The sequence below is a fragment of the Eucalyptus grandis genome, chromosome 1 (genome assembly GCF_016545825.1).
Source record: "Eucalyptus grandis isolate ANBG69807.140 chromosome 1, ASM1654582v1, whole genome shotgun sequence".
NCBI lineage: Eukaryota > Viridiplantae > Streptophyta > Magnoliopsida > Myrtales > Myrtaceae > Eucalyptus > Eucalyptus grandis.
Genome location: NC_052612.1, coordinates 24171847 through 24243935, shown reverse-complemented (window position 1 = coordinate 24243935; position 72089 = coordinate 24171847). Strand labels below are relative to the sequence as shown.

General features: G+C 40.6%; 4 protein-coding genes across 4 annotated transcripts in view; 3 read left to right on the top strand and 1 right to left on the bottom strand.

Annotated features, from left to right (window-relative positions):
- The first annotated feature begins 12552 nt into the window (after positions 1-12552).
- On the top strand, positions 12553-13848 carry LOC120296223 (ankyrin repeat-containing protein At2g01680-like). Its single transcript, XM_039317939.1, has 2 exons — positions 12553-13356; positions 13759-13848. Exons 1-2 carry the CDS (start codon positions 12553-12555, stop codon positions 13846-13848), a joined length of 894 nt encoding a protein of 297 aa, XP_039173873.1.
- A 27096-nt stretch (positions 13849-40944) lies between these two features.
- LOC120296222 (protein ACCELERATED CELL DEATH 6-like) lies at positions 40945-44618 on the top strand. Its single transcript, XM_039317933.1, has 3 exons — positions 40945-41827; positions 43170-43699; positions 44316-44618. Exons 1-3 carry the CDS (start codon positions 40945-40947, stop codon positions 44616-44618), a joined length of 1716 nt encoding a protein of 571 aa, XP_039173867.1.
- Positions 44619-66940: 22322 nt separating this feature from the next.
- Positions 66941-70693, top strand: LOC104448351 (probable galacturonosyltransferase 12). The gene is given in 8 exon segments (XM_010062136.2): positions 66941-67302; positions 68327-68382; positions 68509-68581; positions 68584-68663; positions 68830-69420; positions 69495-69681; positions 69684-69796; positions 70130-70693. Coding segments are annotated over 8 exon segments (1596 nt in total). The 5' UTR covers positions 66941-67091; the 3' UTR covers positions 70415-70693.
- A 270-nt stretch (positions 70694-70963) lies between these two features.
- Positions 70964-72089, bottom strand: part of LOC120292981 — a 1178-nt gene continuing 52 nt past the window's right edge. Inside the window, exon 1 of the mRNA XM_039311657.1 lies at positions 70964-72089. This exon is cut by the window's right edge and continues 52 nt beyond it. Coding sequence (XP_039167591.1) covers positions 71009-72028 — 1020 coding nt within the window. The 5' untranslated portion in view covers positions 72029-72089 and the 3' untranslated portion in view covers positions 70964-71008.

Below are 72089 nucleotides of genomic sequence, written 5' to 3'. Positions count from 1 at the left end.
GTCGTCCGCATGCCCGCGTGTCGCTCCGCCAGCCAGCTGTCGCGCTCCGCTCTACCTTGCTCACCCGACCCCAAGCTCCGTCCCCTCCGTCCAGCTGCTGTTCGGAGCAAGCTCGCCGTTGCCAAGGTCGCCAAGAGACCCACCGGAGCCGCCACCTCACCCGCACGAGCTGCCGCCGCTCTTCTCCGCCCATTCCGACCCAAACCAGCCACCGTTGGCCCTCATCCGCCCGTGACCAGCAGCTGGAAAATGGGTATGGCAACGGACATTTGGCCCGTTTTGGTCGGCTTCCCGACCCCAAATGCTTGGCCCGCTTTGAGGAAAGTTGTTCCCCTCGACGTCCCCGTTGTTTTGGTTCGCTCGACTCGCTAATCCGGTGAGTTTAGCTCACTAAATCTTGATTAGAAGGTTAATGATGCTCTAAGTGTGCTTAGTCTAAATTAAGTAAGTTTAGGTGGTTAGATTAGCTTATTTGGTTGATGATTAGATTATGGTGTTTAATTAAGTTAAAGTGTGTTTAGTTTAAAGTTAAGTATGTTTATATTAATATAAGCTTTGATGTGACTTAAAGGAATTTATTTTTGATTTATTTAAGTATTCCGAAATTATTAAATAATTTAATAATATATATTTATTCGAAATTATTAAAATATTATTATTTAAATAAATTTCGGAATAAAATTAATTATTTAATAAATTCCGAAAATTATCTCGGGACCTTATTTGCTCAAAATTTCTTCCTAATCGCTGCTGTGTATTCGGATTTTGAAATTGATGGTTGGATATTATAAATTGAGTGTGGATCGTGAAAGATATGGATATTATTAATTAATTAATTTTCGGAATAAATTTAATTAATTAATGAATTCTGAAAATTATTTTGGGACCCTAAATTCTCAAAATTTTGTGTTGATTGCTACCGGGTATTCAGATTATGAATTTGATGATTAGATATTACAAATTGAGTGATGATTTGTGCAATTGATTATTGAATTGTCGTGTGATGGTGGAAAGACTCGGGTCGCAATAGTGGCTAGGCCAACTGGACCTTTATTCTTCTAGAAATGTCGTCAAGAGAGTGACGTGGCTCAGTCGCAGAGAGGCTAGGCCAACTGGACCCATGCTCCTTCGGGAATGCCATCGACGTAGTGACGAAGCCGTACTCTAAGGGGGGAAACGATGCTCCTTCGGGAATGCCGTAGACATAGTGATGAAGCCGCGCTCCAAGGGGGGAGGCGATGCTTGGCATTAATGTTAGTAGATAGTCGAACTGCGAGTAGGTTATGCCCTTGTGTGGCAGTGAATAATAATTGGAATGCGTACTAAGTGCGATTGTGATTTATATGAAAGTGATGGCGTTCCAATTGTTTGAATTATTATACTACCCGAGATTGTGTAATACAAATTGTGCTAATCTGCAGAATGAATTAAGACGAGGTAAGTCTTCGTGTGATGTGGCTGGGCCACCCGGGCGTATTTTCTTTCTAATAAGGGTTTAGGGGATTGAACTTGCTGAGACAATGTCTCATCCCGGTTTGGGGATTACAATTTCAGGTCCCTGGTGGACGGAGCGGCTAGATAGCTTTGGTTGACCTTGAGGAGTTGCAGAGGTGAAGTCATGAGGATTGGCGAACATGTCCGACTTGTAGGTCGTAGGACAGTTCATTTTTAAGAGCCGGTCTTTTGTAGACTTTTGGTTGTAAGCCTTCGTTTGTAACTCCGTTGGTTTATGTAAGTGATTGGTCGTGAATTTGCTTCCTACTTTTCTATCCCGTATTTCATTGTCAGGGGTTTTATAAGGCGTTCCGTATTTATAATAAATGAATGGGGTTGGCAACACTACCTGGGATGGTCGCATATGCATGACCATGGTGGGATGTCGGCGCACTCGAGGTTCGGGGCGTGACATAATAGGTGTTTAAAAGAAATCTTAACAAATAAATACATAATAAAATAAGTTGTGAACAAAATTTGAATAAGGATCAAAGTCTGATAAATGAGCCACCAGACTTCTGGTAGATGTTCAGAATCCGTTATGCGATAGAACAGATTTCTGAAATAACCTGTGAGTTTGCAACAGACTTAAATATGAAGAGTTAAGGAAAGAGAATGTTGCATACGAAATTCATAATGGTTCGGCTTAGATCAAGCCTACGTCCACTCTCCCACATTAATAGCCTTCTAACTAGATTCCACTATATGATCAACAAGAGATTACAACTTTGAGTGCAAACACTCAGTGATAGATCACACTATCTCACTAAGTCACTCTTTTGGTATTTCTCTCACAATCACAAACGTTTAAACTCATGAAAAACAAGTGTATGATTGAAGTTTGCTCAGACTTTGGAATTATAAATTCTACACTTCATATCTTACTTGCTCTTCGATCCTTAGTCTCCTTAAATACTCCTCCACTTCCAAACTAGCCATTGGACAGTATTAAGAAGATCATATTCCAATCTACCCATTGGACAAATCTGTATCAAGAAAATTTAGTAGCCATTGAGTGACAGAAGTAGAATCCCAAATTGATTCTGATCGCCCATACAAACAGAATCTTGGTTTCTATAAGTAAAGCTTCTTCGTTTAGAAAGTTCTTGTCTTCAATATCCAATTGTCAGTCAATTAGATTGAGTTAATCAAATCTATCTTGATGTAGAATCCAATTCAGATCACTAGCCGTTATATGTTTGGGGCTTGTGTTACGTTCTGTCAAGTTGTCTTATTCTGAGCATGCTTCGTTCTGAATCTGTTACGTTCTGGACTTGTGTCTCATTCTAGACCTTGTCACGTTTTGGATTTATGTCTCGTTCTGTATGTGAAGTCTGAGTATGTTCTATCTGATATAGAATCGGAGTGTCTTCCGTCTAAAATAGACTTTATAATCTGGACGTAAGTCTGAACATATTCTGCTTTTGAACATATTTAGCCTTAAGATCTTGACACAATCTGAATAAGTTCAGCTTCAGCATAGAATCACTTAAATATGTGAGGCGCGTCATCGATATTCCAACTACCAAGAGGTGAGAGACCTTCATGAATATCCCAGATACGTCCTCAATATTCCACATACCAGGAGGTGAGAGACCTTCACGAATATGCGAAGCACGTCCTTAATATTCCACATACCTGAAGGCGGGAGACCTTCACGAATATCATAGGTATGTCATCGATATTCCCAATTACCAGGAGGTGGGAGGCTTTCACGAATATACGAGGCGCATCCTCAATATTCCAACTACTAGGAGGTGAGAGACCTTCACGAATATCCTAGGTACGTCCTCGATATTCCCAATTACTAGGAGGTGGGAGACCTTCACGAATATGCGAGGCACGTCTCCAATATTCAACATACTAGGAGGTGAGAGACCTTCATGAATATCTCAAGTACATCTTTGATATTCCATCCACCTGGAGACTTGCGAACGTCCAGGTATCCTCCAAGAGTTTGTATTTTTGATCATCCAAGTACCCCTTCAATACCTGCGAACATCTAGATATTCTCTAAAAGTTTGTACTTGTGATCATCCAAGTACCCCTTCGATGCCTATGAACATCCATGCATCATTCAGAGTTTGTACTTGTGATCATCCAAGTACCCCTTCAATACCTATGAGCGATCAGGTATTCTTTAGAGTTTGGTACTTGTGATTATCCAAGTACCCCTTCAACGCCTGCGAACGTCCAGGCACCCTCCAAAGTTCATACTTGTGATCAGCCAAGTACCCCTTCAATGCCTACAAACAACCAAGTCCAAATATACTCCAAGTTAGTACTTGTGAATGTCCAGGTACTCTTCCGATACTTGTGAATGTCTAGATATCTTCCAAAACACATGTCCCGAAAAGGTCGGCACATCCCCGAGAAAGGTCGAGTAAACAACCCATTGCTCTATCAAAGCGGCGAAGAATGGTTCGAGTTCTGGAAAAACAATTTCCCATCAAGGCGACGGAAGAAAGGTTCAAGTTCTAGACAAATTGCTCTAATAAGCAACCGAAGAAATGGTTTGGGTCTTGGAAAAGCAATTTCCCATCAAGGCAACCGAAGGAAGGTTTGGGTCTTGGAAAAGCAGCCTCCTCACGGCACCAGATAATAAATAATAGATAATAAAAAAAACAACAAAAACAAAAACAAAAAAAAAACAAAAAATGAATAAAGAAACAAAAGAAGAAGCAGCCCATTAGGGCTAGACCTTCACACCCAGCCCCCCCTCTATTCCTCTTCCTCACGCGGGCCCCCTAAGGCCCAAGGCCCGGCCTTTTTTGTCACGCCCCGAACCCCGGGCACCTGCACATCCCTCAGCGATTGACTAAAATTGCGACGTCTCGAACGCATTGCCTACCCTTTCTTTTTATCTTTCAATTAAGCACATGCGGAAGAAAATTAAATAAACCCCGATCAACAAACAAACACATGGGGATAGTGAAAACACATAACAAAAGTTGCCAAAAACAACTTATTTATTTAACCACTGTTGTCTCTAGGAAGTTTAATGATTTACAAGCCCTTACACAGGCAACTTCCAACCGACCCTCTCAAAAACCTTTAGGGATTAGGGTCACCCTAAACTTCTCCAACGGTAGGACCAGCCAAACAGGTGTCGCATCTCACGCCCACCACACCCGCACTCAGCAGATCTCCATGCTACAGCCTTGAAAAAATGTTAACCCACGACGGGGTGAGATAAAATCTCAACGAGTCAAAACCCTAAACCCCGAATAGGACGCAAATTCGCCTCGAATGCGGTCTTAAGCACACACCATACAGAACTTACCTCGTCTCGGCACGTACCCACATATTAGCTCAACATATATACCATCATCAGTGCAGCAAGCACGGTTTAATAACTGGAATACATCATTTCAATCACATGGGTCCCGATTATAAGACGAAATCGTTATGACACGTCCCATACCATGTCACACAATTTTATCCCATAATCAAGCATAACTATCACAACCACACAAGCGTGTTCCAGTTATTACGACCCAACGACCACGACCAACTCAACAGTCGGCGATCATCCAGACCCCTGTTGGGTATCAAATAAAAATCAAGCAGCGTCTTGCCCCATCGGGCATGGCATCGTCTAGAACCCCTGCCTAGATAGCATTCCACACAGGAGCTTCGTTTCGAAATCCATCCGCGAACAGCATCGTCTAGAACCCCCACCTAGACGGCATTCCACATAGAAGCGTCGTCCCGCGTATTCATACGCATCAGGACGGGTTCACTTAGTGACCACACAAGCACATACTTGGCCAAGAACACCATGCTTTGTGTTCAAATATCTCGTTTTGAAATAATGAACTTGGCCAATTTTCTTCATATTAGAAACCTCAATAAAAATAATCGTGTGTGGTCACGTACTTAAAAGCGAACCGTCAAACCTGGTACGCTCCTATTTTGAAATTCCACGGTTTTATATAGTACACAAGAATTAGTGTCCAAAAATCGGCACCTTGCATTTTTCCATTTAAAAGCCCATAAAACCGAGTTTTCCACTAAAATTCAATAACTCCAATCAATATCACGCATACTGCCATCATATAGCCAAGAACACCAAAATCCCTTTTCAAATAATAAACCTTGCCAACCCATTGTTTTTTTTTGTTCAAAACCTTTCGAAATAAATTCGTACGGGGTCACGTATTTGAAATCAACTCGCCAAACTTTGCACGCCTAGTTTGAAACCTCACGGTTTTATTGAGCACATAAAACTTGGTGTCCGAACCCGACATTATATTTCTTTTCTAATTCTTTGTCCAACCACCCTTTTTTAAAACAATCCTTAGTAACCCCCTTTTTTTTCCTTTAAAGCTTTTGGAAAGAAATTCATAGGTGCTCAGATGCTCAAAATTAATCCGTCAAAATTTGCACACACCTAGTTTAAAACTTCATTATTTTTTTGAGCAAATAAGTTTTGGTGTCCGGACCCGACACCTCATTTATTTTCTATATAATAGTCCACAAAGCCACCTTTTGCAATAATAATAGTCAACTAACATAGAGCCATCAATCTCATCACGTCACGCATAAGTTCTCAACATACCAAACATCACCCAAATCACCAAATGTACATTTCCCAGCAAGCAAGACACTAAGAACAACCACAAAAGCACAACTGACCCTAATCAGTAGAAACTGTGACCCAGATCTATCCAAAATAAGAGTAGTAAATCACTCAAGTCATTACCAAAACTGTGTCCGAGTCCAGAAATTTCGTTTTCCAAAACCAACTTAGTTCGAGGTTCGAAACTTGTCCGTTTACTCTGAAATTTGACTATGTTAAACTAAAAGATGTGAGAAAAAAACTTTTGTAAAGAGACTCTTTCAAAATTAGAACCTTAAGAGTTGATAAAAATCCCTTAAACACCAAAAGGTCACGGGCTCCTACACAAACTGAGATTCTGTTTTGCATGAAACAAAGCTGAAATCTTGTTCTTTTCAATCCATAAAATCTTGAGTAACATATATGTCATATTTGAAGATATTTAGAACATTTTCCAAGAAGGAAGCAACCTCAAAATCTTAACACATTTTGACCCACAAAAATAGCAAACGACGAGGGTCCGATAATCAGCTATGCAGAGAAATCCAGTAAACCAAGCTAAACCATCTTAATTAACACAAATCCATCTTAGCACTAACATAACCATGATTAGCACTAATCTAACCACCCTAATTAACACTAATCTAACCCCCCAAGCGCAATTAACAACCTAATCAAGGATTATGGAGTTAACTCACCGGAATTCAATGGCGACGGCAACGCGACAGCGGTGAGAACCTGAGACTACTGTGTCTCCAACGGAGGCGTGAAGGTGGATGCTAGCAGAGGATGAAGCAGCAGCAAAGCAAAAGGAAGTGGAAAACAAAATGAAAAGGAAATGGGCAGAGAAGAAAAGGGAAGGAACAGCAAAAGGGAAGGGGAAGGAAGGGTTGTTCGATTGGCTGAAATGGGAAAGGGACGTGCGCAAGGGGGGGAAGAAGAGAGGGAAGGAGAGAGAGGGGGGGAGGAAAGAAGGTCAAGGGCATGACCAATGGGAACCTAGGGAGAAATATCTAATGCATCATTGTATTGCCCACAAAGTCTTCATCCAACTTAGTCAAGCACTCCTCCAATCACAAATTAGCCTCCAATTCTCAAAAATAAATCATTTTGGCAGCCAAAATCACCCTTTTTCCCTTGATCCGAATTTCCATTTCTTTTCCGATTTGTCCGAAATTGATTTTTCAGCAAAATTTCGAGCTCTACGAAAATTCTCCGAAAGATGAGACGATGTCCTAAAAATGAATCGTGACATGCTGAAATGTTCGATTTCTGAAACTGAATTCAATTTCATGGTTAAAATTGACTGAACACGATTTTAGTACAACCTAACCTATCGGGTAGCTTTTAGGGATTTTAGTGCGTTTGGCCCGTGATCGATAATTTTCAATCCACGTTTGTGCATTTCCGACTTATAGACAACTCTTTGTTGTCGTAAAGATCGCAATGTTTCAATTACGTGTCGCGAGTATAAAATCAATAGAAAATCGGGTTAGTGCCGTTTAACGCAAATTTCGCAATCACGCGGAATCACTTGTAATTCAATTACGTGATTCCGTCGAATCAACCTATATCTGATCACAATTCAATTATAACGGTATCATATTGACCATTGCCGATTATTACGGTCGAGTGATCAATTTCCGATCGAATTCTCTAGTCTGCCGCGTTTATATCCCTTAACGGCTTTACCTAATAGATTAGTTCACTCGTGAAGGGCCACTCAGAGTAAAATGACCATAGGCGTGTCGACAAGATGCCTATTTCATATTATCGGGATGGGGTCGAATTTCAGGATGTCACATTTTTCCTCCCAAAGCCCGGTCCCCTTCTTGTCTTCTTCCTCGCGTTGTCTTCTTCCTCGAGCAGCACGTGCCGAAGGCCGGACACGCCTGACGCCGAAATGGAGGAGAGGACGACGACGTACAATGCTACAGGCGGAATGGACTCGTCTTCAATGCGAGGCGGCCTAGCTAGAGTCACCTCGACGGATGGGATGCCTGTTCAACCGGCGGAGGCCCTTCGGTGAGCGAAGGACCAGCGGCCAAACCTCCGTTGATCGGCCTTCCCCTGCATATAAATAGGGCATCGGCGGATGGCCAAAACTACGGCAAAGTGAGGGATTACCGGTAGCAACCTTCAAAGACCTTCCCCGAGAGACTTCGGGAGAGGCCCGAAGGCAAGCCGCCAGAGATCTTAGATTTGGCCGAATGAGGCTCAGATCTTATCGAATGAGGTCAAATCCAGCTGGAGAGAGGCAGATCTGGAGGAGAGGTGTCGAGCAAGAGCAGTTGAGGTGGGAGGGAGAGAAAGAGATTCAAGAAGGGTAGATTTGGAGAAAGAAGAAATCTAAGCAAATCGCACCCCCCACCGAACCTTCGCCACATCGACTCTGTCCCCGAGCCCAGTTGTGCGTGCATCATGTCAGGTGGGAACGCCGTCAGTGGCCCTTTTTCCTTTTTCTTTACATCTCGTTCGGCTTCAGCATCTCTGCATCCAGAGTTTCCGATGCTGCCATCGCTACAGCTCAGAAGACGCCGGAGCTTGAGCTACCCCCTATTCGTATTGCTCCAGTCCCTAAGCCTCCACCATTCGCTGTCGCGACCTCGTCGTCACACCTACTGACAAAAGCCACAGCCACCCCGTTAGGGTTCAAGGGTGAGGAGAGATCTCGTGGCCGACTTCACTGACCGGCGATGACGATCAGCAATGATGACGGTCTGCCCTGCTGGAGGTCGGGACATCGAGTCAGCGCAACGCCAGCGGAATCTAATGGCCGAGCATGGATGGGAGGCGTCGTCAGTTGCAGCCGCTAGACCGCGAAGCCAACTATGGCTGCAAAGCCGAGTCGGTGGTCGGTGCGTGACCCGGGCCCCCTAGGGTTTAGTCACGCGGGCCAAGTCGTCGGGTTTAGCTTAGGTTGCGAGCCGGGCCGATTGTACCAGAGCCGGGTTTGGGTTGGTCAAAGCGTGGGCTTGTGGACCGTTTTTTTTTTTTAGGGGACGAGGCCCGGACTAGGCCCTTGTTTCCGGCCCATCCGACCCAATCACTGGCAACCCGCCGGGTTAGTCCCAACCCGAGATTCTAACCTGGTCTTTTTTTTATATAATATTATATTATAATTAAAAAATAATATTTTAAAATAAAAAAAAAAATAATCTATTTTCCAAAAAATCAAAAATGCCCCATATTTTCCCAAAAAGTCCAAAAAATCAGGAAAAAAGCCAAAAATGATTAATATTTTCAGAAAAAAAGATCAACAAAATCTAGAAAATGCTTTTTATGTTCACAAAATAAAATTAAAAAAAAAAGACCAAAAATGTGTTTTTCTTACACAAATGCATGGAAAATCCCTTGAAAATCCAAAAAATCTTAGGGTTTAAACAAGATTAGGTATCGAAAGGGTATTAGTGATTAACTAGTGTAATCAGGTCCCGGATTCTAATTTCTCTGATTGCGCAGGAGCGAATATTCCTCACAATAATTTGTTTGGGTTTCTAACCGACCCACCTCAAATCGATTAGCGACGACTCCATTTTAAAATTAACTTACATATTAAAATATCAAATCATTAAGTCGTGAATTTGTGGGTTTTGGAGAGTCTAAGCTAAGTCTAATAGACCTAACCAAGCCATTAGCCTCAGCAGGTGCCCGTCCCTAATCGGGCGCCGAAAAAAGAAGTCGCGACATAGGTGACCGAATGTGATCTTAACTAACCAATCAACACCTGATTATATCCTAGTAATGCTGAAGGGGTTTTGGTTATCTTGACCAACAGTACACCAAGTTACTTGATAGACCAAACTTGATAAAATACTACAATAATATCATTGGAAAGGGTCACTTGTGGGTAGCATCAATAGCTAGCTTGGAGGTGGAATGAGAGAATACCTCATGCTAATGGCTAACAAAAACGTTGGGAATACTCCAATCACCACCATACTCCTTGTGCTTCTTCATCTATTTACTTTAGCAATTTCGTTTTCTTGAAAAAAAAAAAAAAAAAAAATAAGATCTTCTAAATTTAATTAAATGCGTTGGGTCAAATATGGATCAAGAAATTCGCACTACAATAAATGAGTCATAAATAGGTTAAATGAGTCAATTTAAGTTGTATCATTTATGATCCGACCCAATCCATTCATTTAACAAGTCTACTACTGTGTTTGGTTCAGCATTTGCAATAGGCTTTGAGTCCAATGCAAATGCTGAAAGCCCAAAGCTACTTGGGGAAAATGGAGTTGTGTTTGGTAGAAAAATTTTGCAAATTGACTTTGAGCTGAATATGCGTTTGGTAAAAAAAAAACTTTTGCAATGGGCTTTAATGGGTATTATTTTTTCTCTTCTTTTTTTTTTTTTTGAAAATTCAGCTAAACCCTTCGCAAAACCGGCGAAGGGCTGCAGCCGCCGGCGAGCCAAATCGGCACCAGCTCGCCGCGGCCATCGGCCGAGGTCGCCCGAGGTCAAGCGACCTCCGGCGCGGATCGCGCGACCCAGCCGAGGGCCGCCGGAGGTCGCCCGACCTCGAGCGATCCTGGTCGTCCGACCTCGGGTGACCTCCGGCCCTCGGCCGGGTCGCGCGACCCTCGCCGAGGGTCGCCCGAGGTCGGGCGACCTCCGGCGGCCCTCGGGCCGGGTCACGCGACCCTCGCCGGAGGTCGCCCAACCTCGAGCGACCTCGGCCGACAACCGCCGGCGCCAGATCTAGCTCACGGCGGCCGTTGCCCTTCACTGGTCCGGCGAAGGGCTACTCCTTTTTTATTTAAAAAATAAATAAATACAGGGGTAATAACGGAAATATGAAAAATTAATGATGGTAGTTTAGGAAGAAAAAAAATGTTTTCAGCATTTTCAAGGACAGACTTTCATTTGAAAGCTCCTTGAGATTGGTTGCCAAACACCCTTATTTTGGCTGAATGGGCTTTCTAAATGCCCATCCAAACACATACTACTTCTTAGTCGTAGAGTCCTCAAGCATTTTTACCAAGCAGGTTGGCAAGTTGCTAGCTGACTTTTCTTTTGAAAGAATCTGGACATGGCAGCAAACCCCAGTCATGTCGACCATGTAATGATTTTCACAAGTTCCATCGACGCGTTGTTTCTGGAGGGCGAAGGACGGACGCGCGGACAGAATGTCGGGGGAGGGCCGAAACCAGCGTGGCCAACGACGTCACGTCACGGTTACATTTACGGTGGCAGGGTCCGCAATTGAGGTCGGTGAGCGATGGTGTTTTCGGGAAACTGGCTCAGGTGATTGGAGTGCATGCGAACGTGACATTAGGGGCGGCGATAGAATTTGGGGAAAGCGTCGGAAGTGGCGCACTTTTCGGTGCTGTCAAAAGCCGCCGTGTTTTCTTTTCCGCCATTCCACCCATTTTTCTTTCTTTTATTTCTATTTTCTTTTTAATAAAGACTCTTTATTTTCATGAGGATTTTCAAGATATATACGTGTTTAGGTCATCGACGAATAATTCTAATTTTTCTTTGCACGTTGGGGATCGAAATTGACGTGCACAACGGCTGTCCTCGGCTCTCTTGTTCATGAATACATTCAAATGATTGGAGCCGAAATTATTTAAGTAATTTGGGGACAATTGTTGACCATGTTTAATATAATAAATTGATTATTGTAGCATTTATTATACGTATATCAAGATGTGTTGGAAATTGCAATAAATACCTATCCTCATAAGCTGCTCATTTTCTTGAAAAAAAAACATAAAAAATAAGATCTCCTAAATTTAATTAAATGGGTCGGGTCAGGTATGGATCAAGAAATTTGCATTACTATAAATGAGTCATAAATAGGTTAAATGGGTCAATTTTTTTTTTTTTTTTTGGTTAAAAATGGGTCAATTTAAGTTGTATCATTTATGATCCAACCCAGCCCACCCATTTAACAAGTTTATTCTTAGTTGGTAGAGTCCAAAAGCATTTTTACCAAGCGGGTTGGCAAGATGCTAGTCGTTGGCTGACATTTCTTTTGAAAGAATCTGGACATGGCAGCTAAGAAGGGAAAGTCTGGAGAAGAGGAAAGAGGCGGTGTTTCTTCAATACCCTGTATTTTCGCGGCTGGAACAGAGCAAGACTAGCTCTGAAGAGCTTCCGCTGGGTGATTAGGCCCTCGATGTCCCCATCGAGCCCCTCCACCACAATCTCTCCTGCCATCTCTTCAACTCGTGTCCCAAGCAAAGCCCCCTTCTCCATAGAATCAAACGAGTGGGAACGCGCTGACCGAATAATGTTTATGTCAAGATGCTTCATTAGTTGACTAATCCGCTGATAATTTGCGATTTTCGGTTCACACAAAAATTTGGAGGTGCGATAAAAGTCGTCCTCACAAATCAAAGACGTGTAAGGCTTATTCTTCCCGACTTGCCTAGAAAATGGCCCGCAATAATTACGCACGAAACCTTATAGATCTTATAGCATGCGACTCCCTCCTCCATCTCTTCCTCCCCACTCAATACTCAATTTGCTTTATCCACACACTAAAGATGAGGCCTGCAATTCGAGAGGAAGAACAAGAGATGAAGATGGAGGAGGACGGTAAACCCCCAACGAAGTACATGGACCCAAGTATGTACAAAGCCGGCAAAGAAGGCAACTTCACTGCCCTCGAAAACTCGATCCGGAAATATGGAGAAGACGAACCCCGGCTAGGCCTCCTCAAACTAGAGACCCGCAAGGGCAACAATCTCGTCCACCTCGCAGCGGAGTCAGGCCACGAGGACTTCATCAAGCAGGTCCTCCGCAAGTGCCCCCAGCTCGTGGCCAAACCCAACAACTCCTGCCGCGAGTGCGCCCAGCTCGTGGACAAGCCTAACAACTCCTGTCACGGCGCAGACACGCCGCTCCACGTCGCAGCGTGGACACGCCACTTCAAAGTCATGGAGACCATCCTCTCCGAGGCCAAGCTACGGGAGGGGAAGGCCACCACCGAGACGCCATGCACACAGAAGATGAAAGAGATGGAGAATGGGGGCACAGCCAGGATCAATACCAGCTTGCTGAGGAAAAAAAACGGGGCCGGCAACACGGCGCTGCACGAGGCGCTGAGGAACGGGGATGAGAAGATGGGGATGTTACTGTGGAGAGAAGATGAAGAGATGGTGGGGAGCGTCAACAAGGTCGGCGAGAGCGCATTGTACGTGGCGGCTGAGTTAGGGTTTGAGAAAGTGGTAAAGGAGATGGTGAATTTCTTGGAGAGCGGCAGGCAATGTGAAGGTGTTCGGGATCGCGCTTTGAGGGGCCCGGAAGGCCAAACCCCTTGCACGCTGCTGTTCTTGCTGGAAGTAGGAGTACGTCAATTTTTTATTTTATTTTTATTTTTGGTGCTGGAGGAACCGCTAGCCGTTCCCGTAAACCCCCAGGCGACGCTAGCAGGGAAACCACCACCCCGACGTCACGCTTAAGTCACCATGTAGTAGCTAGACTGCCTCCCTGCTTCGTAGGGGATTCGAACCTTGGCCTCCACCGGGGAGGTCCAAGGCCCTACCATCTATGCCACCTTGGTCGGTGGTTGGAGTACGTCAATTTTAATACATGCTTAAAATGAGTAATTACATGGTCCTTTATTTTCTGAAAGATCAATTTTTTAGGACTTATAAATCAATTAAATGACGTGGCATCACACATGCATAGAGCATCTTATTTTCTCTTTTAGTTGATAAGGCTTAATAACTTTGTTCAGATCTGAGCAGGTCCTTAAAATGCTCAAAGAGAAAACAGGCGGGAAAAACCACATTGAGGTGGGAGATCCCGTGCTATCCTCCATATTCCCTCTCTGTTGAGAAGACAAAGATAAATAAGAAATTTGGGAGCCTCACGATGGAGAAGATAGACTTCATGTCAAGGCATGCACATCGGGTGGGCTGATATAATAGCCACCCGTGCCTGAGGTGAGTAAGGGTGGATAAAACACCCACGGTAGAATAGGGTGCCTTACGGTACTGCACAAAAGGCTAGCCCTGTTCCCCCGATTTAAAGTGCTTTTAGGAGGTCAATTAAAAGAAAAATGGCTCATTTCTTGCTGTTTAGATCATTTTTCATTAATTTCCTATCTCCTCTTTTAGCCTTAAATCTACATATGTCGCCAAAACTGACTACTGCAATTTGCTAGCATCAACGTACGTACTTATTAATTGTGCAGATTCTTTAGGAAAATGCCATCTAACGAAGTAGGATTTTAGTTGTTTCTTTTCTTTTCTTTTTTCCTTCTTTGTACGTCATTAACCAAAAAATGAAGGATGCATCCATGATTTCTCTAAGTTTCTCCACTGAATTTAGTTGAAGTATCTTTATTTTTATTCATAAAACGTATGATATACTTGACCCGGCTAAGGGGAAAAACTCATATATAGTGTGGTAGAAAATAAAATCCATAATATTTCAAATGTTATTTCTGTTGCTTTTAGATGATATTCCTATTTATTCGTCCCTCTTTATCTCTTTACTTAGTTTCATAATTATTGTCATTATCGTGGCTTTCTTTCTTGTATTGAATTTGAAGGTGAAAAAGTATCAAATGGAATTTTAGTTACGCAAGATATCTTGATAGATATCAAAAGATTTCTGGTGCTCATCCGTGGGGGCTAGTCGCACGCTTACAAGTCAGAGGAGATATACATCAGAAAGCACTGTGGAAATAGATTACTGAAAATATTTACCAAACATAGAAAACTCTACATGTCTGCCAGTCTTAAAGACTATACATATAGTTTTATTTGCACAACGTGTAAGTGTGCGATATAATGCAAAACACAACTTTTGTGACATCCCGATTTTCCGATTCTATTTTCAATAAATTGAGACGGGCATTTCGTTGGCACGCATATAGTTCTTTTCCTTGAGTCGGCCACTCATGTGAAAACTAGTCTATCGGGTGAAGCCGTTAAGAGTTTCTAATGCATCAGACTCGAGAATTTGACTAGGAAGCGATCTTTCGACCGAGCTAATCTGCAAGGGTCATTGCGGCACAATTAAAAATTGATTAGAGATCGGAGATAGGTCGACTCGACAGAGGCATGTGATCAAGTGTGGGTGATTCCACCGGATCGCACAATTCTTGTCGATCGGCACTAGACCGACTTTTCTGTCGATTGGGTACCCTATGTTCGTATTTGAAACCTTGAGATTACTCCGACAACCGAAAGTCGCAAATGTTTCAAAGATGTACATTGTGGCTTGAGATGATCAACCACAGGTCAAATGCAATAAAATTTCTAAAGGCTACCCGATAGGTTGGGCCGCACTAGTATCGTGCCAAAGTGAAATTAACCGTGGAATTGAGATCGAATTTAGAAATTGGAAGTCTGGGTGTGTCACAAATCATTTTAGGAATATTGACTATTCTTCGGAAGATTTTTCATGCAAGCCGAGTTTTTCAGCAAAAATAATCGATAATGGCTAATTTGGCTCGAAAAATTAGTAGGCCCGCTTTTGGTCGTACTTTTGGGACTTAAGTTGGTTCTACGGACAAGTGAAGATGTGAATTGAAGTGTGGTGACATTGGATTAATTTTATAGACTTTAATTTGGACTCAATTGGAAGAGAATTGATGGGAATTGAAGAAATTTGATGTACAAGAATTGGGCCGGCGGAAAATGAAAGTCAACCATTGGAAAAGTTGTGGAGGAATTGAGTGAGTGGAAGATGGCGTGGGATGATGTCGTGGTGGTGGGCCATTTTGTTGGATTAAAGAAAAAAGAAAAGAAAAGGGAATGGTCTCTCTCTCTCTCTTTCTCCTCTCTTCTTCCTCTCTCCCGTCGAGCTCTCTCCTCCATGTTCTTCATCTTCTTCTTCGAAACCCAGCAACTGAAGAAGCGGAAGATCGCTCGACGCCCGTAGCCGCTCGCCGTTCGTCGCGGTCGCCGCCCGTCCGCGTGCGAAGACCCGCGCGCGCTCGCCGGCCCGCCGTCGCATCGTCTCCTCTTCGCCTCAACTCGCGTCGCAGCTGCTGCATCAGCCCGTGCTGGAGCCGTTCGGCCACCTCCGGCCATCGTTCGGGCCCCGCCTAGGTCCGGTTCGACCCCTCAACCTTCCCCGGTCCTTCCCCATCTCATCCAAGCACCGGATCTACCCTTTCTTGGCCTCAAACCGCAGTGGACAGCAGCTGCAGAAAATGGGTATCGCAGCGGAGTTTTGGCCCGTTTGGCCGCCTTCCCGAGCCCGGATCCTCGGCCCGCTTTGAGGAAAGTTGTTCTCCTCGGCGTCCCCATCGTTTTGGTCCGCTCGGCTCGCTAATCCGGTGAGTTTAACTCACTAAATCTTGATTAGAGGGTTAATGATGCTTTATGGGTGCTTAGTTTGTGTTAAGTGTTATTAGGTGGTTAGTTTAATTTATTTAAGTGTAGATTATATTAAGGTGTTTGATTAATTTAAATTGTGTTTAATTTAAGGTTAAGTGAGTTGTTATATTAATATAAATTGTGATGTGACATAAAGGAATTTACTTTTGATTTATTTAAATATTTCGAAATTTTTTAATAATTTAATAATATTATATTATTCGAAATATTAAAATATATTATTTAATTATTTTCGGAATAAATTTAATTAATTATTAAATTCCGAAAATTTTGTGAAGATCCTAAATTCTCATAATTTCGTGCCGATGTTTGTTGTGTAGTCGATTTTGAAATTGATGATTGTATATTATAAATTGAGTGTGGATTGTGAAAAGTATGGATTTTATTTAGAAAATCACAAGTGTCGAGTTTAGCATTGAAATTAGATTGTTAATGGTTAATATCGTAATTGGATTATGTGAGTGAAATGTAAAGTATCCAGGATCGGTATCGAATTGTCGTGTGCTAGTTGAAAGGCTCGGGTCGCAGAGTGGCTAGGCCGACCGGATCCTTATTCTCGCTAGAAATGCCGTCAAGAGAATGACGTGGCTTGGTCGCAAAGAGTGGCGAGACCGACCGGACCTTTATTCTTCTAGAAATGCCGTCGATAGAATGACGTGGCTTGGTCGCAAAGTGGCGAGACCGACCGAACCTTTATTCTTCTAGAAATGCCGTCAAGAGAATAACGTGGCTTGGTCGCAAAGATAGTGGCGAGACCGACCGACCTTTATTTTTCTAGAAATGCCGTCAAGAGAATGACGTGGCTTGGTCGCAGTAGTGGCGAGACCGACTAAACCTTTATTTTTCTAGAAATGCCGTCAAGAGAATGACGTGGCTGGGTCGCAGTAGTGGCGAGACCGACTGGACCTTTATTCTTCTAGAAATACCGTAATGTTAGTAGATAGCCGACCCGCGAGTAGGCTATGCCATTGTGTGGCAGTGAATAATAATTGGAATGTATGCTAAGTGCGATCGTGATTTATATGAAAGTGATGGCGTTCCAATTGTTTGAATTATTATTACTACCTAAGATTGTGTGATACAAATTGTGCTAACCTGCAGGAAGGAATTGAGGCGAGGTAAGTTCTCTGTGTGATGTGGCTATGCTACCCTTGGGCGTATTTTCTTTCTAATAGGGGTTTAAGGGGTTGAACTTGCTGAGACATCGTCTCATCCCGGTTGTGGGATTAAAATTTCAGGTCCCTGGTGGACGGAGCGACTAGATAGCTTTGGTTGGCCTTGAGGAGTTGCAGAGGTGAAGTCATAAGATTGGAGAACGTGTCCGACTTGTAGGTCGTAGGACAATTCCTTTATAAGAGCCGGTCTTTTGTAGACTTTTGGCCGTAGACCTCTGTTTGTAATTCTGTTGAATTATGGAAGTGTTATGTTGTGGTTTTGCTTCATGCTTTTCTATCCCGTATTTTATTGTCAGGGGTTTTATAATACGTTCCGCTTGCGCATTAATAAATGTATGGAGTCGGCGACACTACCTGGGAATGTCGCAATTTAATGACCATGGTGGGATGTTGGCGCGCTCGAGGTTCGGGGCGTGACAACTTTGGTAATCATATGACTAGCAAATGTATTTTTGAGAATGGGAGGTTTCGTCTGCCGCAAAATCAAGTATGATTTGAAGTGTGCGTTTCTAATTTTATGAAGTATTGATATTTTTTTAGCCCATGTCGCCTTTCAACTTTTTAGTTCCAGCAAACGCTTAGGTAAGAAAATATAGAGACTATACTCTTTTAACGTGCATGAACAAGCAAGAAATGCTATGTGAAAGCTTATGATGTTGAAGGAACTGAGGGAGTTCATTCGTACCCGCACTAATTCATTGCTTTGAACTTTGTATTATTAACAACCGAAATCAATTGAGGCACCTCTCGGTCTTCCAAAAGAAAAAGAAAAAGAAACGGATTTAAACATGCATGAATGGTAATTGAGGAATTTTGAAAATGGATTTTGATTTTCTTCAAGCTTTATTGACCTACTGTACTATGTAGTGAAACCCATAACAAAAACTTAAAAGACAGGTACTTTGGTAATTTATCATCCCCATTTTCTTTAATTATTTCTATGATGGATCTCATAGTCAACCTTCAATTTCAACAAGAATTAAAGCATGGCAACATGACTATACTTGCAGGCAATTTGGTCTCCAGTTCCAAAAAACTAAAACTGATCCTTCTGATCCAGTTTTGGAATGGAGTCAGATCAGATCAAAAATCAATCACCCTTACTCTAAACTGACCTATCGATGGTGGCAATGGTGGATTGTGTAATTCGAAGGGCATTTCATATGAAAACCCAAGAAGAAAAAGTGAACTTTGGCGGCAAAATTACTGATATAAACGAGGCTTACTTCAATTAAATCAATTACATGTCCCCTAGGAGATGTTATCATCTAGATGCTATATGCTTAGAGCAGACTAACCCACATATAATGAAACCGTAACATCAGCGGCTACATCTCCCATTTCTTTTATTATATTTCTATTAACTCTTTCTAATGAGTTCTTCCTCATCTCCTAGATTGCGTGGAAGCTCTCATAAATCTCCAAGGATCGGATATGATCAACAAGGCCGACGACAACGGAAGAACAGCCCTGCACTTCGCAGCGAAAGCCGGAGAGAAAGACATCGCCACCCGCCTCCTCCTAACCAACCGTTCCTCGGCCTACACCAAGGAACGCACCCATGGCCGAACCCCACTGCTCGAAGCCGCCTCGTCGGGCCACCTCCACGTCCTGAGAGAGATGCTCGAGCACTGCCCCGACACGGTCGAGGTCGCCGACGACGAGGGCCGGAACGTGGTTCACCTCACGCTGAACTGCGGGCCGAAACACTCTAAGGCGGTGTTGAGATTGCCCGAGCTGGTGAGGCTGGTGAACGAGGCCGACCTCTTTGGGAACACACCGCTGCACGTGGCGGCTGGGGACCTGAACTACAGAATGGTGAAGAGGTTGCTAAAGATTCCCGGGGTGGATCTGAGGACCAAGAACTACGAGGGCTGCACGTTTCTGGATATTTGTAAGTCTAAGTGGCAATATACCAAGAGGAAGGTAATTATTAGCTCATCTGACTAAATTATCTTTTGCACATGGGATTCTGAGTCGGGTTATGCGGTGAAATAGCGAGAAAATTAAAGGATTTTGTAACATAAATTTAATGAGGGACAAAAATAGTTCTCAGAGAAATCAACAGAATAATAAAGAGCACTCAAGATTTATATAAATTGGTCCAAATATGAGTAGCTACTCCATTAAAAAGGTCAGCCGCAAAAAAAAAAAAAAAACTTATTAAAAATTTGATATCGTTCAGTTCGGTTTTTGATCACGTATGTTGTTATTTATTTGATAACGTACCTAATTTTTATAGTAATTTTTTGTAAAAATTTGATCTGGAAATTGGTTTGTTCTTTTCTCTATAATATTGTCAACATTTTTTTCACCATAACCCATTGTTGTCGTCATATGTTTTAGTGCTTACTGGTACTTCTTAGTAAATTGAGTAAATAAATCTATCGGAGCGCATATATCGGGCATTGTTTATTCATCTTTTTTAAACGTTAGAGATATTAAAACTGATTTACAGAACTATGTGGCAGACTCAATAAAATTTTATAAAGATTGTATCCATATCGGGAAATTAAACTAGTGCTTCCTCTAACCGATCTATCTATATAGGTTTACGTTCTTTGGTGGGAAATCTAGGCTGTTGATGACCTTGAAAAATCACACGAGCCTTACCATAAAATAGAATGGTCCATTTCCGTTACCTGCTTCTATCAACTGCTGATCGTTATTGCTCATCTGCAGGACTACCTTTACCGATACCTGAAGTCCATCCCAGCTGGCCGAAAGCCTCAGACCTGGAACCACCCCGCCGGCCAACCCACCTCCCTTGACAAGCCCGAAGCCGACCTCAAGGACCACGCCAATGCCCTCTGTGTCGTCGCCACCCTCCTTGCTACCATCACTTTTGCCGCCGCCTTCACATTGCCTGGTGGTTTGGCGCCTGAAGTTATTGACGCTCTTCCACCGCTGCCATCCCCCTTATGCAACTTCCATGACTCCCCTCAGCAACCACCTCCGGCGAAATTAAGCGGCCAAAAACACCTCAAACCTGGCCACCCTATCCTCATTGGTCAACCCGCTTTCAAGGTCTTCATCCTAGCCGACGTCCTTGCCGTATCTACTTCCCTGACAGTCCTGTTCCTCTTGATCTCAGCCATGCTTGCCGAGGAAATGGCCTTGAAGAGGACCATCGTGTACAGTAAGAAACTGCTTTACATCTCCCTCGGGGGGACCATAGTTGCCTTCATAATGGGGCTGTACAGCGTCATATCGACCGATGTTGTGTGGTTGGACTTTGCTGTGGGGGTCATTGGATTGAGCATCCCGTTCCTGATCAAGTATTTCAAGTTCAAGAGCTTCACTTCTACTCCTGTGTTTCTTCATCGGCTCCTCAGCAAGAAGAGCTCGAAGAAGCCTTGGAGTGTCAATTGGAATGGGAAGGTTCACAATAACTCAGTCCTCCGATACAACTAATTCCGTCGATGATGAAATCAAGCGGACTGTACCACCTCGTCTATCTTCGGGGTCACATTGCAAGCGCTTCTCGTCATAAGGTCCACGTTCCAAGCACCACCAGTGTTCCCCTTTTGCTGATTTTAGGCTCTCGTTGACTTGTCTCGTTTTCACCAAACTCAGAACTCAATTTTATCATGGTTTCAGTTGTGAACTACGCATTCAAAGTCGTCTAGACATTCGTAGTGTGGAAGTCGAAACCATTTTCTTCTTTTTGTTTGCACGTCATTCATCCATTATATCCTGCATAAATAAAAATCTACCCGGACGTGGAAGATTTGAGACCTAAAATTAAGTCAGGTTCGACAAATATTTGCAAGTTCAGAAGAAACTGTCCGCGTACTCCATCAACAATTTCTACTTGGCATCTCTCCGGGCTGTTCATTCATGATCTAATGCACGCAGATGTCGACTTTAAGTAATTTCCTGAATGGAGTTTTTCCCGTTCTTCACGAAAATGGCTCTAAAGGGGCTCTCGGTTTCTCAATAATCTGCCATGACCATCAATCCAAGTTTAGTGGAATCTTTGATTTCTGTAATTTAATTTCAGGTTCTCCTCGAAATACTTCAACTGTCAAAAACCGAAGCAAGGAATGGACAAGGAAAGGAAGACGAATTTTGGGGAGAAGTTTTATGTGTATATCTTACTTGTAATCAATGTACAGAATTCAGTAGTTATATTACAAGATGTACACATAGAAAAGGCAATGTAATATTTTACAAATCAATCTAATATTTAGATTGATTCTCTATAATCAAAAAACAGATCAATCAATTTCCCGGTATATTTCCAGGATCTTCTGCATATCTTCCAACACTCCCCCTCAAGCTGGTGGCTTGTAAATGTCCAAGACGCCTAGCTTGCTCAGTAGATATGCATGTTGTCTTTGACATAGGGCTTTGGTGAACACATCTGCAAGTTGTTCAGCAGTTCCAATCCCTCTTGTCTCGATTGTCCCTTCTTGAATCTTCTCCCGAGTGAAATGACAATCCACTTCTATGTGCTTGGTCCTTTTGTGCATTACAGGATTCGCCGCAAGCTTCAGAGCCGATTCATTGTCACAAAATTTCTTCGTCGGACCTTTCAGCTGTACTCTGAGGTCACCAAGTAAACCTCGTATCCACACAATCTCACATGTGGTTTTTGCCATGGCCCGATATTCTGCTTCAGCTGAGGATAAAGGATTTGTTGCTTGCTTCTTGGTTTTCCATGAAAGAAGAGAATCTCCCAGCTTAATGCAAAAACCAATTATGGATCTTCGACTCATAGGGCACGTTGCATAATCTACATCGCAGTATGCTGTCATTTCCATGTTGCATCTTCTAGATAGAAGTATCCCGAGTCCTGGACATCCATTCAAATACTTCATGACCTTTAGAGTGGCATTCATGTGGGATTCCTTCAGTTTGTGCATAAACTGACTGAGATTCTACACTGCATATGATATATTAGGTCTGGTCATAGTCAGGATCCTGATAAACCAGCCTCTGATATAATCTCCAATACAAATTTCCTCTGACTGAGGGAAATCCCTTGGTGAGATCGAGCGATCTCAATCCCAAGAAAATATTTTGGTGCTCCCAGATCTTTTATATGAAAAGTGGTATGCAAATATTTTTTAAGGCTCTCTATTGCAGCTTCATAATTTCCCATGATAAGAATGTCATCTACTTAAATCATCAAGTAAATAGATGACGTACCTTTGGTCCATGTAAACAAGGCATAATCATACTTGGATTGTTTGAAGTTTGCATTGGTGAGAGCGTTAGCAAATTTAGCATACCATTGTCTGGAAGCTTGTTTCAGCCCATAAAGGGATTTGCGGAGACGACATACTTTATTCTCCCACTGTCTCCGTAAGCCCTGAGGAATATCCATGTAAATTTCTTCATCCAAATCACCATGAAGAAAAGCGTTATGGACGTCCATTTGGTGTAACGCCCAATCATGGATTGCTGCAACTGATAAGAATGAGCGGACGGTGACATCTTTAGCAACCGGAGAAAAAGTTTCATGGCAGTCAAAACCTTCTCGTTGTGTATATCCCTTCACCATCAATTGAGCTTTGTATCGTTCAATGGATCCATCAGCTCTATACTTTACTTTATAGACCCATTTGCATCCTATGGATTTCCTATTTGGGGGTAGATGAACTATCTCCCATGTGTGATTATCAGTCAATGCCTGTAATTCTGCTTACATGGCCTTTTGCCACTATGGGTCTTTGGATGCCTCATCATAACTAGACCGTTCTTTCTCATCCGATATACGACTAATACAACATCTATGCTCCGACGAAAGTTTTTCAAATGAGACATAAGAAGATATTGGATAGTGAATAACCGGTCCGTTAAGTGAGGCCCAAACATAGTCTTTGGTCCACGTTGGTGGTCTCGTAGCTCGCCCCGAACGTCGTGGATGATCTGTTGGTGGTGGAGGAGAAGATGTCTCCGTAGCATTATCGTCTGTTGGTTCACCAGAATCATCTCAATATTTAATGGAACAGCAGGTACACTTTCCAATGTTGCCATCTGAGGTGCCCGATCAAATGAGGAGGATGGAATGACCTATCCTGGTGATGTTGTGAGAAAATATTCAGGAGATATATTTTCCTCAGTTGAGGAGCGATGAGAATTGGTTGAGATATCCAAATTCTCTGTAGACTCATGAAAGGGAAAGACAATTTCATGAAAAATGACATCCCTGCTCACGAAAAATTCTCTAATGTTGGATCGAGAACATAGTAGCCCTTCTGTAGGTTAGGATAACCCATGAAAATGCACCTCCTGGCACGTGGACTCATTTTGTCTCGAGGTCCCATAGTTGCAGTATAACATAGACAACCAAAAACTCGTAGATGATCTACTGCTAGTTTTTTTTTTTTCCATAAAGTAATTCAAAGGGTGATTTACCAGCTAATATCAGAGTAGGCATGCGGTTGATGAGATAGGCTGCAGTAAGAACACAATCTCCCCAATATATCGCTGGAATAGATCCCTGAAACTTCAAAGCTCTTGCGACTTCCAGCAAGTGACAATGTTTACGTTCTACTACTCTATTTTGTTGTGGAGTATAAATACAGGAGCTTTCATGTAGAATGCCATGAGACAAGAAAAGTGATCTGCAGTCATGACTAAAAAATTCCTTCCCATTGTCAGTCAGTATTCACTGGATTGATTTCCCAAATTGATTTTTAGTCAGGGTGATGAATGTTTTCAAATGAGATGGAACTTGAGCTTTTGACTACATCAGGAATACCCATGTGGCCCGAAAGTGATCATCCACAATTGTGAGAAAATATCGTGAACCATCACGATTTGCTGTGTGATATGGTCCCCAGACATCCACATGAATTAAGGAAATGATAGCAGCATAACGTTTTGCATTCAAAGGGAAAGGTGTGTGAGACTGTTTTGCGAGAGGACAAATATGACATTTAGAGTATGGAAAGCAGGCACAATGTCCCATTCTTGAATGTAAAAGAAAATCTTTATCATTGGCAATGGTATTACACAATGACAACTTATTGAAAGGAATTGAATTCAAATCAAAATGACTTGGAATACTAGTCCAGAAATATAAACCTTCAGAAAGACTACCCAAGCCCATCAGTTTCCCAGTCGAAAGAGCCTGAAAAAAAACATGTGTCAGCATCTAAGAGTATTTGACAGGAATTTTCCTTGCAGACTTTGGACACGGAAATGAGATTGAACTGAAATTGTTGGACATAAAGGACATTTTGTAGGACAATTTGAGGGCTTAATTGAACAATCCCTGTTAATGTGACATGAGTAATGTTTCCATTTGGAAGTTGCACGAAATGGGTGTTTCCAATTTCCTATGCATTTTTGAAAAAGCTTATATCACAAATGATATGATCACTTGCTCCGAGTCAACTATCCATGCCTTTTTGAAATAGAATTGATCGGGCAAAGGGATATACCTGAAAACTTCCTCCTTTATTTCCAATGTCGCTTTCTTCTGCAAAGGCTCCGCATCAATTGCTGATATTGCCCATAAGTAATTGGTCACCACTACTTGGTCCAAAGAGGGTCCAGTCACCTGGTAAGCTGCAGAATACTCTTTCTTTTTTCCTTTTACTCCTAGCTTTCCATGTAATTTCCAGCAATTATCTATGGTATGATGTGGACGTTTGCAATGTTCACAGTATAATTTACCTCTCCCCCTTGAATTTTGGCCGAAATTCCTTATTGATGCGGAAAAAATCTGGCCGTCGGATGCTTTAATTGTGGAATTATCTCCACCATCCGATGCAACGGATAGATCGACTCCTTGTGGACTGTCATATCGCCGAAGGAAATTAGGGCCGTCAGATCTCCGCAAGAAATCCGAGCCGTCAGATTGTCGGATTAAATCCGGGCCGTAGCCTCCTTCCCTTTTAAGGGTTCTGTCGCCGGTTCCGAACCCTAGCCCCTCGCTATTTTCTCTCTCCCAGGCTAGGGTTTTCGCCCCCAATTCTCTCTCGTGGAATTCTCCGCAAAGAGCGAGAGCAACGGCTTCGCCTCCTCATGTCTGCTCCGGAGTTGTGAGCCGCTGGCTCTCTTCTTGGACGGCCAGCTAGAAAATCCGGTCAAGGGGTGGCACGGGATCCATCGCTAGGATCTGCGAACAAAATGTTAGGTATGTTTCATTCGAAATTAAAAGAAATCGAGTGGATTTCTCCCTCTCCTTCATGGATTTGTACTACTTGAGAGTTTCTGGAGGTCCCTCGAGTTTTTCTTTCGTAGCCTCGAGCTCGTTCCAAAGCGATGAGAGTTTGTTGTAAACCGTTGTGACGGACATATTCCCTTGCTTGAGAGCTGTGAGTTCCTGCATGAGACAAAAGATTTTTGCTCGGTCTAATTTCTCGTACATTTCTTTGATGTTGTCCCACATGATTTTCGAATCTTCCATCGGTGGGAGGCCTACTGCGACATCTGGAGGGACGCAATTGCCGATCCAGGTGTAGATCAGGTGATTGCACTTTCTCCAGTGCCTTGCCAGCCTTTCGTCTGACGAGATTGGTACGGTTTCGTCGAGGAAACCATCTTTATCCTTTGTCACGAGAGCCTGTCGGAAGTCTTGTGACCATTTGTTGTAGTTTTTCGGCTTGATCAGTTGCAAACTAATCAGTTGCAATTCTTGACCGTTGGCGGTTGACACATGCAAGAGATCGCCTAGCTTTGGTTGGCCGGTAATGGCTGCAATTGAAAACAGTAAAAATCCGGGTGAAAGGTTCGGGTAGGGGTTCATCCCTGTACCCGATCCATTAAACCCGGCTCCGTGACCCGCATTGAAGAGTCCTGGGTGAGGGTTTGTTCCCGAACCCGCTTCTCCAGACCTGCTTACTCGTTTTGTCTCGGCGGCTAAGCTTGCTTCGCTTGCGGCTAGTAGGCTCCCGTCGGGCTGAACATTACTCTGGTAACTCATTACCCCTGGCAATGATGGATTCGGGCCTTGCTCGACGTACCATGGATAGGGTACCCATTGGTAAGGATGGCCCGGGATGGGCTGCCCCATATTCGCCTGAGTCGGGAATAATGCCATTGAGTCTGGATTTGTTGCTGGGTTGTGGGAATTGCAGGTATCGTGCCGGTGCTGTGGCCTTGTGTCTCTCCCATTGGTGTGACGTCACCTGTGGTAGGGAGCGGATTCTCTGGATTCATGGTAAAAAAATCATTTCTGTTTCTTCTTCCTTCTTACAGAATTTGATTCTTTCGTAACAAGACATTGATCTGTCTTGCAGCTTCAATAACATACAAAAGCAATCAAGTGCGGAAGTTGGAGCTTAGAGACAAGGCTCTGATACCATGTCAGAAACCGAAGCAAGGAATGGACAAGGAAAGGAAGGCGAATTTTGGGGAGAAGTTTTCTATGTATTTCTTACTTGTAATCAATATACAAGACTTCAGTAGTTATATTACAAGATGTACATATAGAAAAGGCAATGTAATATTTTACAAATCAATCTAATATTTAGATTGATTCTTTATAATCAAAAAACGGATCAATCTGTTTCCCGGTATATTTCCAGGATCTTCTGCATATCTTCCAACATTAGCGCACGCCCTTTTGGTGTTCTAGCGGGTACCTCAACCTTATCTCTCCGTAAGATGGCTCGCTATAAAACAATAACTTAAATGGTAATCATCACCTAACCCTAATTCTATCTACCACGTAGTTCTATGGTCCTTTATCTTGCGGATCTAAGAGCTTCATATTCTACTCTCCAATGTCAGAAAACAATAACTTAAAGATCAATAAGGACATTGCAAAGATTGTGATTGAATCGGAACAATGACTGGAGTTGAACAATAAACTTCTCAAAGGAAATCAATAAAAGCATAGATAAAGTAAGACTCGACTTGAAAGCTTTCATACTCAAAGACAAATATTGAACTTAGGAATAATCTAATTTGAATTTGAAACTAAACCCTCAACAAAGATCTGATCTGAATTTTTTTACCTAACTTGATGGACTCCTTGATAGATGCAGCATGATTCTTGTTCGAAGTATTGAAACGATTTGAAAGATATGTGCATGTGTAAAATAAGTGTGCAAACTCTTATTCCTCTTCATCTTTAATGGGTGAATTTGTTGTGCGTCTTTGATTTTCCTATGCAAGAATCTCTAATTGTCTCACGGTACTTCAAGATGACTTGTGACCGCTTTCGATCCTTTTGCTATTGTTATCCCTTAGTTGATGGATCCTTCTTGGCTCAAACTTCAACTTTCATTCATGTTTGGAATCGATCAATCGCCCACACGTGTCTTGATCTCTACTAAAACGCTCTTCATTGAAAACTCCTAATCAATGAGCTCTTTAGACCCATAGATGGGTTTCGTGGGCCAAGCATATTAACATAACATTTTCGATCCACAAGCTTTTTTAGGCATTTAATTGAGTAGGTCTTATTGGTTAAGTGTATTGTTATGTTTTGATTTGGGATATTAGCTTCTTTATGTTTTGGTCTAGATTTTGGGTCTGGTGTTAACGAATCTGTACTTGTTAACTAAATAAAATGTAATTAAAAGAACCACTTGGGAAATTATACATACACATTACACGATGCATGCACGGATTAGAAATTTTAACCCAAGTGGTTAATTGGCTCTGGTGGCTTCCATGTAAAGCTATGCAAATTTTAGTTTTACTCAATGTATCCTAAGAAGCAACAAGTTACTTTCCTGCCGATGCATCTTTGGGAAGACAATGAAGAGGTTTTTATTCATCCTCAATCTAAACATTCTTTTCAAATCCATTTAACCAAAGGATAAACAACACCGGTTCGTGTATGTCTGTATACATATATATACATATATGTTCGAGGACAAGTGTCCTTATTTTAGATGTGTAAATCCAAATGATCCCTTCAAAGAATTTATGACCGTAGATTAAAACTCGAATCTCTTTAAACCAAAATGATGATTTGAAAGCTCTAAAACTCACAAAATCAAGCATTTAACCCAAATTATAGCCAACATTTTTAAGAATTGGATGTTCTTGCTTTAAAATGAACCATGACCTCAACTTGTGCTCCAAAAACTTGTTAATTATATTTTTAACCTAAACAAACACAACCATGGGTAAATAGATGATTTTAAAATTCTAAGCCTCACAAAATCAAGGATATGAACGATATGAATTATACAAGTTGTCTGTATCTCATAATGCGTGCTTTACTTAGAGAGTGTGTTTATTTCCCTCGAAAGAAAGTTTTAATTTTTGCGTGTCGAACTTAATACATTTCAATCTCATTCAAATGCCCAACATTTGAAGAAACTTTAATCGTACTTTGGTTGAAGCCTTCGTAATAAATTGATGAAATCAGACGTGCTCAAAATTTGGCTGTTTTGGATTATACAGAGAAAACTAAAGCAAGTTTGGCAGGAGGCAACGAACCAAGTTATACTAAATGCAGTGGGGTTTGCATTATCCACGATAACGCGTAGAAGTCTATAGTGATCTTACCGAAGGACTCAATGTCGCGCACATGTGCAAACAAAAAAAAGTACATGCATCTTCTCAATTTGCTTGTATAGATGTGCCATCCCCGATAAATTCCAGGTTCGCGGGCATGAAATGAGTTGACAGCATGAGCCCCTGAAATTGAGAGTTTGTCCGGCCTATTTTATTGTTCGATCCACTTGTCTCCACATCGAAAACTTTGGACATAAGTGTGCGTTTGTTCTTTGGGCAGGCCATCTCTCTTCTAACAGTGTTTCCTTTGGATTAAGCAAGATTGTCTTAGAGAATGTTAGAGATATATTTAGGATATCTTATGATTCTATGATTTTGTATATTATGCTTGATTTATTTTTATTTGTTACTTTAGATAGTCGTTGTGTATAGTCTATAAATAGGCACATGTATTATTCATTAGTCAATGAACAAAATATTATTTTGTATTCATTCACATATTATGTCAAAAATGTTTTTCTTAATGGCAATCTCGCAGAGGAAGTTTATATGGCACACTATATTCTTTCATCTGATAAATTGTGTTGATTGCGTCGAGTATTGTATGGATTGAAGCAAGCTCCCTGTGCATGGTACTCCAAGTTTAGTTTGGAGAAATTACTAAAAAAGTCCTAAACCTTTTGGAATTATGCCAATTCAGTCATAAACTTATTATTATTATTTTTTTTTTACCAATTGAATCCTAAATCTTTTACAATTGTGTCAATTCAGTCATTTCGGCCAAAATTGGCCAGCCAACGACGACGTGGCGGCTAGCCAGCCCCGATAACAATTTTTTAATAATATTTTATTTTTTCTAAATTATTTTATTAATTTTTAATATTTTTTTACCTTTTTTCTCTCTCTTTTTTTCCCTCCCCCTCTTCCTCCTTCTTCCTTTGGCTCCAGCAACCGGCCAACCCTCACCGATCGCTAGACTGAGGAGGCCAAGCGAGCTCGCCCTCGCCAGATCCGACAGGGGCTTGCCTCGCTAGTGGTAGGGCAAGCTCGCCCTCACCCAACAACGGCGAGGCGAGCTTGCCCGACCACCTCAATCCGGTGACCGACGAGGGCTGGCCAGTCACCAGAGCCAAAGGAAGAAGGAGGGAGTACGGGGGAGGAGGAAGGAGGAGGGAGGAGAAAAAGAAAAGAAAGAAAAAAGGTAAAAAAGATTCAAAAATTGATAAAATAATTTATTGCCCACGCCTGCTGGCGGCCACATTAGCGGGAGCTGGCCAATTTTGGTTAGAATGACTAAACTAATACAATTATAAAAGGTTTAGAACTCAATTGGCCAAAAAAACTTGAGTTTATAACTAAATTGGCACAACTACAAAAGGTTTATGACTTTTTTGATAATTCTCCCAGTTTAGTTCAACCATGGAATCTTTGGGCTATAAATCCAATCCTTATGACCACACTTTATTTGTTCGACACATGCATTGTGGATACATTATGTTGCTCTTATATGTGGATGATATGGTTATTACTAGAGATGATTAGTATAGCATTACCAAACTCTAGCAGTGTCTTAGTAATTAGTTGGAAATGAAAAATCTTAGGCGACTCTGCTATTTTCTAGGCTCGGAGGTTGCATCTTATGCTTTTGGTTATTATCTCTCACAAGCAAAATATGCCACTAATCTTATTTCTCAGGGTGGGCTCATTGATAACAAGATTGCTTCTACTCCCATTGAGTTGAATGCAAAATTCAATGACAAGGATGGAACTCTCCTTCCAAATTCTACACTTTATTGGCAGTTATTTGGCAGTCTTATATATTCTGACATCGCTTATACTGTTCACATTGTTAGTTAGTACTTGACCGCACCTTGTACAACTAATTTTGCTGCAGTTCTTCGAATTCTTCGCTACGCCAACGGTACATTGTTTCATGGTCTTCATTTTTCTACTCATTTTACCTTGGAGTTGACAACTTATTCTGATGTTGACTGGGCCGGTGACCCTCACAATCGTCGCTCCACTACAAGCTACTACATCTTTTTAGGCGACTTATTTATCTCATGGCGTGGCAAGAAACAAACCACTATTGCTAGCTCTAGTAAAAAAGTAGAATATTGAGCTCTTGCTAATAAGATATTAGACTTTTTATGGTTACGGTGGATACTACAAGATATGGGAGTGCATTATCATATTGGAACAATCATTTATTGTGATAATCGGAGTGCTATACAAATTGTACATAATGATGTTTTTCATAAACATTCCAAGCATATTAAAATAGACTGTCATTTCGTCCAATATCACATTCTTTGTGGCACCATTCAACTTGTCTATGTTTCATCTGTTGAACAAACTATTGATGTTTTCACCAAGAGACATTCACCCAGGTGTTTTCTAGATTTATTTTTTAAACTCAAGTTGACTTCTTTCAAATCATCTTAAGTTTGAGGAGATGTTAGAAATAAATTTTAAGATATTATGTGATTATGTGATTCTGTATATTCTCCTTGATTTATTCTTATATGTTACATTAGATAGTCATTAGGTAAAGCATATAGATAGGTACGTGATACTAATCATTAGTCAATGAACAGAATATTATTTTTCTCTTCATTCACATATCTCAACTAAGAAGTTGAAATCTCTCAAGAATCTGAGCTTTTCCCATTTGAGGACAGAACTCGAGTGGCTGACTTCTCAGCCTCTCCGCCATTTGACTATTGGCTAATGCCAAAAAGACGTAAAAACCCTTGAATAAAAGTCTGTTATACTAATCAAAACAATGATCTTTCAAGGGTCTTCTTCATCTTCAAAATCAAAACCTTTAAACATAAGTATTGTCACGCGCAAAAGATTGACCACGTTGTTAGCTCTGACTTTGCTTCTGTGAGCAGTAGCAGCGTCCTACCTTCTTTAGTCAAATTGACTCGATTCCCGTTGGCAAAAGCCGTTTTCTGAAGAAAGAATAAATGGGGTTATGCTGAGACAGTCGAGATCTCCGATGACAAGGGCCGGAACGCGGTTCATCTTGTGCTGAAGTGCCGGCCGAGTCACTCTAAGGCGGTGTTGAGATTGCCCGAGCTGGTGAGGCTGGTGACCGAAGCCGACCGCTATGGAAACACGCCGCTGCACGTGGCTGCTGAGGACCTGAACTACAGAATGGTGAAGAGGTTGCTGAAGATTCCTGGGGGTGGATCTGAGGGCGAAAAACGCCGAGGGCCGCCCGTTTCTGGATATTTGCGAGTCTCGGTGGCAATACACCAAGAAGAAGGTAATTTTTCACTCATCTTACTAAATCATCTTGTGAACATATGAGATTCTGTGTGGGGTTATGCAGTGAAATAGCACGAAAATTAAAGGATACACGGGATAAAAAAAACAAAATTATCACAGAAATCAACGGAAATAATAAAGAGCACTTAAGATTTATATGAGTTGGTCCAAATGTGAGTACCCACTCCATCAGAAAAGTCAGCCACAAAGAGTCTTTTTATTAAAACTTATCATTAGGTTCAGTTTATAAAATGTATGGTTGTTATTAATTTGGTAACATACCTGATTTTTATTGAAATTTTTTATAAAAGTTTGTGCTGGAAATTAGTTTGTAGTTTTCTCTATAATATTGTTTACATTTTTTCGCAGTAATGTGTTGTTGTCATCGCATGTTTTAGTGCTTACCGGTACTACTTAGTAATTTGGGTAAATAATTCTATCAAAGCGCATGTATCAGTCTATGTATTTAAAATTGATTTACAGAACTACTATAACGTGGCAAACTCAATAAAATTCTATAAAGATGCATCATTGCAGGGAACTCAAACTACTGATTCCTCTGACCGATCTATATAGGTTTACATTCCTTGCCGGGAAATCTAGGTTGTTGGCGACCTTGAAAAATAACACGAGCGTTACCATGAAATAGATTGGTCCATTTCCATTACCTGCTTCTATCAACTGCTGGTCTTAATTGCTCATCTGCAGGACTGCCTCTACGGATATCTGATGTCCATCCTGGCCAGCCGAAAGACTTAGACCTGGAACCACCCTGCCGACCACCTCACCCCTCGCGATAAACCCAAAGCCGACCTCAAAGTGAACATAGTTATAGGTAAATAGATGATTTTAAAGCTCTAAATCTCACAAAATTAAGAATTTGACCAATATAAAGTGATACGAGTTGTTTATATATCATAATGCATCCTTCACTTAGAGATTGTGTTTTTTTCCTTGAAAGAAAGTTCCGATTTTTGCATGTCAAGCTTAATATATTTCAATCTCAATTAGATGCGCAACATTTGAAGAAATTTTAACCGTACTTTGGTTGGAGCCTTAGGGATCCTATCAATCATAATTAAATAAATGGATGAAATAAGGCATGTGTTTAAAAGTCGAGTGTTTCGGATTTATAGAGGTGAAAACTGAAGCAAGTTTCGTAGAAGGCAACGAACCAAGTCATACTAAAAGCAATGGGGTTTGCATTATCCGCAATGATGCAGTTTGTAGAACTCTATGTGATCTTACTGAAGGACTCGACGTCACGCACATGTGCATAAAAAAAGTATATGCATCTTCTCAATTTGCTTGTAGATATATCCGATGCACATATCCTTATAAATTCCAGGTTCGTGGGAATGAAATGAGCAGGCGGTATGAGCCCCTGAAATTGAGAATTTGTCCAGCCTATTTTATTGTCTACTTGTTTCCGCATCCAAAACTGTGGACATAATTGTAGGTTTGTTCTTCGGGCTCGTCATCTTTCTTCTAACAGTGTTTCCTTGGGTTTAAGCAAGATTGCCTTAAAGAGTTTAAGATCTCTCAAAAATCTGAGTTTTTCCCATTCGGGTGGCTGACTTCTCAGCCTCCCAGGCATCTGACTTTTAGCTGGCTAGTGCCAAAAAGACGTAAAAACCCTCGAATAAAAGTCTATTCTGCTAATCAAAACACTGATCTTTCAAGGGTCTCCTTCATCTTCAAAGTCAAAACCTTAAATATGAATATTGTCACGCGCAAAAGATTGACACATGGTTAGCTCTGACTTTGCTTCTGTGTGAGCAGTAGCATCGCCCGATATTCTTTAGTCAAGTTGACTTGATTCCGGTCGGCGAAAGCTGCTTTTGAAAAAGAATAAATGGAGTTATGTTGAGTTGGGCACATTTTGCAGATAACGAGATATTCCCCTTTAACACACTCAAATTGAGGGGTAAAGGCAATTAGTGACGATTATCCATTTCTCCAATCAAAAGAAAATCATAGTCTGGCGGAAAATTAGGCATAATCATGGAGGAGAAATTTCTTTCTGGCATTATCAGGGAGTGAAGGTTTCTCCGGTGACTATGGCGAAGCATCCCAAGCATAACTGCACACATGAGCATATGCACAAGCCACAGAATGGCCGAAGATGAGTGAATGCGCCAAATGTGCGATAAATGCTAGAAGGGTTTTCATTAATCAAAATTCGATATTAAAATCACATTCCCTAAAGCTTAGTCATGAGTCGAGCCTTAGTGAAACCGATACTCTTGGGACTAACCTCCTAGATCTTCTATCATAATTCATTTGAGCCTTTGCTCAGATTGCAATGAACTTGTCATGATGCTACTGGATCATAGGAGCATTCGATGTCCCACAAGTTCTCACCCTCGTCATATTATAATCTCCGTCTATTTTGCAAAAATGATTGTTTGAAATGTATTTTTCTGAAATAATCACGTATTGTTTGAAGTAATTAGTCAATGATTAAATATTTTCATTGTCGATGTTTAAACATTTATGATAAAACAACATACATACTTCCACTAGCCACTTGACTGATCTAGAACTCAATTTAAGTGGGGAAGGTTTTTTTGAGCTGCTGGGACATGTCACACTTCGTTATACCTCTCTTATTCACTCATGCGTAGCTAACACATTCAACTTTTTCATGCGTCTTTATTTTTCGCGATTTTCTCTTTCCTCTCTCTCAAAGGGAATTTGTATTTCTACGGACCCGGTCCTAGATTCAATATGGGTCATTGGATAAAAAGAGAAGAAATGGTGGACTGTCAGATTTGCTTTGAAGAATCGATTTTCTGTCGTAACTTACTAACGTAAAAGAAGCTACGAATGCAAAGATGATCAAACATACATTGAATAAGAAGAGTTTCGGTAAGTAAGGAATATTACCGACACATAGATTGTAAAACTTTACGACATCGCTGTAAAACGTCAGTCCTGATCACCCACAGCTGTTAATCTCCAGTCTTCGCATGCCTCACGCTGGTGGAAAATCTAGACAGCATGTTGTGAATTTTCTAAAATCAATGTCAATTAGCGTACCCTGCACGATGACCTTCATCACCCATTCGCCTTGTTTTCGAATTTTTTCTGATGTAAGTGTCAGAACATGCAACCTTGAATTTTCATCAATCTCACGTGATGCACTACTTCATATAGTTGAAGCCATGCCGATTCCAATGTGACAACGACCAGCCTTCACGGAGATCTATAGTCGATGCAAGTCCCTTCTCATGCAGCCGCATGTACCTTCAAGGGCTAGCCATCTTTCTGTTGTGGAGTTTCCAGTCAGTGAGATCACATCCACCTCTCTTTCTCAGATTGACATTGAAAGGGGCTGCGACCGCAATTTGAAGATGCTAAGACCAGGAAATAGAAGGAACAACATGGCCCTGCATGAGGGGATCAGAAACAGTCACTCGCGAGTAATTAGATTGTTAATAAAAGTGGATTCTCGCCTTGTACTTTACAAAAATAGTGCAGGAGACTCCCCGTTGTACCTGGCTGCCAGAGGGGGCATAAAAGAGATTGAAAATTGGATCTTGACATCCTGCCCTTTATCTGCTCATGGTAGATTAGATGGCCAGACAGCTTTGCACGCTGCCGTGAGCGCAAGACATTCTGGGATCTCTTTATTCTTTGACCTGCAACATATCATGCTCTGAAGTATTAAAAGAGATGTTAAATTCTTTTACGGAGTTCAACCATTGTGTAATCTGATGTAGCAACAGTTCCAGTATCTACTGATGGAAAATTTGGCATATGCTTATACAGAGTAGAAAACTTTTTCAACTTCCATTACACATTGGTCAATCCCGATACTTGCACGTTCTGTGTGCTTTCAAGGATGTTTTGTTCTTGTATCACAGATATAGTGAAAACTCTCCTAAAAGCAACGCCAGAGCTGATCAAAGAAGCTGACCAGCATGGCAGGACTCCTCTCTACTATGCAGCTTTTTCTGGATAACACAAATTTGGTCCGGCAATTGTTAGAGCTCGATATCTCGAGTGCATATGCAGTGGACATAGATGGTTTTTCATTGCTTCATGCAGCAGCCAGTAATGGCCATGCCAAGGTTATAAAAGAGATTATTCGGCAATTCCCAGATGCTGGAGAATTGGTAGACGCAAAGGGCCAATACATTCTTCATGTTGCAGAGCTAAGTGGGAGAGCAAATGTTGTCAGATGCATATTGGAAACCGTTGAGCTCGAGGGCCTAATAAATTAGCCTGATCACGACTGTAATACTCCTTTGCATCTAACAACTATCATTGAAAGGAGAGGTTAAATCACAGCTTACCAGTTGTAAGATGCGAGAGTTGATCAAACAGCTCGGAATATAAAAGGCGAAACTGCCTTCAACATAGACAAGCTTGCCAAGGAAACACGTAATTTCTTCGGCAAGCATACAGTAGCCCGGCCATAATTCAATGAAATTTATGAAATCTCCAGACAATGTTTCGAAATCTAAATTGTCTTTCTTTTACTTGCAGGTCACGATGGTTAACTGGCGACAACTAGGCCTCCCAGATCATTGAAATTTCCAAGGAGGATTTCTCCCCAGTACAAATGAACAAAAATCCGCTGTCTTGGGTTCAGAACGAACTTATAAGTAAAACAGTCAGAAGTTATTGATGGTCGCAGCACTCATCACAACCGTGACGTTTGCAGCGGCTTTCACATTGGCAGGTGGTTATAACAATAACGCCTTCCCAGGCCAAGGAGTGGCCTTTCTCCGGTCAAGTAGACATCTCAAGTGGTTCATCATCTCTGACACCATTGTAATGACCTGCTCGATAATGGCCTCTTCCCTCATACTCTGGGTCTGGGGCGCTGTTTTTGGCAAGAGACCTTACGTGCATTACTACGTGATCGTGGCTGTGCTGACATGCGTCGCGCTGCAGTCAACTGCTATATCGTTTGAGATGGGTCTCGTTGCTGTTTTACCTGATGACACGTATGTCCACACCATTCAAAGTAAACTGCGCTGGTTTGCTTGTCTAGAGTCAAGAATCGAGATGTCATTGACTCTGAAAATTTAGGAAAACACTGAGATTTGTCTCTTCAAATAATCCCGGCATGTTAAACTTGGCATCGACTTCCCGAATGTGTTTAAAAGGCATTGAGTCATACCCTTGGATTGATATAATCAACAGATAAATGCCAAGATATTTTAGCAAAGGAGCTGCTGGTCCTTTATGCGAGCCTCCGACAAATTTTTTGGGCAATATTTCTTTTGATTCTGCATAGTTCTTCGAGAAATATTTCGGGGAAAACATGTTTTCAAGCCGGCCCAGCCACGAGAAATCAAAAGAGATGGATGGTACAAAACCATAGGAACGTTTCGGTTCACGTTCATGAGTCTCGTCGCACGATTTCCAGAAGCAAGGAACGGATATTTCCTATGTTTTCTGTCTTGCATAAAGTCATTTGGGAAACCATCGAAATTTCCACGAGCAATCGGAGCATCCGACAACTTTTCCAGGCGATATTTCCTGTAATTTTTCGAGAAATATCTTGGTCTTTGTTCTTTTCTCTCCACTTGGCAGGATCGGGTCCCGACCCAAATATCTTGGTCTTTGTTCTTTTCCCTTTTTTCTCTCTTTTTTTTTCCTCCTCCCTCCCTCTTCCTCTTGCTTTGGCGATCAACCTAATGGGATGGCCAGTCATCAATCTGAGGTGGTTGGCAAGCTTACCTTGCTGTCATTGGGCAAGGGCGAGCTCGCATCACCACTAGTGAACCCTCACCAGATCCAACGACAGCTGGCCACACTAGTGGCTAGGCAAACTTGCCCTAACTCGGTGACAGCAAGGCAAGCTCACTAGCCATTGGTCTAGCCGATCGCTAGAGCAAGAGGAAGAAGGAGGAAGGAGGAAGGAGGAGAAATAAAGAAAATAAAGAAAAATAAATAAATTTAAAAAGATATATATTATTGAAAATTTGTCTTCCAGAGATGATCGATGTCCACATCGGTGCCGATTGGCCAAATTTGGCTCGATTGACTAAATTGGCACAATTACAAAAGGTTTAGGACTTAACTGGTTTAAAAAATAAGTTTATAACTGAATTTACACAATTACAATAGGTTTATGAAAATTTTGGTAATTTTCACTATTTTAGATCATCCTTACACATTATTTTGTACCAAAACTCCAAAGTTTCAAAGAATAGCATTTGTCTACCTAGGTATATCAAGAATGATAATAAAATCAATATATTGAATGATGTGACAATCCACGCCTAGGTGACCGAATGTGGTCTTAACTAACCAATCAACACCTGATTATATCCTACTAATGTTGATGGGGTTTTGGTTATCTTGACCAATAGTACACCAAGTGTTGGTAATTTGTTTATAAAACAAATGAAGAGGTGCCTTGTCCCACATCGAAAAGATGTGAGTGCGCACGTGGACGAGATTTGGCACTAACCAACTATCATTAATTCATTTATTGAAAATTCGGATATATTTTTAGTTAATTTTTGTTGAAATAATGCAACTGTTCACGAAAAGTTACAATTATTTTTATTTATTTAATTCCGAATTTCTTATGTCTTTTCAACGTTTGCTTTAAGACATACTTGTTCATTTTACAACCTTTCCCCAAAGGTTGTCTTTGTTCTTTTGCAATCTTTTGAAGAGTTGTATTTATTCGAAAGACATATAAATACATTTGTTTTGAGATCAAACGATGATCTTCTTCCATTTTTCGTCTTCTTTCAAAAGAAATTACAATCATTATTTCTAATTGTTTCCTATGAGAGACCCTGGAGAAATACTAGAATTGATATCTAGTATTCTCATTTGAGACTTTGTTGTATCCTGGAGGAAATTTGCCGGTGACCATTAGCAATTTTGTGAGGCAAATAAATCCTTAAAAAAAGTGATATCACGCTTCAAAGTCCGACTTGATTACTCTAACATCCGACTTCATTGTTCCACTTAATTCGAAGCCATATTTTCCCAACACCAAGTTACCTAATAGACCAAACTTGATAAATTACCATAATAATATCATTGGAAAGGGGCTCTTGTGGGCAGCATCGTAGCTAGCTTGGAGGTGGAATGGGAGAATACCTCACACTAATGGCTAACAAAAACGTTGGGAATACTTCAATCACCACCATACTCCTTGTGCTTCTTCATCTATTTACTTTAGCAATTTCATTTTCTTGAAAAAAAAAACATAAAAAATAAGATCTCATAAATTTAATTAAATAGATCGGGTCGGGTCATGTATGAATCAAGAAATTTACATTAAAATAAATAAATTATAAATAGGTTACATCAGTCAATTTAAATTATATCATTTATGACCCGTCTCATTTCACTCATTTGACAAGTTTACTTCTTCGTCGGTAGAGTGCATAAGCATTTTTACCGAGCAGGTTGGCCAGTTGTAAGTCGTTGGCAGACTTTTCTTTGGAGAGGATCTGGACATGGCGGCAAAGCCGAGTCAAGCCAACCATGTAATGATTTTCACGAGTTCCATGCACGCGTTGTTTCTGGAGGGCGAAGGACGGACGGGCGTACGGAAGGTCGGGGGAGGGCCGAAACCAGCGTGGCCAACGACGTCACGTCACGTCACTGTTACGTTTACGGTGGCGGGGTCGGCAATTGAGGTCGGCGAGCGAGGGTGTTTTCGGGAAACCGGCTCAGGTGATTGGAGTGCACGCGAACGTGACATTCGGGGCGGGGTTAGAATTTGGGGAAAGCGGCGGAAGTGGCGCACTTTTCGGTGCTGTCAAAAGCCGCTGTGTTTTCTATTCCGCCTTTCCACCCACTTTTCTTTCTTTTATTTTTATTTTCTTTTCAATAAAGACTCCTTATTTTCATTTTTCATGAGGACTTTCAAGATATATATATATATATATATATATATATATATATAGGTCATTGACGAATAATTCTAATTTTTATTTGCACGTTGGAGATCGAAATTAATGTGCATAACCGCCATCCTCGGCTCTCTTGTTCATGAATACATTCAAATGATTGGAGCCAAAATTATTTAAGTAATTTGGGGACAATTGTTGACCATGTTTAATATAAAAAATTGATTATTGTAGCATTTATTATACGTATATCACCATGTGTTGGAAATTGCAATAAATACCTCTTCTCATAAGCTGTTCATTTTCTTGAAAAGAAAAACATAAAAAAATTAGATCTCCTAAATTCAATTAAATGGGTATAGGTCAAGAAATTTACATTACAATAAGTGAGTCATAAATAGATTAAATGAGTCAATTTAAGTTGTATCATTTATTACCCAACCCAGCCCACCCATTTAACAAGTTTACTTCTTAGTCAGTAGAGTCCACAAGCAGTTTTACCAAGCGGGTTGGCAAGATTCTAGACATGGCAGCTAAGAAGGAAAACTCTGGAGAAGAGGAAAGAGAAGGTGTTTCTTCAGTACCTTGTATTTTCGAGGCTGGAACAGAGCAAGACTAGATCTGAAGAGCTTCCGCTGGGTGATTAGGCCCTCGATGTCCCCATCGAGCCCCTCCACCACAATCTCTCCGGCCATCTCTTCATCTCGTGTCCTAAGCAAAGCCCCCATCTCCATAGAATCAAATGAGTGGGAACGCGCTGACCGAATAATGTCCATGTCAAGATGCTTGATTAATTGACTAATCCGCTGTTAATTTGCGATTTTCGGTTCACACAAAAATTTGGAGGTGCGATAAAAGTCGTCCTTACAAATCAAAGACGTGTAAGGCTTATTCTTCCAACTTGCCCCTAGAAAATGGCCAGCAATAATTACGCACGAAACCTTATAGATCTTATAGCATGCGACTCCCTCCTCCATCTCTTCCTCCCCACTCAATACTCACTTTGCTTTCTCCACACACTAAGGAAGAGGCCTGCAATTCGAGAGGAAGAACAAGAGATGAAGATGGAGGAGGACAGTAAACCCCCAACGAAGTACATGGACCCAAGTATGTACAAAGCCGCCAAAGAAGGCAACTTCACCGCCCTCGAAAACTCGATCCGGAAATATGGAGAAGACGAACCCCGGCTAGACCTAGACCTCCTCAAACTAGAGACCCGCAAGGGCAACAATCTCGTCCACCTCGCGATGGAGTCGGGCCACGAGGACTTCATCAAGCAGGTCCTCCGCGAGTGCCCCCAGCTCGTGGCCAAGCCCAACAACTCCTGTCACGGAGCGGACACGCCACTTCACGTCGCAGCGCGGACACGCCACTTCAAAGTCGTGGAGACCATCCTCTCCGAGGCCAAGCTACGGGAGGGGAAGGCCACCACCGAGACGCCATGCACACAGAAGATGAAAGAGATGGAGAATGGAGGCACAGCCAGGATCATTACCAGCTTGCTGAGGAAGACGAACGGGGCCGGGAACACAGCGCTGCACGAGGCGCTGAGGAACGGGGATGAGAAGATGGGGATGTTACTGTGGAAAGAAGATGAAGAGATGTTGGGGAGCGTCAACAAGGCCGGCGAGAGCGCATTGTATGTGGCGGCTGAGTTAGGGATTGAGAAAGTGGTAAAGGAGATGGTGAAGTTCTTGGAGAGCGGCAGGCAATGTGAAGAAGGTTTTCGGGATCGCGCTTTGAGGGGCCCGGAAGGCCAAAACCCCTTGCACGCTGCTGTTCTTGCTGGAAGTAGGAGTATGTCAATTTTCATACATGCTTAAAATGAGTAATTACATGGTCCTTTATATTCTGAAAATCAATTTATTAGGACTTATAAATCAATTAAAAGACGTGGCATCACACGTGCATATAGCATCTTATTTTCTCTATCCTTTCTGGTGCTCATCCATAGGGGCTAGTCGCACGCTTACCAGTCAAAGCAGATATATGGAAAGCACTATGGAAATAGATTTTTAAAGTACTTGCATGGAATTAACAATCTAATAATAGACTAAAAATATTTACCAAACATAGAAAACTCTACTATGTACCAGTATTAAGACTATACATATAGTTATTTTTTTGCAACATGTAAGTGTTCGATATAATGCAAAATTTAACAATGGTACTCATATGACTAGCAGATTTATTTTTGAGAACGGGAGGTTCCATTTGGCGCAAAATCAAGTATGATCTGAAGTGTGCGTTTCTATTTTTACGAAGCATTGATATGTTTTCAGCCCGTGTCGCCTTTCAACTTTTTAATTCAAGCAAACACTTAGGTAAGAAATATAGAAACTATACTCTTTTAATGTACATGAACAAGCAAGAAATGCTATGTGAAGGCATATGATGTTGAAGGAAATGAGGGAGTTCATTCATACCAGCACTAATTGATCACTTGAACTTTGTGTTGTTAACAACCAAAATCAATTGAGGCATCTCTCCGTCTTCCAAAAGAAAAAAAAAGAAAAAGAAACGGATTTAAACTTGCGTGAATGGTAATTGAGGAATTTTGAAAATGGATTTTTTTATTTTCTTCAAGCTTTATTGACTTACCATACTATGTAGTGAAACCCATAACAAAATCCAAAAAGACATGTGCTTTTGTAATTTATCATCCCCATCTTCTTTAATTAGTTCTATGATGTATTTCATAGTCAACCTTCAATTTCAACAAGAGACAAAAGTATGGCAACATGACTATACTTTTAGGCAGTCTAATCTACAGATCTAGAAACTAAAAACCAATCCTTCTAAACAAATTTCAGAGTGGGGCCGGACCGCACCAAAAACCATTCACCTTACTCTAAACTAACTTATCGATGATTGCAATGGCGGATTGTGTAATTCAAAGAGCATTTCATATGAAACCCAAGAAGAAAAAGCGAACTTTGGTGGCAAAATTACCGATATAAACTGGGCTTACTTCAATTAAATCAATTACATGTCCCTTAGGAGATGTTATCATCTAGATGCTATGCTTAGAGCAGACTCGCCCACATATAAAGAAACCATAACAGCAGCAGCTACATCTCCCGTTTCTTTTATTATATTTCTATCTACTCTTTCTAACGAGTTCTTCCTCGTGTCCTAGATTGCGTGGAAGCTCTCATAAATCTCCAAGGATTGGATATGATCAACAAGGCCGACGACAACGGAAGAACAGCCCTGCACTTCGCAGCGAAAGCCGGAGAGAAAGACATCGCCACCCGCCTCCTCCTAGCCGACCCTTCCTCGGCCTACACCAAGGAACGCACCCATGGCCGAACCCCACTGCTCGAAGCCGCCTCGTCGGGCCACCTCCACGTCCTGAGAGAGATCCTCGAGCACTGCCCCGACACGGTTGAGGTCGCCGACGACGAGGGCCGGAACGTGGTTCACCTCGCGCTGAAGTGCGGGCCGAAACACTCTAAGGCGGTGTTGAGATTGCCCGAGCTGGTGAGGCTGGTGAACGAGGCCGACCGCTTTGGGAACACGCCGCTGCACGTGGCGGCTGGGGACCTGAACTACAGAATGGTGAAGAGGTTGCTGAAGATTCCTGGGGTGGATCTGAGGGCCAAGAACGACGAGGGCTGCACGTTTCTGGATATTTGTGAGTCTGAGTGGCAATACACGAAGAGGAAGGTAATTATTAGCTCATCTGACTAAATTATCTTTTGCACATGGGATTCTGCGTCGGGTTATGTGGTGAAATAGCGAGAAAATTAAAGGATTTTGTAACATAAATTTAATGAGGGACAAAAATAGTTATAAGAGAAATCAACGGAATAATAAAGAGCACTCAAGATTTATATGAGTTGGTCCAAATTTTTTGTGAAAATTTGAGCTGAAAATTGGTTTGTTCTTTTCTCTATAATATTGTCAACATTTTTTTTTGTGTTGTTGCCGTAACCCATTATTGTTGTCATATGTTATAGTGCTTAGTGGTACTTCTTAGTAAATTGAGTAAATAAATCTATTGGAGCCCATATATTGGGCTTTGTATATTAATAGAGGTATTAAAACTAATTTACAGAACTACGTGGCAGACTCAATAAAATTCTATAAAGATTGTATCCATTGGGGGGAAATTAAACTAGTGCTTCCTCTAAACGATCTATCTATATAGGTTTACGTTATTTGGCGGGAAATCTAGGCTGTTGACGACCTTGAAAATTCACACGAGCCTTACCATAAAATAGAATGGTCCATTTCCGTTACCTGCTCCTACCAACTGCTGATCGTTATTGCTCATCTGCAGGACTACCTTTACCGATACCTGAAGTCCATCCCAGCTGGCCGAAAGCCTCAGACCTGGAACCACCCCGCCGGCCAACCCACCTTCCTCGACAAGCCCGAAGCCGACCTCAAGGGCCACGCCAATGCCCTCTGCATCGTCGCCACCCTCCTTGCTACCATCACTTTTGCCGCCGCCTTCACATTGCCTGGTGGTTTGACGCCTGAAGATATTGACACTCCTGAAGATATTGACACTCTTCCACCGCTGCCATCCCCCTTATGCAACTTCCATGACTTCCTCAGCACCCACCTCCGGCGAAATTAAGCGGCCAAAAAAACCACAAACCTGGCCAGCCTATCCTCATTGATAAAACCGCTTTCAAGGTCTTCATCCTAGCCGATGTCCTCGCTGTATCTACTTCCCTGACAGTCCTGTTCCTCTTGATCTCAGCCATGCTTGCCGAGGAAATGGCCTTGAGGAGGGCCATCGTGTACAGTAAGAAACTGCTTTACATCTCCCTCGGGGGGACCATGGTTGCCTTCATGACGGGGCTGTACAGCGTCATACCGAGCGATGTTGTGTGGTTGGAGTTTTCTGTGGGGGTCATTGGATCGAGCATCCCGTTCCTGATCAAGTATTTCCAGGTCAAGAGCTTCACTTCTACTCCTGTGCGTCTTCATCTGCTCCTCAGCAAGAAGAGCTCGGAGAAGCCTTGGAGTGTCAGTTGGAATGGGAAGGTTCACAATAACTCTGAGTCCTCCGATAAAACTAATTCCGTCGATGATGAAATCAAACGGACTGTGCCACCTCGTCTATCTTTGGGGCCACATTGCAAGCGCTTCTCGTCATAAGGTCCACGTTCCAAGCACCACCAGTGTTCCCTCTTTGCTGATTTTAGGCTCTCGTTGACTTGTCTTTTTTACCAAACTCAGAACTCAATTTTATCATGGTATTAGCTGTGGACTACGCATTCAAAGTCGTTTAGACATTCGTTGTGGAAGTCGAAACCATTTTCTTCTTTTTGTTTGCATGTCATTCATCCGTTATATCCTGCATAAATAAAAATCTACGCGGACGTGGAAGATTTGAGACCTAAAATTAAGTCAGGTTCGACAAATATTTGCAAGTTCAGAAGAAACTGTCCGCGTACTCCGTCAACAATCTCTACTTGGCATCTCTCCGGGCTGTTCATTCATGATCTAATGCACGCAGATGTCGACGTTAAGTAATTCCTCGAATGGAGTTTTTCCCGTTCTTCACGAAAATGGCTCTAAAGGGGCTCGCGGTTTCTCAATAATCTGCCATGACCATCAATCCAAGTTTGCTGGAATCATTGATTTCTGTTATTTAATTTCAGCTTCTCCTCGAAATACTTAAATACTTTAACGCACGCTTTTGGTGTTCTAGCGGGTACCTCAACCTTATCTCTCCGTAAGATAGCTCGCGATAAATGGTAATCATCACCTAACGCTAATTCTATCTACCACGTAGTTCTATGGTCCTTTATCTTGCAGATCTAAGAGCTTCATATTCTCCTCTCCAATGTCAGAAAACAATAACTTAAAGATCAGTAAGGAAATTGCAAAGATTGTGATTGAATCGGAACAATGACTGGAGTTGAACAATATACTTCTCAAAGGAAATCAATAAAAAGCATAGATAAAGTAAGACTCGACTTGAAAGCTTTCATACTCAAAGACAAATATTAAACTTAGGAATAATCTAATTTGAATTTGAAACTCAAACCTCAACAAAGATATGATCTGAATAATTTTTTCCTAACTTGATGGACTCCTTGATAGATGCAGCATGATTCTCGTTCGAAGTATTGAAACGATTTGAAAGATATGTGCATGTGTAAATAAGTGTGCAAACTCTTATTCCTCTTCATCTTTAATGGGCGATTTTGTTGTGCGTCTTTGATTTTCCTATGCAAGAATCTCTAATTGTCTCACACTACTTCAAGATGACTTGTGACCGCTTTCGATCCTTTGGGTATTGTTATCCCTTAGTTGATGGATCCTTCTTGGCTCAAACTTCAACTTTCATTCATGTTTGGAATCGATCAATCGTCTGCACGTGTCTTGATCTCTACTAAAAGGTTCTTCATTGAAAACTCCTAATCGATGAGCTCTTTAGACCCATCGATGGGTTTCGTGGGCCAAGCCTATTAACATGACATTTATGATCGACATGCTTTTTTAGGCATTTAATTGAGTAGGTCTTATTGGTTAAGTGTATTGTTATGCTTTTGATTTGGGATATTAGCTTCTTTATGTTTCGGTCTAGATTTTGGGTCTGGTGTAAACGAATCTGTACTTGTTAACTAAATAAAATGTAATTAAAAGAACCACTTGGGAAATTATACATACACATTACACGATGCATGCACGGATTAGAAATTTTAACCCAAGTGGTTAATTGGTTCTGGTGGCTCCCATGTATATCTATAAAAAATTTGTGATCCGAAGCTTCACATTTTAGTTTTACTCAATGTATCCTTAGAAGCAACAAATTACTTTCTTGCCGATTCATCTTTGGGAAGACAACGAAGAGGTTTTTATTCATCGTAAATCTAAACATTCTTTTCAAATCCATTTAACCGAAGGATAAACAATATATGAATATAAGGATACACAAAGTGATTCATTGAAGAATAATAGTGGTTCGTGTATGTCTGTATACATATATATACATATATGTTCGAGGACGAGTGTCCTTATTTTAGATGTGTAAATCCAAATGATCCCTTCAAAGAATTTATTGTAGAAAAGTGTTCACATAATTTAACTTATTGTCGCGACCTAAATTTCAGGTGCACCACCTAAAATTAGGTTAATGGATTACTAAGACTAAACTTAGCTCGGGCTCTCCCAAGCCTGTACCAATTCATAACTTAGGTTCAAGTTCTTAACATGCAATTGATTTTCCAATCAGGAGTTGACACTAATCTATTTTTTGTGGGTCGATTAGAAATCCAAGTAAAGTAACAGGAGATTTACTTTACTCCTACGAACCAGAGATTATGAGTTCGGAGACTTGGTCACATTAGATTTCTCTAACGTCCTTTCGGTACCTTTCCCTTTTTATTTTAAAATATATATATATATATATGCAGGCAGCTTAAATTGATTGTGATCATGTGGGTGCGCAAACCATCAATTTAGCACTCAAGAAAGCAAATGAATAAATTGCAAAACTTACCTCATAGCAACGAAAGCATCTGCAACGTTAGATTAGAATTCACACCGACAATTCTAGATATAATTTCTAATTAACATGCAATCACTCAATTTTGGTTTTTACTTTATTTTAATGAGAATCATGCAATGCATGCTACTAATTTAATATGAAATGATATGGCATGGCAATATGACATAAACTATATAATATGAATAAGCATGCAATCTATCCTAAAGCATGAAATGAATTTATTCTAAATTTTTTTTGTATTTTCCATGAAATTTGAAACAATTAAATATGAATTTAAATTAATCAAATGACCTAATTCTAATGACGAGCAATTTCTAACTAAATGAACCTAGCAACAATCACTAGATGACGAAAATTTCATAACCTAATCCTACATGTCCGATTTATCCCACATGTCTAATTTATTAAACCTACATGCTTTGATGCAAGATTTTGATTTTTTTAGTGTTTTTCCAAGACAAGTAATTATCAAATAAATATTAAATATAAACAATCAAGATATTCAACAAATAAATTATTAAAATAATCGAAAAAATAATCCGTCGTCTCACAAAAGTTAAATTAACAATTACTTTTAACCTAAACATCATTCAAAATAATTAAAAATCTGATCCGAAGTCTTATGAATCAAATTAATAATTATAATGATTTAACAATTAAAATACTATCAAAATGCCCAAAAATTAATGTAATTAAAAAATGATCCGATCTCTTACAAATCAAATTAATAATTACAAAAATTTGAACAAAACCCCTATGAATCAACTCCCAATGTTTCAATTGGTACAATAATAACATAACTTTAAAATAAATAAATAAACTAAAATAGCATAAAGTAAATGAAAAATAACAAAAAACAAAAAAACACCTAAAGGGAGACTTGGAAAGGGATAGCAACACCGTTGGGTGGTCTCGCCCGGTGTTGGAGCTCCGGCAAGGGATCCGGTGGCTGAAGGTGGCTGAAGGAGGCGGCGGCAGCGACACGGTGGTGTGTGTGGCCGCAGCAAAGCGACAGTAGCGTGGCTGTGCACGGGCTCGAGCAGAGGGAATCTTGGCAACGGAGCTCGCAGCGTTGCGGGGCAAGCGACTACGCGGCTGCAGTCCGTCGGTGTGGGGCTCGGCGAAGGGCGGCAAACACTCGGCGAGGTGGCGAGCTGCTGTGATGCCACCGTCCAGAGGGGGCAGCAATGGTTCGAAGTTGCAATCGTCGCTGGCAATGCAGATCCGACTCGAGCTGGCGAAGGCGAGTTGCGTGCGAGCGGCGTTTAGAGTCGAGCAGGGTGTCGCGGTGGTCAGATCTAGCTACAGGAAGCGTCGACTCGACATCCGGTGGGACGAGGCAATGGCAAGGACAGAGCACCGATGGGCGGCGTCGATCCAGGGGGGCTGCGTCGTGGCTGGGGCACATCAAGGCAAGGGCAGCTTCACGAGTTGCTGTCGATCAGCGCTTGTCACGCTCCGATCCTCAGGTACGCACACATCTCTTACATTTGGTCGATTTTAAAATGTGATATCATAGGACTACGTATCGCTGACCCTTTTTTAAATTTTTAAACATATGCAGAAGCAATTATAAATCTCCAGACAATAAAACAATGGGATAGAAAAGCAGGGCCAAAATTTTCATATTAAAATTCACACCCATACTTTTATACAAAGCATGATTCAAAGAGCTTCATAAAACTATTCACGACTTTCTAATTTCACTCTATTCACATCAAAACAGGATTTCCAAAGGAGGATGGGACTTCTGTCCTCATTTGGTCGTACTCAGGATCCCTCTCTGGATCAGCTTCTTCTTCAAAAATCTTTCCCCTCCTCATGTTTCACTTCAGTGTTCTCCTTCTCTGATTCCTCCTCCTCGATTCATCTACGGGCCTGAAATATTGTCCCACAACCGGGATGAGACTATGTCTCAGCGAGTTCTACCCCACTAAAACTCAATTAGGGAACCAATTACACCACATGGTTGCCTAAGCACAGCACGAGTCAAAGGACTTACCTTGGCCTCAAATCCCACCTGCATGTTAGTACAGATCAAATAGACAAGCAATCACATTACAGATCGAAACATCAATCAAATCGACTTTGTCGATTGCATGCCAACAAGACCACTCACGATCATTTCCATTCAATCAATCAATTTATAACATCAGACTCAAGTAATGATCAATCAATCTAGTCGATTACATCTCAATCAACCATTCACCGATCATTCCATTTAATCAATCATTTCACAGCATCAAATCAAAGCAAAGACTAGTCGACTTAGTCGATTACATGACACTCTAACCATTTCCCAGGTCATTCTAGTCATTGCTCTACAGTCTCAACTGATAAAACCAATCACCGAGTCACGTGCATTCTCCGAGGCGATATCCCTTATCACCGAGCCACGTGCATTCTCTAAGGTGGTGGAACCGATCACCAAGCCACGTGCATTCTCCGAGGTAATGCATTAATTTACTGAGCCCATGTGCATTCTCCAAGGCGATGCATCAAGTCACCGAGCCCACGTGTCTCTTCAAGATGCCAAATGTACTCATCGAGACCACATTCATTCTCCGAAGTAATACATCAAATTACCGAGCCCACATGTCTCTTTCAAGATGCCACACTTTATCACCGAGCCCACGTGCATTCTCCTGGGTGATAGACCACTTCACCGAGTGCACGTGCCTTCTCCAAGGTGATATAGAACCTATCATGGATCCACTATACACATGACCAAATTCTTAGATGACATGCCTAGTCATCAGGTCAGTATACATCTTACATACTCACTTTCATTTCCACAATTTCCAGTATGATCGTAGTCTACCACAATACCTTTATCATTGGCAACCGATACTTAATTATTCACCAGTCAATTACTCAAATTAATTCAATTTAGGAATAATCCCTAAAAATCCACAATTAAATTAATTCAGCACAACGTAGAACTCAATTAAATAAACGGACTGTACCATGACAATCAGCACGAAATTTCGGACTCGGCTATCTCAGCCTTAATTTCTGAAAAATAATTAATGAATTTCGAAAATTAATTAATAAATATTAAAAATTCAATTTAGCTCAAAGTAAAGCCCAATTAAATAAACGGGCTACACCATGATCATCAACATAAAATTCCGACCACCGGCCATCTCAGTTGAATTTCCAGAAAAATAATTAATTAATTAATTAATTTCGAAAATTAATAATTAATTACTAAAAATCCAATTTAGGCTCGAATTGCCTAATTGAAGCCCACTAAGGATCGGGAAAAATCCTGAAATGCTTTCAATAAATAGTAGACTACGTCTACTTGCTAATTGCGTCATCAAATTACCTAATTCGCATCACAATTGACTAATAAACACTAATCTATACTAATCTAACCACCTAAACTTAAATAATTAAAACTAAACAACCCTTAAGTATAATTAATCCACTAAGCAAGGATTAGTGAGATTACTCATCGGAATCGCACGCAAATCAGATCAATTCGACGGGAACGACGCAATGAACGATAAACCCCAAAGCACGGCTCGGGTTCGAGACCCAGAAATGGCCTAAAAGCGGGGCCCGAAGTCGCTGGAAACCCACTCTGTGGGTTGCGGACTTGGGCTGGCCGGCTAGTTCGGCGGCTAGGGCGGTGAAGCAAGGCCAAGGGAGGGCGAGGAAGCTCCCGCGGATTCGAATGGTGGCCGGACGAGCCGGGCGGCGGCCGGAGGTGGCCCCGACCGCAGCTGGACAGAGGCCGGATCGCGCGGGGAGAACGCCCGGGCGCGAGGGGTGGCTGCTGAACGCGCAGCATTGCGCGGGTGGTGCGAACGGCGGTCCGGCGGCATGCGGCAGCGACAGTGAGCTGCTTCGGTCTTCAAACAACGGTGGCTGTTGTTTCTATTTTGCTACCTCTGTCTTTGTTTGCACGGTGAGGGGGGAGAGAGAGTACCGAGAGAGAGAGGGCGTCAAGAGAGAAGGAGAAAGGAGAGAGAAGGAGATAAGAGTTGACCAGTTAAAGCGAAAAAGAAAGAGAGAGAAGAAGAGAAGGGGTAGGTGGTCAGTGGGGAGGGCTCTCGCATGAGGGGGAGGGGAGAGGAGAGAGAAGAGAGAGAAAAAAGAGAGAAAAGAAAATAATTTTTTTAATAAGAAAACACAATTTTCTTATTATTTCTATTATTTTCCTTTTCTCATTCCCTTTTTATTTTCTTCCAGTCTTCGATTTTTCCTCCGATAATTTCTTTCTTGAAATTTCGGACTTGTCAATAAATTGACAGATGATGAGACGGTCCTAAAAATGAATTGTGACATGCTCAAATATTCGATTTCCGAAACTATTTTAAATTTTATGGTTAGAATCGATCAGACGCGATTTTAGTCCAATCCAACCAATTGAGTAGCTTTTAGGGATTTTACTGCAGATACATCCCTTAACGGCTTCACCCAATAGGTTAGTTAACTCGTGAGTGATCAACTCAGAGAAAAATGACCATAGACACGTCGACGACATACCCATTTCACTTTATCGAAACGGGATTATATTTCGGAATGTCACAACTCTTCCCTTCTTATAAAAATTTCGTCCTGGAAATTTAAACCATTACACACTTTGATCAAAAAGGCGGGGATACAACTGTCTCATCGACTCTTCAGTCTCCCAAGTCGCTCCTTCAGTGCCGTGGTATTGCCATACCACTTTGACCAATAGAATGGTCTTTGTACGCAAAACTTGCTATTTACAATCGACAATCTGAACCGAGTTTTCAACGTATGACACACGGTCATCCACGTCCAATTCCTCGAAATTAAGCACGTGGGTCGGGTCAGGCTCGTACTTCCTTAACATCGACACTTGAAAGACGTCATGCACTTGTGCCAATCTTGGCGGCAACGCAAGACGATACACTAGGTTTCTGATTCTTTCAAGAATCTCAAATGGACTTACGTATCTCGAACTCAGCTTGCCTTTCTTATCAAAGCATGAATTTCCTCTCATTGGTGACACTTTCAGAAAAACATGATCACCAACTTAGAATTCCAAAGACCTTCGACGCTTATCTACATAACTTTTCTATCTGCTCTACGCGGTCTTTAATCTGTCTCTGATCACTGCCACGGCATCTACTAATTGCTGAACCAACTCTGGACTTGTGATTTTCCTTTCCCCGACTTCATCCCAACATACTGGAGTTCTACACGCTATGTCATACAACCCTTCAAAAGGAGCCATCTTGATGCTCTGCTCATAACTATTGTTATAGGCAAACTCTACCAGGTGCAACTGATCTTCCCAACTTCCTTGGAAGTCTATTACATATGCTCTCAACATGTCTTCATGAATTGTCATTTCAGACTGGCCATCCATCTGAGGATGATATGCCGTACTATACTGAAGCTTTGTACCTAAAGCACTCTGCAAGCTCTTCCAAAAAGCAGCGGTAAACCTCGGGTCTATCGGATGTTATCGTAACCAGCACTCTATGCATACGAACCACCTAATGCACATATAGGTTTGCGTGTCTATCCAGATTCAGGTCCTTTCAAATTGCAATGAAGTAAGCCGACTTTGTCAGCCTGTCGACTACTACCCAAATTAAATAATTTCCTCTTTGACTCCTTAGTAGTCCAGTCACGAAATCCATCGTAATATGCTCCCATTTCCATTATGGGATCGCAAGAGGTTGCAGAAGTCCTCCCGGCTTGCAATGCTGAGTTTTTACTTACTGACAAGTCAAACACTTTGCGACATGCTTGGCAATGTCCACCTTCATACCTGACCACTAGTAGTATTGACGCAAATTCTGATACATCTTAGTGCTTCCAAGATGAATGCTATAACTGCTACGATGTGCTTCAGATAAAATTTCTTCTTTAAGTTCTACATCATCAAGTACAACCAAACGTCCATGGAACCTCAATACCCCATCATCAGAAACTTGAAAATCAGCCTTTCTTTTATCGATATCTTCTTAAAGAATTCTCTAGTACATCTGGATCTATCGATTGGAGTTGCTTGATTCTGACCTGGACATCTGGTTCAATTCTAGGGTGGCCATAAGACTTGAGAGGTGGCCTACCCCAAATTTGAATTCCAAATCCCAAGCTCTCTCGATTAAGTTCCACTCCTTAACCAAGATTTGCGCTATTGAAGACTTCTGACTCAATGCATCGGCGACCTTGTTCGCCTTCCCCAAGTGATATAGAATGTCATAGTCGTAGTCTTTCAGTAATTCCATCCATCGGCGCTGTCTCATGTTCAACCCCTTATGAGAGAACAGATACTTGAGAATCTGATGGTCTGTGAAAATCTGAAACTTTTCTCCGCACAAGTAGTGCCTCCAAATCTTCAACGCAAATATGATGGCTGCGAGTTCTAAGTCATGTGTCGAATAATTCAATTTATGAGGTCTCAACTGTCGGGAAGCGTATCCAACAACTCTACCACGTTGCATCAACACGCAACCCAATCCCCTGAATAACACATCACTATAGATCTCGAATCCTCCTGGACCAGATAGAATCGTCAGCACAGGTGCAGTAGTTAGCTTTTCCTTAAGCTCTTGAAAACTACGCTCACACTCATCCGATCACACAAATTTCTCTTCCTTCTTCAAGAGTCTTGTTAGAGGTGACGCTAACGATGAAAAACCTTCTACAAACTGTCTGTAATAACCTGCTAAGCCCAGAAAACTTCTGATCTTTGTCATTGTCGTTGGTCTCGGCCACTTGATCACAGCTTCTATCTTGCTCGGGTCAAGGGAGATTCCTTCTCCAAAAATCACATGACCTAAGAACGCAACACGTGTCAATCAAAACTCGCAGTTGCTAACTTAGCATACAATTGATGAGTTCTTAAGGTCTGGAGTACTACTCTCAGATGATTCTCATGCTCTTCTTCACTTCTCAACTAGACCAAGATATCATCTATGAACACAATAACAAATTGATCTAAATATTCCTTGAATATTCAGTTCATCATATCCATGAAAGCAGCTGGAGCATTCGTCAACCCAAACAACATTACTGTAAACTCATAATGACCATGATTCATTATCACAATATGCTTCATAAACTCACACTATTCATATGGCGTCAAACTCACACCCCAGCAACTAGTCAAGCACAATTGTTGCTAGCGATTCCCCTCTCTTTCACTTTTACTTCAACAGTTTAAGTTCTACCAACTCAGCACAAAATTCTATTACGCTACTCTGATAAAGTCACCTCCAACACATTCTTTCTTTGATCGATGCAAGGTCAATTCTACTCTCATTCCTTTCGCCATCCTAGTGGCATTCTAGCTGTAGTAGTGATGTCTATGCACAAAATTCACAATAGTGGCAGAGCGACGGTAATAGGGGCGTCGCTGGCTTCGGGTTGTTGCTATGGCAACAATGCGATTTCAGCAGCAGGGAGCTCGAGCAGAGTTGATGGTGCAGCGGCCGGCGTGGGGGCAGAGTGGCGAAGGCACCGATGGGATATGGTGGCGAGCGGGTTGTAGAGTTGCGGGGGGTGCTCACGGCTATGGAAGCACGACGGAGGCCCGGATACAAGCGCCGATGGCAAGGCTGGCAAAGGTGCTCATAGATGGAGGCCAACAGCGAGCGGCGCAGGGTCGCAACGGTGTGGCCTGCAACGAAGCAACGTGGGGGTTCGTGGAGAAGAAACCCACGAAGATGAACAAAGTGCACAATTTTTTTTTTTTTTCTCTCCCTCACATCACTTATCTCTCTCACCGGTCTTTATGTACCCTCTCTACAGGAGCCAAAGCTTCCGTTGACTTTTCCCTTCTTTTTTGTCTTTTTTTTTTCTGCCTTGAACGAAGAGAAGTCCCCAAAACCCTATTCGTTTTTTTTTTTTCTTTTTATAGGTCACGAGTTAGGATTTTAATTTTTCAAAATTCATATCCACAAAGATTTTTTCCAAATGCAACATCTGATTTTCCGAAAGCAATATTTTTTGTCATATCTGCTTTATTCAGAAAATTCCATCATATCCTGGAAAGATTTCAAATCTTTATTTTTCACAAAATAATTTTCGATCATAAAAAAAAAGGGCTTGGGCTAATTCGCTCGCCTTGTGGGCTTAGTCCAATCTACCAAATTAAAGCTCAAAACCACTAATTCAAACTCATCAACCACCACCCAATAAATAAATGCAAAAAATGCAAATTAAAAATAAATGCACCTAAATTTATATGATATGTAATTAATATTTTTTCATGGATAAAATTAATCCCTAATTTTTTAATATGATAAATGACTAGACGAGTCACCAAAATTTAGGTATCAACACTTATTAATCAAGAATAATCGAATCCATATATGATTGTAAAACATAGAGATCAATAAGTACAGCGAAGTTAAAGCATACCTACTTGAAGAAAAATAGATCAATCTGATAATCAAAGATCTATCGAAATGTCAGATCTTCCTCTCTATGACATATTTTGATATAGCAGCTTTCAATGGAATTCAAGCAACTGATAGATATAACCGATCATTTTATAGGCTAGAGAGGGGATTAGCAAACCCTAATCAACAGCGTATCAACTGAGCCCTTCCCATTACAAGCTTCAATTAAACATAATTGCTTACACTTTGCTACTCAACTAGACCCTTATTAATAGATGACAAAACCCAATTCAATAAGATCACTATAAGTTTAACGAATATTAGAATATTTATTAACCCAATTATTTAAAATTGAAAATTAATTAATTAATGTAAGCTCATATTATAGAAAATTTCCAACATTCTCCCACTTAAGCTACATTAATTAACTTATTTTATTTTGAAAACGACATTATCGAGTTAATAACTAAAAATTTTGTTTTATGTGGCCACAACTTTAAAAATAATATTCAAATAACAATATCTCAAAACCAATACAATCCTATATAACCTCAATGTAGAACTATGGGGATCAATGTGTTAAGAAGATATCACTACACATGACATTTCATAATCACATATAATAAGCATTATATCTTCATGGATCATGGGCCTAGTAGTGTAGTAAAAAATAATGCCAACATGTGATCAAAATATATATTATTTCTTATTGGTTCTTAATGCAATTTCTCAATGACATGAAATTGCATTAGCGCAATTTCTAAACAACATGAAATTGCATAATTATGTCACAATTCAACATAAGATCTCATAATCGGTGACATCCAGTTATCTTTAAACTAAAATTTGTTTAAAGATACTGTTTCATACTTCTATTTCTCAATCAATAGGAGAAAGAATAACGATAGAATCAATAATAACAATCATTGAAAATAAATGCTTTAATAGACATCATAAAAGCATTATCAATCTGCATATAATTATAATATCCAAAAATATAAATTATTTAGTTCTCACTAACAAAAGAAATCAAAAGAATCTAAAACACCCATATTATTTACATGCTCTTTAAACAAAATGAATGGTAAGCCTTTTGTTAGAGGATCGGATATGGACTCGCTTTTGATATTCTGAATCACAATGTCTCCCTTTTTGACCAAATCCTTAACAATATAATATTTTATCCAATTAACATTTCAATCATGACATTGTTGTTATTTACAACGAAAATATTTTTTTGTCGACATAATGCAATTAGATTAATTATGGGCAATAAGCAATTCAATAAAATTACTCTTTTTGGGCAAAGCGTACAATGCATCATTATTTTCCATAGCATGAAGTTTGTAAAACAACAATAAGGAGAATTACATATAATTGTCAATGACCCATCCCCTTTGGGCAAATAAATCCTTTAAATCATACATCTCCATAATATCAACATAGAGGGGAATTACATATAAATTTCAAAATAGTTATCCCCTTTAGGCAGATAAATATTTTTCAATTATACATCCCATCTTTCAAATATGGGAATTAAACTTCATGCTATTTTCCAAATTAATATAAACAATAACCCCCTTTGGGCGAGTAACTCGTATATATTAATCTTTATCAATAGGGAACTCCAAAAATTTATGCCCAAAATTCATCAAACAATATGAAACACTATACAACATGTGCTTCTAATGATCATATTGCACTTTTTCAAACAACAATTTTTCCCACATTTTTTATTTAAAAAAAATATTATTTTATTATTTCGGACCCTACTCGCGGGCCCTGACCCACGCCCGGCTTGTAGACCCGCAGGAGCCCATGCGGGCCGCTTGGAACTGGTGGGCCACGAATTAAATTGACCCACGGATAAAAAATGTAACAAAAATGGGCTAGGCCCTTTATTTTGGCTCTGGGCTCACGCCCAGAACCTCTCTTCATTAGGCTCATGGGCGTGAGCCCAAAGCCCATTAAAAACATAAACGTTCTGGGCTACGCCCAGAACCTAAAACATTAAAAAAAAAAGCCCATCCATTGGCCCGCCCGGCTGGAGGTCTTCTTCAACCTCCAGCCGGGTCACGAAAAAGCTGCAAACCGGGTCACACGACCTGGTTTCGACCCGAAACTCCAAAATAGCATAGAAACATTAATTTTTTATGAAATTTATCCATGGGTCTTGCATATAACATGAATATAATTAACTAGATTTAATTAAACGAAGAACAAAATGAGTAAATCGTCCACATACAAGCTTCAAAGTTTCGGATCTAAGCCCCATGGCCGAAACTCGGTTTCCTTAAATTTAAGCCCTAAAAACTTACTTTGATACGCTAAAAAATATATATAACAATACACATGCAACGATTTATAACAAACATCAATCAATTGCAAGTAATTTGAAAATTTTAGAATTTTTTTATATATAAACCCTAGAATTTCAAATTTAAAATTCTCTCTCAACGAAATTATGCAAATTATATATGTTTGGAAAGATCTCGACATATAGAACAAAATCCATATGGTTTTAGAATCAATCGAGCAAAAAATCCACACGAAAAAAATAATGCCCATATTCGGCTCAAAGAGGAAAATTTCGAATTTTTCCAAAAAAAAAAAAAGTGGGTTCTACAATCATATATAATAAGCTCGATACCACATGTAGAAAATTATTCACATAATTTAACTTATTAATTAATAAAAATCGACTAGGTCATTCTCATTACGGGCTTCAGTTAAACATAATTGCCTATAATTTGCTGCTCAACTAAGTCCGTTACTAATATATGCCAAAATCCAATTTAATAAGATCACGGGTTTAACAAATATTAAAATATCCATTAATCCAATTATTTAAAATTGAGAATTAATTAATTAATGTAAGCACATATTATAGAAAATTTATAACATTTATGATAGTAGATAAAAACTCGAATCTCTTTATACCGAAATGAACACAATTATATGGTGATTTGAAAGCTCTACAACTCACAAAATGAAGTATTTAACCCAAATTATAGCCAACCTTTTTAAGAATTGGATGTTCTTGCTTTAAAATGAACTTTGACCTCAACTTGAGCCCCAAAATTTGTTAATTATTTTTTTAACTTAAACAAACACAACCATAGGTAAATGGATGGTTTTAAAATTCTAAACCTCACAAAATTAAGGATATGACCGATATGAATTATACAAGTTGTCTGTATCTCATAATGCGTGCTTTACTTAGAGAGTGTGTCTTTTTCCCTCGAAAGAAAGTTTTAATTTTTGCATGTCAAACTTAATACATTTCAATCTCACTCGATGCCCAACATTTGAAGAAACTTTAATCGTACTTTGGTTGAAGCCTTCGCAAAAAAATTGATGAAATCAGGCGTGTTTAAAATTCGACTGTTTCGGATTATACAAAGGTGAAAACTGAAGCAAGTTTGGCAGGAGGCAACGAACCAAGTTATACTAAATGCAGTGGGGTTTGCATTATCCACGATAACACGTAGAAGTTTGTAGTGATCTTACCGAAGGACTCAATGTCGCGCACATGTGCAAACAAAAAAGTACATGCATCTTCTCAATTTGCTTGTATAGATGTGCCATCCCCCGATAAATTACAGGTTTGCGGGTATGAAATGAGTTGATAGTATGAGCCCCTGAAATTGAGAGTTTGTCCGGCCTATTTTATTGTTCGATCCGCTTGTCTCAGCATTAAAACTTTGGACATAAGTGCTTTTGTTCTTTTGGGCTAGCCATCTCTCTTCTAACAGTGTTTCATTTGGTTTAAGCAAGATTATCTTAAAGAATATTAGAGATATATTTAGGATATCCTATGATTCTATAATTCTATATATTATGCTTGATTTTTTCTTATTTGTTATTTTAGATAGTCACTGTGTAAAGCCTATAAATAGGCACATGTACTATTCATTAGTCAATGAACAAAATATTATTTTGCTAGTCATTCACATATTATGTCAAAAATGTTTTTCTTAATGGCAATCTTGTGAAAGAAGTTTATATGGCACACTATACTCATTCATCTAATAAATTGTGTTGATTATGTTAAGTATTGTATGGACTGAAGCAAGCTCCCTGTATATGGTACTCCAAGTTTAGTTTAAGGAAATCACCAAAAAAGTCTTAAACCTTTTGGAATTGTGCCACTTCAGTCCTAAACTCTTTTTTTTTATCAATTAAGTCCTAAATCTTTTACGGTTGTGCTAATTCAATTATTTCGACCAAAATTGGCTAGCCAAAGACTAATGTGATCACGTCGGCACCAGCAAAAAAAATTTAATAATTTTTTTTTTGAATTATTTTATTAATTTTTCTTTTTTTTGTTGACCTTGGAATCACCATACAGGCGGCGACCGGTGGCATAAACCAAGAGGAGCACTAGCGCGAGGGCCCACCTCCCACTGCACTCCACTTTAGTCACGTAATGGGGGTGCGAAGTTTCGAACCCCTCCCCTCCCAGATGAGGGGGCAAGGCGCAAACAAGCGCGCCCACTGCGGGGTGGGTTCTTTTCTTTTCTCTCTCTCTTTTTTATTTTTTATTTCCTCCCTCCTCCTTCCTCCTCCCCCTCTTTCCTCCTTCTTCCTTTGGCTTCGACGACCGGCCGCGAGCTCACCTCTCCCTCGCCCAACGACAGTGAGCAAGCCCTCGCTAGATCCGACGAAGGCTCGCCCCACTAGTGGCTGGGTGAGCTCGCCCTCACCCAACGACGGTGAGGCAAGCTTGTTAGGGAAATCCCTTATGATGTTTTGAAGATGACAAAATAAATCAAAGACTACTAACATGTTTAATGGTTAAGTAATAGACCATGCAGATGATAGAACATGTAAATGATATTATCAAAGTCTGAAGACTGCCAGACTTTAGTGTCAAAGTATGTTCTACATCAGAAGTCTGCTCACTTTGATAAATTCCAGACTGAACGTGAATGATGAACCAGAAGACAGACTCTATGCTGAAGCTGAACTTGATACAGACCTTAAAACTAAATCTGTTCAGAAGCAGAATATATTTAGACTCAGATTGCAAAATCTATCGCATTCAGACTCAGATTGTAAAGTCTATTGCTCTCAGACTTTACATCCAGATTCGTCAGAACGTAACTCAAGCCCAATCATATAACGGCTAGTGATCTGGTTTGGATTCCACATCAAGATTGATTTGATTGATTCAATCTAATTGATTGACAATTGAATATTGAAGATAAGAACTTTCTATACAAAGAAATTTTACTTATGGAAACCAAGATTTCGTTTGTATGGGCGATCGAAATCAATTTGGGATTTTACCTTTATCACTCAACGACTACCAAATCTTCTAGATACAGAGCTGTCCAATGGGTATATTGGAAGACGATCCTCAAGATACTGTCCAACGGGTAGTTTGGAAGTGGAGGAGTATTTAAGGGGATGAAGGACCGATGAGCAAGTAAGAGATAAAGCGATAGAATTTATAATTCCAAAGTCTGAGCGACCTTCGATCATATACTTGTCTCTTGAGAGCTTAAACGTTTGTAATCGTGAGAGAAATACCAAAAGAGTGACTTAGTGAGATAGTGTGATCTACTAAGTGTTTGCACTCGGTTGTAATCTCTTGTTGATTGCATAGTGGAATCTAGCCAAGAAGGCTGTTAGCGTGGGAGAGTGGACGTAGGCTTGGATTAAGCCGAACCACTATAAATCTTGTGTTCTTATTCTCTTCTCTAACTTCTTTGTTTGAAGTTTATTTTATTCCGCATATATTTGCCAAGATTTATCTTAAACACCTATTCACCCCCTCTAGGTGTTCATACTAGCACTCTCAAAGCTCGCCCGACTGCCTCAATCCGGCAATTGGCGAGGGCTAGCCAATCGCCAAAGCCAAAGGAGAGAGAGAGAGAGAGAGAGAGAGAGAGAGAGAGAGAGGTAAAAAAATATGAAAAATTTAATAAAATAATTCGAAAAATTAAATATTATTAAAAAATTGTTTCTAGCGACCACGTCGGCGCCAAAATGCCAATTTTGGTCGAAATGACTAAATGGATATGATTATAAAAAGTTTAAAACTCAATTGACCAAAAAAATAAGTTTATGACTGAATTGATAGAATTACAAAAGATTTATAACTTTTTTGGTAATTCTCCCAGTTTAGTTCAACGATGGAATCTTTGGGCTATAAATCCAATCCTTATGACCATGCTTTATTTGTTCGACACACGCATCGTGGATACATTATGCTGCTCTTATATGTGGATGATATGATTATTACTAGAGATGATCAATACAGCATTACCAAACTCTAACAGCATCTTAGTAATTAGTTTGAAATGAAAAATCTTAGGTGATTATGCTATTTTATAGGCTTGGAGGTTGCGTATGATGCTTCTGGTTATTATCTCTCACAAGCAAAATATACCACTAATCTTATTTCTCAGGGTGGGCTCATTGATGACAAGATTCCTTCTGCTCCCATTGAGTTGAATGCAAAATTTAATGAAAATGATAAAACTCTCCTTCCAAATCCTACACTTTATTGGTAGTTGTTTGGTAGTCCTATATATCTCGAAGTTACATATTCCGACATCTTTTATGCTGTTCACATTATTAGTTAGTACATGACGTGCTTGTACGACTTATTTTGCTATAGTTCTTCAATTTCTTCGCTACGCCAACGGTACATTGTTTCATGGTCTTCATTTTTCTACTCATTTTACCTTGGAGTTGACAACTTATTATGATGTTGATTGGTCTGATGACCCTCACGATTGTCGCTCCACTACAAGCTACTACATCTTTTTCGGCGACTCACTTATCTCATGGCATGGCAAGAAACAGACCACTATTGCTGGCTCTAGTACGAAAGCAGAATATTAAGCTCTTGCTAATACGACATTAGAGTTTTTATGGTTACGGTGGATACTAAAAGATATGGGAGTGCATTATCATATTGGAACAATCATTCATTGTGACAATCGAAGTGCTATACAAATTGCACATAATGATGTTTTTCATGAACATACCAAGCATATTGACATAAACTGTCATTTCATCTAATATCACGTTCTTTGTGACATCATTCGACTTGTCTCTGTTTCATCCGTTGAACAAACTGTTGATGTTTTTGAAAGTGCTAATACAAACACCTAAAGGGGAGTGAATAGGTGCTTGAAAGAAATCTTGACAAATAGATGCGGAATAAAATTAATTTTGAGCAAAGTCTGAATAAGGATTAGAGTCTGATAAATGAGCCACCAGACTTCTGATAAATGTTCAGAATCTGTTATGTGATGAAACGGACTTCTGAAATAACCTATAAGTATACAACAAACTTAAATAAGAAGAGTTAAGGAAAGAGAATGTTGCACACAAAATTTATAGTGATTCAACTTAGATCAAACCTACATCCACTCTCCCACGTTAACAGCCTTTTGGCTGGATTTCACTATGCAACCAATAAGGGATTACAACTTTGAGTGCAAACACTTAGTGGTAGATCACATTATCTCACTAAGTCACTCTTTTGGTATTTCTCTCACGATCACAAACGTTTAAGCTCACCAAAGACAAGTGTATGATCGAAGGTCGCTCGAACTTTGGAATTGTAAATTCTATGCTCCGTCTCTTACTTGTTCATCAGTCCTTGATTTCCTTAAATACTCCTTCACTTCCAAACTAGCCGTTGGACAGTATCTAGAGGATCATCTTCCAATCTATCCATTGGACAGATCTATATCTAAAAGATTTAGTAGCTGTTGAGTAACAAAAGTATGATCCAAAATTGATTATGATCGACCATACAAACAGGATCTTGGTTTCCATAAGTAGAGCTTCTTCATATAGAAAGTTATTGTCTTCAAGATTCAATTGTCAATAAATTAGATTGAGTCAATCAAATCTATCTTGATGTAGAATCTAAACCAGATCACTAGCCATTATATGTTGAGGATTGTGTTGCGTTCTGTCAAGTTGTCTCATTCTAAACATTATCACGTTCTGGACTTGTATCTCATTCTGGATGTAAAGTCTGAGAGTGTTCTGTTGAAAGTAAAGTCTGAGTGTCTTCCGTTTGAAGTAGAGTCTAAGTATCTTCCGTCTAATATAGACTTTACAATCTATACATAAGTCTAAACATATTCTGTTTCTGAACATATTTAGCCTTAAGGTCTGAACATAATCTGAATAAATTTAGCTTCAACATAGAGTCTGTCTTCTGGTTTTTTCAAGTATAGACTTCAACAATATCCTTTATATGTTTTATCATCTGCATAGTCTATTACTCAACCATTAAACATGCTAGTAGCTTTTGATTTATTTTGTCATCTTCAAAACATCATAAGAGATTTCCCTAACAGTTTTCACCAAAAGGCATTCACCCAGGTATTTTCTACAATTATTTTTCAAACTCAAATTGACTTCTTTCAAATCACTTAAGTTTGAGGGGGATATTAGAAATAAATTTAAGTTATTCTGTGATTTTGTATTCTCCTTGATTTATTCTTATATGTTACCTTATATAGTCATTATGTAAACCATATAGATAGGTACGCGATACTATTCATTAGTCAATGAATAGAATATTATTTTGCTCTTCATTCACATTTCTCAACTAAGAAGTTGAAATCTCTCGAGAACCTGAGCTTTTCCCATTCGAGGACAAAACTCGAGTGGCTGACTTCTCAGCCTCTCGGCCATTTGACTATTGGCTAATGCCAAAAAGATGTAAAAACCCTCGAATAAGAGTCTATTCTACTAATCAAAACAATGATCTTTCGAGGCCTTCTTCATCTTCAAAATCAAAACCTTTAAATATAAGTATTGTCACGCGCAAATGATTGACGCATTGTTAGCTCTGACTCTGCTTCGGTGAGCGGTAGCAGCGCCTTACCTTCTTTAGTCAAGTTGACTTGATTCCCGTCGGGAAAACCCGCCTTTTGAAGAAGAATAAATGGGGTTATGCTGGGTTGGGCTGATTTTGCGGATAATGAGATATCCCCTCTTTAACACAATAAAATTGCGGGGTAAAGGCGATTAGTGACGATTTCCATTCCACCAATGAAAAGAAAATCGAAGTATGGCTGAAACTTAGGCATAACCACAGAGAAGAGACTTCTTTCTAACATTATCAGGAAGTGAAGTTTTCTCCGGCGACTATGGCAAAGCATCCGAAACATAATTGCACACATGAGCATGCACAAGCCACAAAATGGCCAAAGACAAGTGAATGTGCCAAATATGCAATAAACGCTAGAAGGGTTTTAGTCGAGTCTATTGAGATTCAATATTGAAATTGCATTCCATGAAGCTTAGTCATGAGTCTAGCCTTAGTGAAACTAATACTTCTGGGACTACCTTCCTGGATCTTCCATAATCCACTTGTGCCTTTGAGTAGATTGCAATAAACTTGTCTTGATGCTACCAGATCATAGGAGCATTTGATGTCTCACAAGGTCTTACCCTTGTCATATTATATCTTCATTTGTTTCGTGAAAAATGAATAATTTAAAAGGTATTTGCATTAAAATAATTGCTTATGTTGTTTGAAGTAATTAGACAATGGAAACCGACAATAATTGATGTTTAAACATGTTCGTTGACAATGAAAAAAATTTCGTTTATACATTTTTTAAGTGATATGAGGGATTATTTTTAAGAAAAAGATTTTAAATCATTCATTTTTCGCAAAATAAACGCACTTTATAACCGTACACATTCGGCAGGGACTGATTATCATCTCCAGTCTTCATGAACCGGGGCCCCAATTTGCTGATGTTTGTATTGGGCCTTGGCCAATCTGACAACCCACATGCCGAATTGACCATCTGCAGATACTGAAAACGATGACTTCTAGCTCAACATAGCCTCGCAAAAGAGACAAGGGAAAAGGCAAATGACCGTTTACTTATCCTTTGAGCAGGAAAGTAGGAATTATACAGAAGAAAGAAGTTCCACTAAACTATTAGCATAGGAAAGAATATAACTGAGGGAAATTAAAAAGAAAAAGACACGCATTGATCCGTAAATCATATTATATCATAAATTCTTCTTTTTTTCCCAAAGGATAGGGACATTCTATATTTCGTTCTTTCCACTCCAATGTTCTTGAGCAAAAAAAAAAAAAAAATCATTTGGCCATGACTCCGTCAAGAACATTAGCTCCGACAACGTGAAAGACTTATGTAAATGGCAACTTGATATGACATAAGAAAAGGTTAAATATTCGACCTATAATAAAACTTGCGGAAGTCGAAGTCCCCCCACCTAACAAGTAGGAAGGAAAACGTGTCATTCTTTTTTAAAAAGGAATTGAGTTTGTTAGACCATTTCCTTTGCCCAGCAAAAGAAGCTAGCGGGAGGAATGGGACCTTTCCCTTTAATTAATTCCTTATTTTAGGTTTGATAAGAGCGGCGACCCTGCTCATTCTCATTCTCATTCCAACAACCGGAAGCAAAGAGGACAGAGAGGGGTCACTGTCGAATCAGAAACCCTGTTCCGTCAAAGTCCAAGGGGTTCGTGTATGCTTCAAAAAGTCCTCATCTGGAGGCAAAGCTAAGTAAACACCAGACATCAGACAATGCTCTCTCATCTTACTTTTCCATCAACTTCCCTCCTTCAACCCCAAGCCAGACCTCCCCTCCCCAACAAAAATAAAAAATAAAATAAATAAAATAAAAAACAACACCCACATGGATAATACCTTGTGTTGTCACAATCGCAGCACATAACTCGTGTAGAGCTCGTGTATATTATATGGTAAATGAACACGGTACATATGACAGACACTTGAGACATAAGAACGAATCATTCCCTTTTAGAAGTCGCGATGGTCAAATTCCTGTTGTTAAATCGATCCTATCATTGAGAGAGGGCGTGTCAATCTAACTCTTCTGCCACGATTGAGTTGATCCACCGCATTGGTCGCGAAATCGATGGATCAATAGTCCTGGCTTCTCAAGTCCCATGTCACTTTCCCTTCAACAACAACCCCACCCTCCCCATGTGTAAAATAAACAAAAACACAGAGAACTAGGAACATCTGTTTCTATTACCCCAACTTCTAAGCAAGTTTTGGTGACTGAAAGCTACCTCAAACCCCCATCAAAACCCCTGAACTTTTTGCCTGCATGGCACTCCTTTGCCAACACCATTCTCGTTTTGGCCTTTCTTGCCAAACGATTCAGAGAATACACGGAGGGGAGCAGAAACTGGGTGTCCCTTCTGCTTATAGTGGTAACTTATCTTTTTCGTTTGGGCTGAATAAAAGGGATGCAGCTTCATATCTCGCCCAGTTTGCGACACGTGACCGTGCTCCCAGGCAAAGGAGTGAGAGAGTTCATCAATGTCAAGGTCGGGTCGAGACGGTTCTCATACCGCATGCTGTTTTATATGCTGCTGCTCTTCACGTTTCTTCTGCGAGTCATCTTTGTAATGACGGCGGTGGATGGCTTCGATGGGGAAAGGAAGTGCTCCTCTATAGGTGAGCCCTACTTAGTCATAGTTTCTAGCCTAAAGTTTGAAGTTCCTTTTGAAACTAATGAATCAATGCTAGAACTATATGTCTGCCTGTGAAGAAATGCGGTCTGGCCAAGAATGTTAATGAGTTCTCAGAAGCATCTTTCTCTGTTCAGGAAGCCAAAAAGGATAAAGCTACATAAACATTTCCAGAATAAAATGCAGAACTTATTGCGGATATGTTTGTTTTACGTAGTTTTGCTGACATCAAAATCAAAATGTTCCAAAATTAAGAAAATCTTTCATGAGTTTGTTGTGCAAAGAATAGTATAGGATCTGGTCGTTCTATGAACCTCATTTCGGTTGTCAGGTATATTAAATCAGGACAAAATAACACCCTCCAGATTAGAAAGCAGATGGAAACAAAGGGATTCATTCATTTTTACCAAAGATGTCATGAGAGTACTTTCAAGTTAATTAATCATAACAGAGTTCTGACAACTAGGACTTCGAGTATGTGATGATCCTTTAATAGGTCATATCATAAAAGCATCAAGACATCACGGTACTTTTTCACTGAGTTGAACAAAAATTTATTTAGTGTCTAATTATGTGAATCTTCTGGTTAAAATAGTTATCCTCCATTCATTTGGTATCTGATATTGGGGCCGACTTCTCTCAACCATTAAGTCGGTTTGATGTAGTCTATAACCATCTATAATGCACTTGGTCCCCAGGACACACTTATACCATAGAATTTGCCTGAGGGATTAGCCCAAAAAAATTCATTATCATACTCAAATTATGCAGTACCAACAGTAGAGATGATTCCATTTAGGTAATAGATCAGAGAAGCCAATAGTTTTCCAAAGGCTTACATACAATCTGTCTCGACATGGACAAAAAATCCAATCCTCAGCTTTATCTAAAGCAGGTTATAAGTTATCACTGCAACCACATGAACACGAGCAATTCTGAAAAGTTTTATCGTTAAATACCTTACTCAGATATTCTACGTGATTATTCAGTGATTACCTCTATGGTGGCAGGTTGCCTCGGGAAGAAACTAGGACCTAAAATTTTGCATCGAAGGCTTGAACCAGCAGTAATCTCTTCTCAAACATCTTCATTGCTCAATAAATCTTGTTCGACATTTACAGTTCAAAGCTTAGGAAGGAAAATAATAACTCTCTTGCCGCTGCCAAGATATAACTCTCACACCATTTTACAGGTTCCAGAAGTAATATACCAGATCTTAGACAAACCCGTTTCAGAAGATGAACTTAAAGGAAAATCAGAAATTCCCAAACATTGGAAGACTTTGTCACTGAGATGAAGGAAAGCAGATCAGATGCCAAAGCCTTTGCTCTCCGGCTTCGAGAAATGGTACCAACCCAATCTCTGTTCCCCATGATCAGTAATCCCTAGATGCATATTTAATCTTGATAGTTGTTCTTATTTCATCAATTGTGTAAATTTACCCCGTCAACTGAACATCATGTCCCTGTTGCATTTTTGGAGCTTTAGCTGATTAGAAAGTTTTACGCTTCAGGTTACTCTTCTTGAGCAAAGGACCCGAACAGCTAAAATCCAAGAATATCTGTATCGGCACGTGGCATCTAGCAGCATACCAAAACAGCTTTACTGTCTTACCTTGAAACTTGCCAATGAACACTCGACAAATGCTGCTGCCAGATTGCAGCTTCCATCAGCTGAGTTTGTCCCAGCTCTCGTGGACAACTCGTATTTTCACTTTGTCTTAGCTTCAGACAATGTTTTAGCTGCTTCAGTGGTTGCAGCATCGCTTGTCCACAATTCACTCCATCCCGAAAGGGTTGTCCTCCACATTATAACAGAAAAGAAGACTTATTCTCCAATGCAAGCGTGGTTCTCCTTGCACCCTCTATCTCCAGCCATAATCGAGGTCAAGGCACTCCACCACTTTGACTGGTTTGCCAAGGGAAAAGTGCCTGTGTTGGAAGCCATGGAGAAAGATCAGCGTGTTAGGTCACAGTTTAGAGGAGGGTCGTCAGCCATTACAGCTAATAACAGTGAGAAGCCTTATGTGGTTGCAGCAAAGCTTCAAGCACTGAGTCCTAAATACAATTCCATGATGAATCACATAAGAATACATCTACCTGAGGTATGAAGACCACAAGTCTTGGTTATTTCTTCTGTATGATGCAAATAATTCTTAATTCTACTTGTTCTTTGCAGCTATTTCCAAGTCTAAATAAGGTAGTTTTCCTGGACGATGACATTGTGATCCAAACCGATCTTTCCCCTCTTTGGGATATCGATATGAATGGGAAGGTCAACGGAGCTGTTCAAACATGTAAAGGGGAGGATAAGTTCGTGATGTCAAAACGATTAAAGAGCTATTTGAACTTCTCCCATCCTCTCATTAGGAGCACTTTGATCCTAACGAATGTGCATGGGCTTATGGCATGAACATTTTCGATCTAGAGGCTTGGAGAAAGAGTAATATAAGTCTTACTTACTATCACTGGCTTGAACAGGTAAGCACCTCAATATCTAGAATATAATCAGTGCTATGCTTGTGTGGTTTAACCGATCTACAGCAAATTGAATATGGACAGGCACACTGTTCGCATTTAATACCTTGCTTACTACATCAGATACATGATAATGACAGTTTGTAATGAAGGAGGGGATAATAGATGTTCTTGGACGTTTCTGTATAACAAAGTGAAAGTATAATGCAGATGTCTCTGCAACTCATAGTGCCTTCAATTTTCCCATGCTCTCTTCTGATAATAACCTGAAAATATAATGCAAAATCTCTGCAACTCGTACTGACTTCAATGTTCTTATGCTCTCTTCTGGTGCAGAACTTGAAATCCGATCTAAGCTTGTGGCAGCTAGGAACATTACCTCCCGGTCTAATAGCATTCCATGGTCATGTTCACATAATCGATCCCTTTTGGCACATGTTGGGGCTTGGATACCAGGAAAACATAAGTTTTGCAGACCCTAAGGATGCAGGAGTCATCCATTTCAATGGCAGAGCAAAACCCTGGCTAGACATAGCCTTTCCGAAACTTCGGCCACTGTGGGCCAAGTACATCGATTTTTCTGATAAGTTAATCAAGAGCTGCCATATTAGAGCTTCTTAGAATGCAACCGGGGAAGCTGCCTCACCATGTGGAACATAAGAGCTATTGCATCTGTACATGTCGAGAGAAACAGAAGGGAAAGTCCACAAATTTAGCAACTACAACTGAGGGTGCATACGAAAGAACAGCTACATCATCTTGCAAATTTTGGAATCTCTCTTATGCATTGTTATTTACTATGTTCTCTCTCTTAGGGGTTTCAATTACAAGATATCTTCAAATAAGATTCCCTCCAAGCATAGTCTTCATGGGAATAGTCCACAGTGACTACAAAGAAAATCTTCCCTCTTTGTATAACCTGCTCGCATAAACCCGAGTACATCACATTTAAATTAAGAAGATAATAAGCAATGCATTATCAGAAAAGTGTAGGGCAGACATTTCACTGCTTCGGAGGCTTTAGAATGAAATTATTCTCAGATAACCAGCCAGGCAACAAATAAGAAATCAGACATGCTTTAATTGGTCCAGACTTCTTGTTAGGAGCAGTCATCTGATAAGATGCAGCCAGAATTCTACAGTCAGTCAAGAGTTTGAGGCATAGTATGTAAAAACCAAAAATTAAACTCAATACTTTTTGCTACAAAAGAAATGCTACTTTCTCCCAGTTACATTGGATACGAGCTCCCTCAAGAACTTTGCAGACTTGGTAATGGGCGAATTGATGGCCATCAAATTATACAACACGGTTTCGACCTCACCAATGGATGGCCGAGAGTTGAACCTCGAGACCACCTTCAAACTCCCTCCTTCTTCTTCGTCGACAAGAACAGCCCATCTCTCCCCACTGACCACCCCATCTCTAACGCACTTAAAGATCACTCCTTGCCTCTTACTCAAAATCCCCTTAACTTCCAAGCCCATGAAGGAATAAATTACCTCAAATGATCCCACAAAACCCCTGAGCTCACCAAAATTCTCCTCTTCATCAAATGCCCATTTGGGATTAAACAGTACAACCGGCTTCGGGTACACTATCTCAGCCAATTCTTTCACCACATTCAACTGCGAAGACCCTGGAGCTAAAACGACCACCACATCACCAGAACTGAAGATCCGGACATCATCATCCTCCGTAACTGACGACACGTCTGTATGCTCCACCTGACTTGATGAACTCGATCTAAAGCCTTTGGCAGAAGACTGTTTGTCAGGCCACAGGAACAGAATCTTGACAGGGGAGCCTTTTCTTTTCACGGGCAAGTCTCGGAACACGTCGGAAACGAGCTGGGACAGCGATTCGGGCGAGTCGTCGACAACCGGGATCTCGACCCTGAACCTGGGTTGCTTCAGTTTCTTGAGCTTGCCGGCGAGCTTGGGGTTGTTGAGAGGCTTCTCTAAGGTGGTGGAGAGGCAAGTCCTGGCTTGCTTGATAGCTTCTTCTCTTGAGGCTGGTGGGTTGGGAGAAGATAGAGAGGCTTGAGCAGAGAGTTTGCTGGTCCAGGGTCTCTGAGGAAGCGTTTGAGGAAGTAGAGCGATACGGCGAATGGGTTCGTGCAGGGGAAGTTGGAGGGATGAGGAAGAGATTTTCTGGGGCAACAATCTTGTTGTTGGTGGACTAGGATTCGTGTGTCTGTTGGTGTGTACATGAGTTTTGAAGAGAGGGGAAGCCATTTGAGCTCACTTGAGAAAGAGCAAAGCCTGGAGTGCAGCAGAGCAGAGAACAGTAGCTTCA

What these genes read in the sequence shown, in the direction of transcription:
- LOC120296223 (XM_039317939.1), top strand. Translation starts at nt 12,553, where the DNA reads ATGAGGCCTGCAATTCGAGAGGAAGAACAAGAGATGAAGATGGAGGAG. An exon ending in TGTTCTTGCTGGAAGTAGGA is followed by an intron (nt 13,357 to 13,758) that starts GTACGTCAATTT and finishes AGATCTGAGCAG; the next exon opens with GTCCTTAAAATGCTCAAAGA.
- LOC120296222 (XM_039317933.1), top strand. Translation starts at nt 40,945, where the DNA reads ATGGCCAGCAATAATTACGCACGAAACCTTATAGATCTTATAGCATGC. An exon ending in TGTTCTTGCTGGAAGTAGGA is followed by an intron (nt 41,828 to 43,169) that starts GTATGTCAATTT and finishes CTCGTGTCCTAG; the next exon opens with ATTGCGTGGAAGCTCTCATA. An exon ending in GGCAATACACGAAGAGGAAG is followed by an intron (nt 43,700 to 44,315) that starts GTAATTATTAGC and finishes GCTCATCTGCAG; the next exon opens with GACTACCTTTACCGATACCT.